This window comes from Perognathus longimembris, chromosome 9 (assembly GCF_023159225.1).
Source record: "Perognathus longimembris pacificus isolate PPM17 chromosome 9, ASM2315922v1, whole genome shotgun sequence".
NCBI lineage: Eukaryota > Metazoa > Chordata > Mammalia > Rodentia > Heteromyidae > Perognathus > Perognathus longimembris.
The window spans coordinates 30,687,645-30,759,733 of NC_063169.1; the positions used below are offsets into that span (position 1 = coordinate 30,687,645).

General features: G+C 36.5%; 1 pseudogene; it reads left to right on the top strand.

Moving 5' to 3' along the window:
- The first annotated feature begins 7,532 nt into the window (after nucleotides 1-7,532).
- LOC125357564 lies at nucleotides 7,533-26,668 on the top strand (annotated as a pseudogene).
- The last annotated feature ends 45,421 nt before the right edge of the window (nucleotides 26,669-72,089 follow it).

The window sequence follows — 72,089 nt, forward strand, 5'->3', positions numbered from 1 at the left end:
TTGCTAGCAGGCCTGTCCTATAAGGAAAAATTAAGGAAGTTCTATCATCTGAAATGAAAGGACTTTAGATAGCAATTTGAATTTGTGTGAACAAATAAGATGTGAATTATCTATCATTTAGATAAATGGAGCTTTAAAAATGCTCTCTGATCATAAAGATAACTGCAAAAATCAGTAGCTGTATTCTGTGGTGGTGACTATATAATAAGATAGGAAGATGCAATTTGTGTACAATAATAGTACTGCTGTGGCTTGCATGTTACCTGTCTCTCAAAAGGTTGACATGAATTGAAGACCTAAGTGTCCACAAAGGTGCTGTGCACTTCTGAGAGTCCCACAAGTCATTTGAAGGTGTGTCTTTGAGAAGATTATGGGAAGCACAAGTGCAGGTGGAAGACAGCCTAAAATTTGGGCAAAGACATCACCTCTTACCCAGGCATAAGGCAGAATAAGGAATGCACAGATCACTGTTATATTCAAAAGTCTGAACTCACCCTTCCTAGGAGGAAAGAAATGGAGTGGGGGAAATGGAAGGGTCCTTGTGATTACACCTTTTCCATACAAATACTCTCCTAGAGGCCAGTATTTCAAACCTCCACAGTGTAACTTAATCTAGAAATGTGTTAAGCATTAACACAGTAAGGCTTCTGCAGACCAAAGTCTTCGGTATACTAAAAGCTGAACCCTAGGAAAATTGCTTATTTGCTCCAGCTGGAAAACACATATGGGCGATGAACAGGTTTATCTTTGCAGACTGTTTGCAAATAAGGTTCATTTGTTCTCCACACAGTTTGTCTTTGCCACTGGCACTTGAGGAATTCTATGTCAACTTTAGAAGTACAACTTGAAGTCACTCTCAAAACTGTGTATAGCTTTTTGCAGTTGTTGGAGTCTTCATTTAAAAGTAATCCTCTTCTCCCAGCAGTGGGACACCAGCATTTATTCTCTTATATATGCATTCCAAGATTTATTGGTTGATCTCTATGGTCCAGGACATGCATTTTGACACACCAATTTACTCAATATTTTCTCTACCCCCAAAGTTATCTGTTCATCCACAGAAACCAGTAGAGCCATGTTATTCAGCAGTAAAACCAGAAAAGAATAATGCTGGCCCTGTTTCGAAAGAAAAGGAATATGGTCTTATGGAGTGCACAGTAAAGCAACAAGACCTAGTATAAGTGGAGAGGATTGGAAAATTCAGTTAAGAAGGTTTGTGTCAAAAAGGACAATTGAAAATGAGAAAAGTGCATGGAGTGAAGAAATATCTTTCCCTATTATCCATTGTTGTGTACTGATTTCACCCACTTCTGTCTGTTTTTACTCAAGATTGCCTCAATTCACATATTCATCAATTTTCTCTGTAGTTCCAACTTTTCCCTCAGCTTCTTGGTTTTTGTAGGAGTCTTTCATCCATCCTGGTTCAGAATAACATGGGTTTTGATGCCAAAGAGAAGTATTTTGGATGTTGGGTACTCTGTAACAAAAATTAATTGGAAAATAAGTCCTAAACCAAACCTTAATGACTCAAAATAACATTTGTTTTACTGCTTCTTTCAAGAATAGAAAAAAAAAAAAAGGACTCATTGGTTTGAAGGAAGGAGAGGTAAGAAAGGATACACTTTTGAAACTGGAAATGTATGGCTTAGACTAGCAGGTAGTATTGGAAATGTATATGGAAAGCTGAAAAATGAGAGAAACAACAATCCTTTCACAATAACTTTTATGGTCCCAATGACTAAATGGTATACCAAAGCGATCCTGGCTCAGGGTCTGGCTTGTAGTTGCAATTAAACCAGTGGTTGGGGCTGGAAGTTATCTTGAAGGTTCCATCACTCCTTGTCTGGAGGGTGATGCTACCTGTGAGCTCTTCAGCACAGCTGTGGACTGGAACACATACCTACATACATTTAGTCTTCCTCTATTCACCACATAACCACTGCAACTCTATGTAGAACCAGGTGGAAACATCTTTCTCTTTGTGACTTTCTTTCTTAAGTTACACAGCATTACTTCTGCTTTAACCAGTTAGCCATCCAGATTCAAATGGAATGGTGACACAGAACTTTGTGTAGGATGATCATCAATATCACATTGTTGGGGGTCTCTCTGGTTTGGCATACATTGTGGCAACTGGAAAATACCATCTGGTGTAATCATAGTGTCAGTGAGGACTGCTTCTGTGTCTCAGAGGAAGAATACATTGGAGACATGAGTCTAGAGACATAGTCCAGACCAGGACTTTTAGTCCATATTAAGAAACTCCTATCTTATTCATAAGCCAAAATAACCTTTACTGGATATAAGAAATAAATTTGAGTTTTCAATACAATAAAGTGGCTGTTAACATCAACTCTGGAAACAGCCTGGATTCAAATCCGACCTCTACCATTGCTTTGTTGGAATGTTATTTAATCTGTCATGTGTTCATTATATGCAAGATGAGGCAAATTGCTACACACACACACAGTAACTATATATATATATATGTGTGTGTATATACATATATATATATCATAGAGTGGTTAAGAAGTCTAAATGGTTTAGTACTAGTAATTCAGAGTAGAGAGCTTCCTTTGTAGACACCATGGAATAATTATCTGCTATTATCACTCTGTAGTTGGTATCCCATCTCATTGTCTTAGACTCCTGGCTTTCATAGATAACTAATACTTTTCTGAATGATCTGTTCAGTAGACGTAGAGCCTTTTGCCTCTTTCCTATAATTTTTCCTATAATTTTATCTTTGTGCCCCAAACCAACTAAAATTATTGTGCTGCCACACTTCTGTCCTGGAGCCCAGTGCTCCTGCAGAGTCTTTCTAGCCACTCTGATAATTTGTATCACCAATGAACTGTGCAGATGTTTTTTCAGACTTTCCTTAGTCTGTTGCAGCTTCAAAATTCTTTTTTTCTTTTTTTCCCCTTTATTGTCAAAGTGATGTACAGAGGGGTTACAGTTTCATATGTAAGGCAGTGAGTACATTTCTTGTTCAACTTGTTACCTCCTCCCTCATTTCCCCACCTCCCCCTTTTCCTCTCCCTCCCCCTCCACCCCAGTTGTACAGTTGGTTTACACCAAATGGTTTTGTAAGTATTGCTTTTGGAATCGTTTGTCTTTTTATCTTTTGTCTCTAGATTCTGGTATTGGTTTTCCCTTCCCTAGTTCTAATACATGTATGTATATACAGTATGCATAAGATGAGATACAGTGATGGGGGGATAAAACCACAGGAAGGGAATATGAGAGAAAAAAAGGGTACGATTTCACATAGCATGTTGAAAATAATTACCACAATGATAGATCACTTGTTTCCATAACGTGGAGTTCACTTCACTTAGCATCATCATGTGTGTTCAAACAGAAGCAGCATTTAGAATGGTGCTTTCTTTTTTATAAAGTATCATATTCACATTTCATTCGATTGAAAGTTCATTAGAAGTATTATTTTTTAAATGGGGAAAAGAACACAGGTTTTCCACAATGTACCAGAAGACAAGAGCAGAAAAGGCCTGACTTAACTCTATTTTCCTAATCCAAATTCTTTTAATTATACCAGAGGTAATATTGCTTTGAATGAGATTAATCTGAAGTATTTCTAGAGTGAGAGTCCTTTTAATTACCTAGCTAAAATGTCATTCTTCCTCTGATCAGAGCATAGAGAAAAAGCTGTTGTATGATTTTATACTCTCAGATTTAAGGAATTTGTGAGGCAATTTTGATCTTTCCAATTGCTACTGACTCTCTAAGCTCAGCAAGACATGAACTGAGATGTTACTTCTTTAATTTGTTGCCACTTAAAGGGCCACTCCTTTCACTGATGATGGATATGAAATATAGGTCCACAAATAATTTTCAGAGAGGGAATAGCTTCGACTTAAAGATAAAAGCTTCACTTGACCTTCTTTCTGACACGAGTGGGATGGTCCCTAAATCTTATGGTCTTGACTCCTTACTGACTGATAAGGCATTAGCTTAATTGTCTAGGGAAGCTGAAGTCATGTGTGTTTGTGTGTATGTGTGTGTGTGTGTGTGTGTGTGTATCAGTCATGTTTGAATAACAGTGGATTGACTGAAAGAAACTTCAATAATTAGCTGTTATGTGAAAAATAAAGATTCTGAAGAAGTAGTGAAGGTAACTATCTCAAACTTTCCTTCTTCATTCTATCAGTTTTCTCCTGAAAATTTTAAAATGCTAGAGAGCCTGTGTTATTCTGCTGCATCAGCATTTTTCTCAAAATTTTCACTTGATTTCAACAAATCTTCTCTAGTCAGAATTCTGTCCATAAGCAATTTTTTCTCTATGTTTTGCCTAACCATTGTATTATAACTTACTTTATCAGAGAAGTTAGACATATATAAATTTATACACACATACAGACACATACAAATGTATATATATAATGTCATGTATATATATACCATATATAAATACATACATATGATCTCTTATGTACTAAAAAGATATTATCTACCACTGTATCCCTCTATTATACAATGAAATGAAAGGCAAACAAAATTTAACTATAATAAATTTCCAGTTTGAAAAGTGAATTGAAATATGTAGTGATAAATCCTTCTGGCTAATATGTGTAAAATGGTTGCAATTTTAATAAGAAGAAGAACAATAACTACCTAGAGAATAACGTAGAATAGAGACAAGACCCCCTACAATAGAGATGTTCAAGGAACTGAGAGGTGCCAGTGTAGGAACAATCCTCTACGTGGGGGATGCTGTTATAAAAATCACCAACCAGAGAAGAAGTGTTTTGTGCTTGTAATGGTGCATGAACTAAGGGAGTTACTCTCTTACTTGGCTTTTTCTTGATACTGATACTCTACCACTTGAGCCACACTGCAACTTCTGGCTTTTTGGTGATTAGTTGAAGATAAAAAGTTTCATGAACTTTTCTGCCCAGGCTGTCCTCAAGCCATGATCTTCAAATCTCAGTCTTCTGACTAGATATGATCACAGGCATGAGACACAGCAACTAACTCAGAAAAATCTTAAAGGTAGATGCTTCCTTTATTTATACAACATTGGGGGTCAATATAAGCACATGTCCCTGAAATTTATGTTATAAAAAGCTGTTCTTCATGAAGGAGAAAAAGCTGATTGGTGCATTTACTCATTTCTTTCACAGTTTCTGAAAAATCATTCCCTGTCTTTACACTGTAGTATCTTTGAAGCAGATACATACTACAGTGGTACCATCCTTGTTTTTGAATTCCCAGAATTTGTATAATAGGAGACATTTAACCCACATTTGCTTGGAACCACATGGAAATCCCTATAAATAGGATGTCTTTAGAACCCTTTAACTCATCATTTTAAGAAACTAAGACCTAGGTGAACTACTTTGAGATTAAGAGAATTTAGAGAGGAAAAAAATCAAAGAACATATTTCTATAATAATTGCTAGGGGGGGGGGGGCTGGGGATATGGCCTAGCGGCAAGAGTGCCTCCCTCATATACATAAGGCCCTGAGTTCGATTCCCCAGCACCACATATACAAAAAATGGCCAGAAGTGGTGCTGTGGCTCAAGTGGCAGAGTGCTAGCCTTGAGCAAAAAGAAGCCAGGGACAGTGCTCAGGCCCTGAGTCCAAGGCCCAGGACTGGCAAAAAAATAAATAAATAAATAATATAATATAATATAATTGCTATGGGGAATGGAGATGCCTGTACATTTACGGTAATTTGTTTTGAAAATACTTTCTCGGTATTTAGAACAGCTTTGAATCTTTCAAATATGTGAATCTGTTTGTCACAATAAACAATAGCCATATTTTTAAATATCATATGATTCCTACACATCTTTTTGCTTAAAAAGAAGTATTTGACACTGCTTTAATACTGAATGATTTCAGTTTCGAATCTTTATTTGTATGTCTCTGAGGAAATTATCCTTTGGTGCACAAACTTTTCTTATATAAATACAGCCAGTTTCATTAGTTCTTTGTTCACAAAGAACTGCAGAAGTTAGGGTGCCATGTTTCAGTGTGCATATGGAACCCTGGCAATCACACACTGGGCTGCTGTCTTTCCCACACTTGCTCTGCCCACTCAGATGCTTCTAGACTTTCCTATTCTTTCCCATTCATTTCATGATGGATTTGTGGCTTCTCTCTTATTTTCATGGACTGTAAAGTAGGAATGAATAGCTTGAAATACCTGTTAGCATATCATGCTAGATAATCTAGATATAATTTCTTTTCATTGCCTGAATTGTGTAATGTAAGTAATCCTCTTCGTACTCTAGTATTACCAATCTACTCTAAAATTTAAATTCTCTTCTCATCATGTTAGTCATTCTTCAGTGTCCATAGAAAGAGGATATTTTCCATCTTTTATCATTGACAGTTGTCATTTGTCTAGGAGCTCAGACTGTTTGAAATTGTTGGCCTTTGGTAGTCAGTTCATTCACTTTCTTCCTTTAATAGATGAGGGAACCAAGCCCCAAGAAAGGCAGTCAACTCCTTCAGACAACAGATTGCCACTGGAGCCATGCTACCTTTCAAGCAGACATGAAACACCCAGGCTCCGGTCACCAAGTGAGCCTGATGATAATGACATGGACAGTTTCTAATTGTTTAAGCAGTCTTACTATGTTTCTTACTAGCAATTAGAGCCCAAGTCTTAAACCTCATCTATAACTAACCTTCAACATACTTTCCAGACCATTCTCTGAGGGGTTTACAGGAAGCTAGGGAGGGTACTGCACAAATAAACACAACAACATTGGCAGCCTTTGGAGCTCTGCCTGGAGCTATGTACTGCCAGGAGTGAAAGTCATTAAAGACCTTTTGCAAAGGTTGTTAAGACATGTGTAAACAGCCATATAAACAACACCAGGTCAGGTCATGGAAGGAGAATGGCAACTGGGGAGGCCTGAGGAGAGCCTGCCAAAGTGTGAAATTCCCAGCAGGGAGAAGACATTTGGAAAAACAACTCTATCAAGTTTTATCAACACATATCATTTCCTAAGTGGTATATTTTATTTAGAATATGTGTGGCCCAAATTTAACAAGGGAAGCTTTTATCAATTGCAGTTTTTATCGCTTCCAGATATTTCCCTTCCTGAGTTACTGGCAAAGTTGATGGTATGCTCATTATTATTGTCCCTCCTGTCTAAATACACCAAAGAGGGTGATGCTTGTAGGAGGGTGGAGATGACCTACACACACTTCCTGTCAGGCACAGCTCTGTGGCTCAGGCCCGCCACATGCTGAACTGTAAACAAATGTGGGCCTGGTGTTCTAATTTTAATCCTTAGAGAAAACCAACATATCAGTAATCATGTGGTAGAGAAACACACAAATAGGCTATGTTATGAGACACCCATTTTCTGCCCTAATGAGAGTTTTGATACTTTCGTTTTCAAGGGGCTGATGCAGGAGGAAAGTAATTTCACTGAGCTTCTCAGGAGTGGCATCCCATTGGCCACAAACATTAGAGGAATTTTTTTCTGAATGCAGAAAAGTGATTTCTCCATGTCTGTGACTTGGTCCACAAAGGAGAGCTATTCATTACATGTGCAGGAGAAGACATCTAAAGAACCATAAAGACTCTAGTCTTGCTTCCTTGGTGATTCAAGAAGCTTTTTGGAAGAGAAGAAAAAAGAAAGAAGAGGAAGAGGAGTTGGAAGAGGAGCAAGAAGGGAAAAGGAAGAAGGAAGAAGAGGAAATGCTTTCTGTTTGGTATAGCTCTTCTTTTCTGAGCACATTTTTGCCCTTTGTCTCTGTTGCTCACCCATTTCCCCCATCCCCTTAGCTTGGTGTTTCAGTTTTATTCTCATTGTCAGGAACTGACTCTTCCACCTACCTTTCAAAAATTATCTTGAAGTAGTTGTACAAAGATGTTTCAATTCAACATATCAGTATATGTGTCAATGTATATCTTGATCAATGTCATCATTCTCCCCATCCCTTCCAATCCTACTCATCCTCTCAATTTTCCTTGTTTCATTTTCACATATATACATTAAATATTATAACTGTTTCTCCCATGCTGCTTTTCATTCACCTATCCCCTTCCCTTTTACCTTATCCCTTTGATACTTCAAGTTCCAGCTTCCTGGTACTCATTTCATTCAATAGTAAGTTAGTTGCTCATAGTGTGTAACTCTCCCCTGCATAAATCATATTGTAATTATACATTCATGTGCATATAGGACTGAATCTATGATCACCTATCTAGTCTCAGAATGACAGGCATACATGGAACTTTATATAAATACTATTGCAGTCTTTCCTGTTGAATAAAAAAGGTCTTTTTGACATTTAAAGAAATTGTATAAATCCATATATTCTCTGAAAATAGTTGGAGAACTTTGCAGCCTGTTTGACCTGCTCTGATTTAAAATATAGATTGTACCCCATGTGGAATTGCCCTGGTATATACTTCAGAGAGACATGTTGTCACCCACCAAGGCAGCTGAAAGAAGAGTTCATTGAGAGGCCAAGCTGTCATGGATGCCCTTGAAAAAGAAATAAATCGGGGGTCTTTACCATAGGTCCCTGACTGAAGTCACGATGGCAGATTTTCAGAAGAGAAAGCCATACTCTGTAATCAAGCTCTTTCTCAGAAGGGAAGCTCTATGTGGCAGTAACCATGGATATGACATTAGAACTTTAATTGTTTAGTAAAGGCTTCTTCTTCACCCAAGTAGGACAGGAAGGGCCCAGTCTCTTGATTATACATGGCACATTGTATTTCCTTCCCACTACACATAACAAAAAGGATGCTTACTCTTCCAAAACTCCACACTTACTGCCAAATACCCCTAATTACTTCTACTGCAGAAATTTCATATTCCTTTGTACTTTTCTCTCAGAGGTAAAAAAAAAATGTCTATTCCTATCAATGAAAATAAAAACAACCAACATTTGCTTAACAATTCATATTTTTCAGTCAGTGTCAAATGCTTTTGTTTTCTTATTTATTGTCAAACTGATGTACAGAGAGGTTACAGTTTCATACATTAGGCCTTGGGTACATTTCTTGTACTGTTTGTTACCTCCTCCCTCCTTCCCCCTTCCCCTCCTCCTTTCACTCTCCCCCCATGAGTAGTTCAGTTGGTTTACACCAAATGGTTTTGCAAGTATTGCTTTTGGAGTCATTTGTCTTTTTATCCTTTGTCTCTCGATTTTGATATTCCCTTTCACTTCCCTAGTTCTAATACCAGTATATATAGTGCTTTATTATAGTAAATTTAGTTCTTCTAAAGTGTATGATTCAGTGATTTGTTAGCATAGTCATAGAGTGTGCCATCATTACCATTAAGCTTCAGCCCAATAAGAATGCTTCACCTGTTAACTGTTCCTCTCCCTGGCCCACAGCCATACACACAAACACTCCCATACCTAGTGCCTGAAAACTGCTGTGCATTTGCCTGGCTTGGAACTGTAGCACAGATGAAATCAGACAACATGTAGCATTCTGTGGCAGTCCTCTTTCACTTAGTGCTTCTAAGGTATACTCCTGGGATGCTGTGGCTTTCTTATGGCTGAATAATATTCCACTGTATGAATTTACCATACCTTGATAACCTATTCATCTAGTGGACTGTGGTTTGTTCCCACATCTGTGCCACTTGGAACAATGCAACAGAAAACGTTTGTTGTAACCAGTTTTTGTGTGTAGCTATGTTTTCTCTTTTCTTGGTTATGTACCAGACAGGAATTCTTGAGTCATATATAAAATTTTAAATTAGGACATCTAAGTTCCTTGCAAATTTTGTCAGTTATGAATAAATCTGTGATCAGCATCTTTGTAGAGGTTTTGGTGTGCATTTATTTGTTTTCAACTAAGGAGTACAGTTGTTGAATGATATTAAATAGATTTGGTTTAAAAGTTATGTACTTCAGCAGATTAGTTAAGGCTCAGGATCCCTGGTGAAGGTAGAAGTTATTGTGGGCCCAGTGAACAGAGAGGTGACTGGAGTAAATACAGATGGTTTAAAAACTGCAGTGGCCAATGGGCCTTCAATGGCTCATGCCTATAATCTAGAAGGATGAGATCTGAGGTTCAATGGCAATCTGGGCAGAAAAGTTTGTTAGACTTTATCTACAATTAACCAGTGAAAGGCAGACGGAGTTGTGGCTCAAGTAGCAGAGTGCCAGCCTTTAGCAAAAAGGCCAAAGGAGAGCACCCAGGACCTGAGTTCAAGCCGCATATCATACCCACGCCAAACACACACATACACACACACACACACACACACACACACACACACACACACACACACACCTCAGAGAACAGAATGTCTGCCTCCATACCTCCTAGGTCTACATGATCTTAGAAATAAGGATGCCAAAGACCTACTTGAGAACTAGTTTCAAGTCCCACAGTGGCTCAGTAAGTCTCCTCTGACTGGCCAGTTTTCTTGTATTTCATTTGCCTAGGGTGCAAGTGATCAGGAGACAACTCGGGGTATGAAACCCCCTCTCTTCTCTCACTTGTGTAAAGTTCCCCTCTCTTGTCTGTGGATTTCTTCCTTCCAATTCACAAGACAGAACTGAAGAATGCATTGGAGGCAGTCGCCTGCCATGAAGCTGTGAACCAATGCTGTAATTCAGTCAGGTTCCTGTATATATACATGTATTGAAACTAGGGAAGGGAAGGGGAATATCAAAATGGAGAGACAAAGGATAAAAGACAAACCAATTCAACAGCAATACTTACAAAACTATATGCTGTAAACCAACTGTACAACTCATGGGGGGAAAGGAAGTGGGGAGGGGGAGAGGGAGAAGGGAAATGAGGGAGGAGGTAACAAATTGGATAAGAAATGTACTCACTGCCTTATGTATGAAACTGTAACCCCTCTGTACATCCACCTGACAATAAATAAATATTTCAAAAAATGGGCAGTACCCAATGCAAGCAGCAGAAAACTGATATGGATATGTTAATAACATATATAGTTCTATAAGAAAATGCCAGACTGTCCTCCACAATGGGCATACTAATTTACCACCAGGCTGTCGGAGAATGAGAGTTGCGTTCTTCACTAGTGTTTGGCATTTTCAATTTCCTAGATTTGGGTATTCTGAAATGTATGTAGTATTTCTCTCACTGCTGTATCAATTTGCAGTTTTTTGACCAAATAATGTGAAACAAATGTTCTTTTATATAGTTATTAGAAACCTGTTAATATGTTTTAGTGAGGTGTCTATTAAGGTCTTTGGCCCATATTTAATTGTGAAGTTTTCTTATTGTTTAATTTTAATTGTTCTTTGTATATTTTGTATCCTTTATCAGATACGTGTCCCAAATATTTTTCCCGAACTGTGGCCTGCTTTATTTATTTATTTTTCTTTATCTTCATAACACCTTTCCTAGAACATGGTGTAACGTCAAGAATATCAGTTCTTCCTTTCATGGATCTTTTTGTTGAATCTAAAATGTTTCTGTCTATCTCAAAGTCATCTAGATTTTGTGTTGTGTTATTTCTGTGAGATTTAAACCTTTGAGTTTGCCATTCTGAGTCAATGTTTAGGAAAGTTGTAAGGTTTGGATGTAGATTTATTCTTTTGCATGCTTAGTTGTTTTCATTACATTATTGAAAAGACTTTCACTATTGTGTTTTGTTCTTTGTCAAAGACTAGTTGACTGTATTCATACAAACTATTTCTAGACTTGTGTTTAACATGTATGTGTGCTGTTACTGGGAGTTTGAGGGCCTTGTGATCTCCACTGGCTTTTCCACTCAAAGCTGGCATTCTACTACTTAGCTGTGCCTTCATGCCTATTGTTTAACATTTTAAAAACCCAGTGCTGATACCCAAATATGCTTAGAACTCAAAAAAATAGGTTCCCCCAAAACAAACCTTCAAAGAAATGCCTGTCTTATTAATAAGTGGGCTAAAGACTTAAAGAGAGACTTCTCTGAAGAGAAAATAAGAATGGCCAGTAGACACATGAAGAGATGTTCAACATCTCTGGCCATAAAAGAAATGCAAATCAAAACAACATGGAGATCACACCTGACCCCAGTTAGAATGGTCATTACCAAGAAAACTTATAACAACAGATGCTGGCAGGGATGTAGACAAAAGGGAATGCTACTATATTGTTGGTGGCAGTATACACTTGTTCAACCACTCTGGAAAGCAGTATGGAGGATCCTCAAATGTCTAAATGTAGAGGTCCCCTATGACCCAGCAACCCCTCTTCTGGGCATTTACCCAAAGGATCACAAACAAGGCCATACTAAAGCTACCAGCACAGCCATGCTGATTGCAGTATTATTTACCATAGCTAAAATATGGAATCAATCCTCAGTAGATCAAGAAAATGTGGTATATATACACAGTGGAATTCTATGCTGCCATAAGAAAGAATGGCACTGCACCATTCCTAAGGAAATGGAAAGACAGGAAAAAAGTCAAATTAAGTGAAGTGAGCCAGACCCAAAGAAACATAGAGTCCACGGCTTCCCTCATTTGTAATAATTAGTTTATGTCTAGGATAGTCCTAAGAGAGGATCATAATAGCTCAATTGCTATGTATGAACATACGATCATATAAGATGATGCTAAGCAAAGGGAACTCCAAGATATAGAAACAAATTGTTTTTCATTGTTATTTTTAATGTTCTATTTGGAATTGTTTATTGTTACCTTCATTTTTCTTTGCTATGGTTTATCCCCTGTTGTGACTATATTTGTTTTTGGTACCCTGGGTATTGTAGATAGGGAAGGGAAACATCAAAAAGGTGCGACAAAGGATAAAGGATGAACCAATGCAACAGTGATATTCATAAGACAATATATGGGAAATTAACTGTACAACTCGGGAAGGGGTGAGATAGAGAGGAGGGAAAGTGGGTGAAAAATGATGAGGAGGTAACAAGTTTGATAAGAAATGTAGCCACTAACTTATTTTTGTAACTGTAACCCCTCTGTACATCACCTTGACAATAAAAATAAAATTTTAAAAAAGGCTAATGCTTTCTTCCCCAACACATGCAGTAGGAGAAATATGTGAAAGTCTTCATGCCCTTTTCAATACTTGTTACTGTTTGATTCATTATTTATCATGTGAAATGGTATCACATTGGGATTTTGATTTGTATTTCCATAACAACTGAAGATATAGAGGATTTTTATGTGCCTATTAGAAATCCAGAGCTGGGGATATGGCCTAGTGGCAAGAGTGTTTGTCTCCTATACATGAAGCCCTGGGTTCAATTCCCCAGCACCACATATACAGAAAACTTCCAGAAGTGGCGCTGTGGCTCAAGTGGCAGTGTGCTAGCCTGGAGCAAAAAAGAAGCCAGGGACAGTGCTAGGCCCTGAGTCCAAGCCCCAGGACTGGCAAAAAAAAAAAAAAAAAAAAAATCCATATGTAGTTTTGTGTAAATGTCTATTCAAATGCCTTGTCTATACCAAAAATGCACGTTTTTACTGTGATTTTTTTCATAGAAGTCTCTTAACAAATGAGGATATTCGATACTTAATTTTGATATTATCTTAAAAGAAGTATTAGAATTTATAAATGCATTTTCTACAACTATTCAGATAATCATGTGGATTTCTAAAAAGTTTTGCTGTTAATATGATGTAGTATGCTTTTATTTCAAAGTTAATCAAATCTAACACTTTTAGGATAAATTCCACTTAGGTACAACTTTATTATTGTTTTCATATATTGTTGGATTAGACTTTCAAATACTATATGGAGGTTCTGAAAGTTACATTCATATGGAATATTTGTCTTTAGTGAGTTTCTCCCCCTCTTTCTTGTGATTCTGTTTTCTTTTTTTTTTTTTTTTTCCAAAAATACTGTCCTTGCTGTTTGGGGAGGTGTTCCCTTCTCTTCTAATTTTTTAAAGGGCATGTACTTATGAAAATTTAGTATTAATTTTCACTTAGGATGGAGTCATTCTCCTTTTGAGAAATTTTATTTTGTTTTTGCCCTACATTACTATTTTATTGAAAATATACAAATAGGATCATTCATATTAAGAGTCATATAGAGTGAGGACTAAAAATATCTTAAACACAGACCTTTCATTTTCTCTCTCCATAGAATTCAGACAAGAAACCCTTCAGGCATTTGAGAAAGCTCAATTGAGCATAGGTTTTCAGGGTTTTTATTGAGGTTTCAGTTTTTAGACATGCTTGGATGAGTCTTTGGTAATGTGGCTGAATGTTTAGATTTATACTTTTTCCCATAAGTCAGGTCAGTCCGTTATCATGTGTTTCAAAATTCCAAACCTTAAGCCATATGACTGATCTTTTGGACATGACCAGTGTACATCCTCAGCTGTTTACTTAACAAAAATCCAGGTGTGGTCCAAGGAATAATGTGAATAACAAACATTCTCATCACTCAAGTAAATCATGAGTAGAGATGTTTCCTTGAAGTATTTATAGATGAAAATAAGATAAATTCATTTCCTATGTAACAAAAAAAATATACGTGTTAGGTTAAGGATGTGTGGTTTTCTTTTCTTGTGGAAAATATTATGAGTAGAAATCAGATGAGCTACCTTTGAATAGCTAAACAGATATAAATTCAGTTTTGGTTTGTATTATGCCTTCATATTTTTAATGCATCCTTGAGCCAGTTTTAGTAATTTATGTGTTTCTAAAAACTTACTCAAATTTTCTGGCACATAATATTCTTATATTTTTAAGCAATTTCTTTGAATAGGTATTAATGTCTTTTTATTCATAATTTTAGTCATTTGAATTATCTCTCATCTTTATTATTTAAGTTAGCCAAAACATACTCAATTTTGTTGATATTTTAATAGAGCTAACTTTTGCTTTTATTAATTCCCATTGTTACTCAGTTCCTTATTTTATTTCTATCTAGCCATTATTGTTCCTTTTATTCTTCAAAATTTATTTTTTGCTTACTTTTAATTTCAAAGTGAAAGATTAAATCATAAATTGAAATTTTTCTTTTCAATCTAGGCATTTACAGCTATTCACCTTCTTCTGTACATGTACCTTCACAGATTTTGGTATATTAGGTTTTCACTTTAATTCATCCCAAGGTGGTCTTTAAATTTCCTTTTGATGCCTTCTTTGAATTATTAGTAATTTAAGAGTAATTTCCACACATTTCCTAATTTCCAACTTTGATTGTACTGATTTTTTATTTCATTAGTAAAGTATGATAATATGTGTCATTATTTCAGTCCTTTTACATTATTGCTTGTTTTATAAACCAAACATATCCTTCCTGAAAATTGTTCTATGTATGCTTAAGAAAAATATAATCTGGTGCTGTTTAGTAGATGATTTTTTAAATACTTGCTATTTTTGGTTGATTTACACTCCTGTTCAAGTCTTTTATTTTATTGTTGAATTTTTGCCTTGTTGTAATTATTGAAAGTATGGTATTGATGTATCTAACTGTTGTTGGGATTTTTCTAGTTTTTAAATTTCATGTTAGTTTTTTATTTAAAAACCATGGGAGACCTGCAGTTAAGTGAATATATGATTCATATATAGGATTAATACGTAATAAACTTGTTATTATAAATTATCTTTCTTGCTTCAAATAATTTCTATCTCAAAAGCTATTTTATTTCCATTAATATAGTCACTGGAGCTGTCTTTGGTTGCTGTTTGCATTGCTTATTCTTTAACTTCGTTTCTATCTAAATCTAAAGGTTTTAAATCATATATTCATTTTCTGTATTTAAATCGTAAATTTTATTTATTCTGAAAAAACTTTGTATTTTAAGTATTTATTCACAATCAATGTAAGTAATGAGAAGGTAAGATCTACACTATTTTATTTTATTTATGCATATGTGTTATGTATTTTTTATTCCTCTTCTCCACCACTGCTTTCTTTGTTGTAAATACATATTTTCTAATTTACCATTTTTATTTCCTTCCATAATTGTTCTACATCTTAAGACTTTTTTCCTTAGTAGTTTCCTCAATAACTAATGATACATAACAATTTTAAAAATAGCAACTTAATTTCAATAATATTCAAGACTTTACTTTTAAAACTCTGTTGCCCTCTCTCTTCCTGGTGCTATTATAGTTATATATTGTTTTATATATATGATATAAATTATATATGATATGCCCATCATTACAGATTTATACTTATTATAACTTTTTTTTGCAGTTGTCATTTCTGTCAAACAAGAGAAAGATAGGATTATAAACAAAAGTTACATATGTGTTCTATTTTTCTATGTAGCTACTTTTAACTGGTGTTTTTTGTTTCTTCACCAAGATCCAGATTAACCACTATTGTCCTTACTGATGAGCTTTTCTTTAAATTTAATTTTAGTGCTAAAGTGATGTACAGAGGGGTTACAGTTACATGCATAAGGTAGTGAGTACATTTCTGTTTGACAAGAAATGAACTCACTGATAAGCTTTTAGTTATTTCTTGCCACTTAGGTTTTCTTGCAATAATTATTCTTAGTTTATATTTGTCTTGAATGTCTCAATTTCCTTTCTTCTTACAAATCTTCACTAGATATAAAACTCGTCCTCTCACTTTATTCTTACTCCATTGCTTGTGGGAAGAAATCACCTTTCTACCCAGATTGAGAACCTGGCTTCTGCTGTGTCTAGGAGAGGATCTCTTTGAATTTATCCTACTTAGAATGATGCGCTTCTTTGAAAGTAGATTGATACTTATCGTTGATCTAGAGATGTTTTTCAGCCATTGTTTATTCACATATGCTATTTCTTCTCTGGTTCTCTCCTTTATTTCTGGAATTGTCATTACACCTTTAGCCTGTTTGATCATGTCTCATAGACTGTCTTCAATAGCTCTGCAGAGGCTCACTTCATTTTTCATTCTTTTTATACTTCATTCTTTACTCTTTCAGTCACTTACATTTGGTTATGTCAACTGACTTATAGTTAAGTTTAGTGATTCTTTTGCCAGCTTGCAACTGTTTTGGGGATCCTCTACTGAATTTATATGTTTGTATTATTGCTCAACTACACAATGTCTATTTGTATATGCTTGTTTGTTTCTAATATTGGGGCTTGAACTTGGTGCTTGTATTTTTCCAGCTTTCTTGGTCATGGCTGACACTTTACCATGTGAGCGATGCCTCTACCTCAGCTGATTAGCTAGAGATGGAATATCAGAAACTTCTACCTAGGCTGGCTTCAAACCTGTATCTCCCAGATAATAGCCTGCTAAGTAACTAGGCTAATAGGCATTAGCCACTACTGCCAGTTTGAAATGTTTTTGTCTCTTTCTACTTATAGATATTTTCTACTTGTCAAGACATAATTCTGATACTTTCCTTTTATCCTCTCTACATTGTTATTTTTACTTCTTGGACATATTTGAAATATCTGATTTTAAAATCTTTGCCTATTCAATTGAGTAGTTGGAATTTTCTCTGTGAAAGTTTCTACTGACTATTTTCTTCTGGTATTTACTATTCTTTCTTATTTTCCTGCATTTATAATTTTTGCTGAAGATTTGTTTAAAATAAATTATGTCTCCTCTCCTCTGAGATTTTTTTGCTATTAATGCATATCTTTCTTGTTGTTCAGTGAATCTTAATTCTGTAAAGTATGTGTTCCTTTTTATGTATGCCTAATCAAATATATGCTTAGACTAGTGGTCAACTAATTATTTTGCAGACCTTTTCATTAAATACTTGGAATTATACTAAGTGAAGTGAGCCAGACCCACAGAAACATGGACTCTATGGTCTCCCTCATAGGGAATAATTAGTACAAGTTTAGGCTAGTCACACCAGAGGATCACAAGAGCCCAAAAGCTATGTCCTTATGAACACATAAGATGATATTAAGTGAAATGAGCTCCATGTTATGGAAACGAGTGTTATATCACTGTTGTAATTATTTTCAACATACCATGTGAAACCATAGCTCTTTTTGTTGATGATACTCTTTTATCCCCTTCCTGTGGTTGTCCCCATGCTTTCACTGTATCTCATCTCAGTACCCTGGATACTGAATGTACTTGAATTAGAACTAGGGAAGGGAAAGGAAATATCAAAATCAAGAGACAACGGATAAAAAGACAAACGACTCCAAAAGAAACACTTGCAAAACCATTTGGTGTAAACCAACTGAACAACTCATGAGGGGAGAGGGGAAGGGGAAGGGGAGGGGAAATGAGAGAGAAGGTAACAAATTGTACAAGAAATGTACTCACTGCCTTACTTAGGAAACTGTAACCCCTCTGTACATAACTTTGAAAATAAAAAAGTAATTATTCAAAAAAAATCCAACCCTTATCAAATGTCTTTGTGTTTTGAAGAATGTCTTTAACACTCAGGCAGACAAGTTGCAATTCTTAGTTTTTTGGCACCTCAAATGAGACAGAGGAGAGAGCTGAGGACTTTCTTAGTTCTTTCCTGGCCATGTGAATAGTTCTGTATCTGGCCTTCTAGATTCCTAATAGTCAGACCTATTTATATCTCAGGTAGACATTTGGTTTCCCAAATTGTCCTTAATATTTTTTTAGTCAACTTCTTCTTTACTCTAAGTCAAGTCACTGACTCAGGTTAAACAATTCTTGCTAATTGTTTTTACACCAGTTCCCCTGGAAAAGTCTTTTGATTTCGAGTTGAGGTTTCTAGTAAATGATCCGGCAGGTTACATAGTGACAGTTCTCTCAGACTATTTCAGTGATTGCTAGGTTGCTGTTTTTCAAACCTTCTGTAATTGCATGGCTCCTGCTTTTCAAAGGTATTGCAGAGATGGAGAGAAAATGACCGGAATAGGAAGAACTTGAAATATCCTCAAACCTGATGCATTTACCCAGATTCTGTGATTACTGGTTATTCAGTTGGTTGGTTTAATAAACTCTGCTTCAATTGTCCATGTCTTTATTTGCTTTCTAAAATATTTTAAAAAATGAGCCTAACACGTTCTTTGCGCTTACCTCTTTGCCAGTCCCTATAACCATTCCAACTGATGTAGGAAATAGTTTGTTCATGACTTGATATCCTTGTTTAGGAGAATATTGATCATGAAACTTTTAAATCATTTGCCAACAAATAAGTGATTTTCACATTCATTCAATATCTGTAACTTTTCTGCAGTTTCTTTTCCTACTCCTCTAGAATATGAATTTTCTTTTTATCTCTTTACAGCTATTTACATATAAGGCACATAATTTTCACATTCATTCAATATCTCTAACTTTTCTGCAATGTCTTTTCCTACCCCTCTCGAATATGAATTTTCTTTTTAACCTCTTTACAGCTCTCTATTTACATACAAGGCACATAACAAATACAAATCTCACAGCATTTGTTTTCTTCCCTATCTATAGCATTCCATAAATATTAACTCATGGCCACCTATCATGTAGATATTATTATTACTGATCTTGTAGACGTGAAAAAAACAGACACAGAAAGGTTAAATAATATATCTAAGGTCACACAGTGAAAGACAAGCAGAGCTAGGACTTGAACCCAAGTAGTCTTAGCTCTTCACTGTAAGCAATAACCACTCTGAAATTTGACATTCCATTTTTTAAACACACTGCTATTAACTTTTGTAGTTTTTATGGCTAGTACAAAGTTTACTAAACAAGAGAAAATATTTATCTATTTCTTATCTTTTAAAACACAGGCCTATAAATATGTCTGCTGTAGAAAATGTCATGCAGGAGCAATACCAGCCTGCTATTATTATCTAAAATGTGATTATGTTATATGATATGTGAGTAAGTATAAGCTACATTGATCTTTAAAAAAAGTAAGAAGTCAAGGTAAAGATAGAAACCTTGATGTTTGGATCTTGACTCTGCTCCAAGTCTTTTCACTTTATAAAGATATATAGTGCCAGACCTATTTTGAAGCTGTGTGTAAAATTCTACATGCTGCAGTGAGATTAATATTTTAAAGAGTGACTTTATAGAAACTTGGCACCAGAAAATAAGATTTGTTTCATTATTTTTACATATAAAAGTTTATTGAGGTCACAACATATTCGTTTTTAGAAAAAAAATCATTAGCACATGGTGAAATACACAATTTATTGATAAAATCACAGTAGCACTTTTTCTGTGTAAATTTCTCATAGCCCATCCAAAACATATTTGAGATGACTTCTAAATACAGCTAACTGATGAATATGTTAGCATGAATAAAGTTCTTCATGCCAGTCTTTAAGTTTCTGGTTCTCCAATAACATCACTGATCATTTAGCCACATAGGGCTGCTTTATTTTAAAATTTTTTCCATACATGCTTTTCAGTCAACACTTCCATTTCAAAGGTCTTGTTCTACATACTTTATTAAAACACCCTCTGTGTGACTGTGCACTTTCCTACCTCCCAAGTCCAACTCCTTTAGAAGAGGGTCACTGTGCTTTTCCCCCATCAGTATTAACAACATAATGGAGGTGTTGATGTTTTTCAAACACTAAAATTGAGCAAGTCTTGAAATAACTGACTTACAGTTGATTTTGGCCAACCAAGAAATTTACAGCTTACCTCTCTAGTGTGGTGTTAACTCACTATAAACTTTGAGGATCTTCTAGGTTGAGAAGCAAACCCAGAAAATATTTGCACTTACAGGTTTAACTAAAACTTGTACTCTCAGGACCCCTCCTTTTGAGGAAACCCAGAAGTTTCAACATAAACTTTATTTCTAGCTGCAGATTATTTATGAGTTATGCATGGAAAGACTATCTTCTAGCTCAGGTTCTACTGACAAATGAGGAAACTATCATACAGAGAGATGATTAACTCACTCAAATTTATACAACTAAGTCACACATGCAACTTGGCTGCCCAGGCTGGCTTCCTAGCATACATTTCAAAGTAATGAAAATTGAATTCCTGCCATGACAGAAGAAGGAAGACCAAAGTCAAAGTGACTCACATTACAACTAGAAATTTAAGACACTGTGCAACCTCAAGGTCTTGACTACAGAAGCTAACTCGATTTTCCCTACTCTGAGTCCCTCCATCCTACTACCTTGGGATTCTAGAAAGGATGGGATTTGTTGATAAGCATCTTGTGAAAAAAAGCCCAATTGTCCCTCAGACAATGCCTTCTTCTCATGACCTGATGCTACCTAATGTAGGATAATGACATCTGAACACCCCTGAATAAGGATTAACTGGAATAAATCATTGACTAGAACCATTTAACTATAACTGTCACTTTGTAGCCATCTTGGAATCTAAAAGAATTGGACTACTTGTCAGGTATCAGCAATTCTCATCATAATAAGACCCTGTCTAAGCAATCTCAAGACAACATGCTGCCGGACTACCTATAGCTGTTGTCTACTGTAGGAGTCAGTGACCAACTCTAGTCTGACCGGGATCCTGGAGCCAGGACCTTGCACTCAGGAACTCCAGTTTCAGTAGCTTTGAAATTATGAACCAGCAATGATTTAAAGAAGTTATGTAGAACTGGACTTTGTAGTTACTTATAGGTATGAGATTCATGGACATTTCCTCCCAGAAAATGATGTTTTTTTCATTACATCTCTGACAATAGGAAACTATTTTAAGAAAGGTTTACCCTAGATTCATCAAAAGGACACCTCCAATTTGGCTTTTAACAGCTAGTAACTGTTTTTTTGTTTTACCAGTCATACTTTTCCAATCAAACATATCTATGCCTATTCTGAAGTAATGACTACATTTCTCAAACACTAAATGTGCAGAACAAGTGATATCTCAGCATTCTTATTGTCCATGGAAATCCACAGAGCACTCATATCTGGCCTCCTTGGTGAATCTCTCCTTCTTAGAGATGGCAATTTCAGGATTCAGTAGTTATTTGTCTTCCTTTCCTTATGTACTTACTTTTTCACAGGGGCTCAAAAATATGTTTATGTTTTCGGGCTCTAAGAACTGGGATGAGAATGGAGTTATCTATTGGTGAGAAGGAAGAATTATTCACCAGATATACTTCTGGCTTCATAACAAAATGAGAGTGAACATGTGAAGAAATTCTAACTGTGGACAGAAATAGTGAAATTCATCCAGGCACTGTAGTACATGACTATAAACCCATCTATTCAGGAGGCAGATATAAGGAGTATTGCAATTTAAACCCATCCTGGCCCCCAAATTAAGAAGATGCCATCTTATGCAAAAGCCTGGTGTACCTATAATGCCAGCTATGCAGGACGTGTAAGTAGAAGATCTTGGTTTAAAGCCAGCACAACACAAAAACGCAATGTAATACTCAATCTAAAATATAAATAAAATATTTTCTAAAGGGTTAGGATTGTGGATCAAGTGATAGAGAATTGGAGCATGAGGTCCTGTGTTCAAACCCCAGCACCATAAAAAGAAGAGATGGCAGAGCTCATGCAAGTAGCTATAAATTTCTCCTCTGCAGCAATTCTTTTTTCCCATACTTTATTTTATTTATTTACTTTTTATCTTTATTGTAAAGATGATGAACAGGGGAGTTTAGTTATATAAGTAAGGTAATGAGTACATTTTTTAAAAACATTGTTACCCCCTCCTTCATTTTCTCCTACTTACCCCTCCCTGCAGCTCTCCTGCCCCCCAAATTGTAGAGTTGACTTCCAACATAATGTCAAGTGAGTTTCATTGTTGTATTAGTTATCCTCTATCCTGTTGTTTCTGGATTCCCTTTCCCTCCCACAGATCGAATAAACTTATATACAAGACAAAGGATACAGAAAACTAAAACAGACCAAAAAAAAGAAAGAAAGAAAGAAAGAAATAACAACATACAGGACATAAAGAGAACCTCTTGTTTCCAGTTCTTGGAGTTCATGTTGATACACTTCATTACATGTGGTCCTATTGGTAGCAATCTTTCTCCCATTTACACAGTGGGTTTTCTTACTTGGTACATCCTGAAGGTAAGATAACATACAGAAGATGAAGAGATACCATTGTGGATGCAGCTTTTCATCAAATTCTGTCCTCCTCAAGTCTGACAGATCTCCTTCCACCGTAAATGTGAACAATACTGTCTGATGAGAAAGAGCTTCTTGCCAGAGGCATGGTGAGTATGTAGAAGAAATAATACAGACCTCACAGAAAGACCTCTCCACATAGTTGTGTGACCTTGAGCAAGTTATTTTGCCTCTTTATGCTTTAACTCTCTCATTTGTAGAATAGAGAAAATAATAGGCTGTTGTAAAAAAATTGCCACATGGACTACATAAAATGTTATCTGGTTATATGATATGTCACTGAAATTTTTTTCTGGCAATGAACTGGTACATAATAAACAATTAGCATGTAATTACTCAGCTTTCTTCCCACTGGCCAAACAGTTTCTTCCCACCCTTCATGAAGAAGGGGGGAAAGAAGAAAACAAGATGGTGTAAGCTTGCTACCTCTAAGGGCAGTACATTCCTGTGATTTAAACTCATTGTCATTCCCTTTTATATTAGATGCCTGAAGGTAGAGTAAAAATTCCAAAGTTCCTCTATCTCAATAATACCTAGAAGATAAACATTGAAAAAGAGGAATATTCTATATGTTCTCATCATTGGAAACTACCATTCAAATACAGGATACCATCAAATCCCTATTCCATAAATAAACCCAAGTGGCTGATTTAGTATTATTGCACCAAATAAACTTTAGGAGGTCAATAGATATTTATCAACATATTTTGAAGCTACAGAATAGCCAAAAGAAAAAAAGGATCCCCACATAGCTGAAGACCTGGAATTATTTTAATATTAAAACTGTGTATTAAGATTTCTATGAATTTTTGTTCTTTATTTTTAATTTAGTGGTCCACAAAAATCAATAAAGTATGAAGAAAATTTTTACTATAAAACTATTTTAGTCGGTTTTTATTGTGTGTTTTTTACAAGTTAGACCTTTATATCCATAACTGCTATTCATATAGTACATATTCATCATCTCAACAAACTAATCACCAATGGGTGCTTTGAAGCAGAATTGTTGGGGCAGGGGAAGAAACTGAGCAGATTGTGGGAGACACTGGGCCTTGCTGGAGTTCTGTTCATTCCGACACCATGAGAGCAAAGGAGAGGCCGCTATCCACTGAGGTTTTCAGTGGCTCAGCCATCTCACCAGAACCAGGCAAAGCTGGTAGTGGTTCTGAGTTGCACTTATGACAAAATAGGTGATAAAACAGTTTTTCATGAGGAGATCGTTCATTACCTAAAATAGATTGCCATTGTCTACAACTGTGGAACATGTGACAGAATTTGCAGCAAAGTTTGTTACTTACTTCACCAATTGGATAACAAAGATGATTAGAAAAGGAAAATGAGGACATTTTAAATTATTGTTCACCTTCCCCTTAAAGTCTTATAAGTCCACACTAACCTAGTCATGTTTAGAGCATGCCAACTCATAAACAAGCTTTTGAGAAATATGCCAGAAAATGCCCATATTGATGATGATTTGTTTGACAAAATTATAAAAGCTATGCTTATTAGATTGAAAGATAAGATTCAATATGTATGAATACAGGTAGTTTGGGCTCTTTCTCAACTATAAGATCGCAAGGATGATGGGTGCTTAGTGGTTAGTACATATACTAGTTTGATTGAAAATGATTGAATCCAGATGTTAGGAGATGGTATTACACCATCAGCCAAGAGTTTGCCAAAAATTGTAGAATGCACTGAGGATGTAAAAGAGGCTCTCAGAAAGTTGGCTTATCGGGTTCTAGCTGAAAATGTTCTTATGAGAGTGATAGCCATTGCTTAGAGAGTAATGCTGCTTCAATAGGGTCTCAATGACAGCTCAAATACTGTGAAGCAACCCATGCAGAAACATCTTCTCCAAGGCTGGTCACACTTCACCAAAGGAAATACCTTCTGAAGTGACAGTCTCTGTTCTCAATGCTTTATTGGCAGTGACTCCCCCAGCGAACTTATGGTGATCTGTAAAAATAATGACAGCAGAAAAATGATCCCCATGGAAATATTAACTCCTAAAATTGAATTATATTGGTGTGCCCTTTGCAATTACTTGAAATCAAAAGGAGATGCAGGTGAGAAGGTTTTAGAGAATATCTTGTCAAACAGAACCAGTAGTATATGCAGAGTATCTACTGAGTTATATCGAGAGCATTCTAATAGTTGATGAGCCATGGAGAAATGAATTTTCATATATTGGAAACTTAATGACAGAGTTCATTGGTTAGTAATTGATTCAAATTTCAATTCTTTGGGTACTAGTGAAGAAGGAAGATGGCTATTTTATAGGAGACCAACCACTTACACAGGCAATATCCCCGGTTTCTTTTCTTGTTGAGAAGACAACTCCACATCATCACCAATGACAGTAAGGACAGAAATTGTTAAAGAAATGATCTCAGAGATATGTGCACCCATTATTACTAATAACATTGATCCATCCAATGCAAGAGAGAACTCGAGATGGATGAAATAAAAGTTAAAGTTACTGAAGCAAAAGAAGTTTTAAAAAATTGAATTACCTTACAAGATTTCAATCAGGCATCAAAATTAAAAGAAGAAATAAGAACACTGGAAGATGCCCAAACAGAGCTGTTGACACTCTGGAAAGTGGTATGGAGGTTCCTCAGAAGGCTAAACATAGAGCTCCTGTCCAACCCAGCAGCCTCACATTTGGGCATCTACCCAAAAGATTACAAGCAAGACCACACTACAGCACAACAATGTTCGTCACAGTACAACTTGTCATTGCTAAAACATGGAACCAACCCAGATGCCCCTCAGTAGACAAATAGATCAGGAAAATGTGGTACATATGCACAATGGAATTCTATGCCTCTATCAGAAAGAACAGCACTGCCCCATTTGTAAGGAAATGGAAGGACTTGGAAAAAAATTATACTAAGTGAAGTGAGACAGACCCAAAGAAACATGGACTCTATGGTTTCCCTCATAAGGAATAATTAGTACAGTACATAGCAGAAGATCACAATAGCCCAATAGCTATGCCCTTACGAACACATAAGATGATAATAAGTGAAATGAACTCCACGTTATGGAAACAAGCATATATCATTGTTGTAATTATTTTCAACATGCCATGTGAAACCGTACCCTTTTTTTTCTCTTGTATTCCCTTCCCGTGGTTTTACTCCTACTATCACTGTATCTCATCTGAGTACCCTGGACACTGTATATATGTGTATTAGAACTAGGGAAGGGAAAGGGAATATCAAAATGGAGAGACAAAGGATAAAAAGGCAAATGATTCCAAAAGCAATACTTAAAAAAACATTTGGTTTAAACCAACTGTACAACCCATGGGGGAAGAGGGACAGGAGGAGGGGTAGGCAGGGGAAAATGAAGGAGGAGGTAACAAGTTGAATAAGAAATGTACTCACTGCCTCACATATGAAACTGTAACCCCTCTTTACTTCACTTTGACAATAAAGGGAAAAGAACCCTAAGGACAAAAAAAAAAACGAAAAACAGAACTGTTGAAAGAGACAGAACAACTTGAAATTAAAGAAGATCACATAGAGAAGAATGATGTGGAGACACTACAGAAGTGTCTTGTTTTGTTCTTTGAACTGTTGAAACAGATGTCATTTCTACTGGGATCAGTGAGATCCTGAATGGAATCACTGAATCTCTGATTCTTCCTGGAATAATAAATATTCATCCTGTAGTAAGAAGGTTGGTTGTTTTATGTCTGGGATGCTGTGACCTACAAAATCAAGATCTTGCAAATAAACACTTTGTATACTGTTACAGGTTTTGTAAACTGATGATGTCATAGTAAAGTACATGTGTTAAAGGCAATCTTTGACCAACTGTTTTTTTGTTTTGTTTTGTTTTTTTGACAGTCTTGGGTGTGGGACTCAGGGCCTGAGCATTGTCCCTGGCTTCTTTTTGCTCAAGGCTAGCACTCTACCACCTGAGACACAGCACCAATCTCACTGATAACATTTGGAACTAAACAATTTAAAACTAAAAGCTTCAAGGCCCCTCAATGTGAAGGTGCAGAAATAAGAGGTAAGGATGAGCTGGAAGTGAAAGAGTCTGAGGATACACTGCCAAGAATGTTCAGAAGATCCTTTTGGGTTTCTTACGCAGCAAGGATTCTTCTTGTTTTTCATTAATTGTTATTGTAGAGATGGTATACAAAGAGATTTCAGTCACATAAGTCAGATAAACAGTACATTTCTTTTTGAACAATGTCACTCCTTCCCTTGATCTCTCCCAGTTTTTCCCTCCTGTCTCCACCTACAAGTTGTATAGTTAATATTCCACATAGTGTCTAGTGAGTACCATGGTTACATTTGTTCACCCTTGGTCCCATCCTTTATGACGGTGAGGTTTCTGAACTCTGGACAGGAGCAGCAGAAGGCTTAGCCAAGCTGATGTCCCTTGGGCATTTGCTCAGCAGCAAAATTTTTTCTTTTTTCTTTTTTTAAAGTGTTTATTAACAAACTGAATTACAGGGAGGTTACAGTTTCATACATTAGGGATTGGATAATTTCTTGTACTGTTTGTTACCTCATCCCTCATTCCCCCCCTTCCCCTTCCCCTTTCCCTCCCCCCCCCCATGAGTTGTTCAGTTCAATTACACCAAGCAGTTTTGCAAGTATTGCTTTGGTGGTTGTTTGTCTTTTTTTTTTTTACCCTGTGTCTCTCGATTTTGGTATTCCCTTTCAATTTCCTAGTTCTAATACCAGTATACACGGTTTCCAATATACTCAGATAAGATACAGAGATAGTGTAGGTACAACCACAGGAGGGTGATACAAGAAGATTATCAATAATAGAAGCTAAAAATACAGATGGGATGTTGAAAGTAGTTACAACTGTGATATAATAATCATTTCCATAACATGGAGTTCATTTCAATTAGTATCATCTTGTGATCATAAGAGTAGAGCTATTGGGCTCTTGTGAGCCTCTGCTGTGACTTGCATAAACCTGTTCTAATTATTCCCAATAAGGGAGACCATAGAGTCCATGTTTTTTGGGGTCTGGCTCACTTCAATTAGTATAATTTTTTCCAAGTCCTTCCATTTCCTTACAAATGGGGCAATGTCATTCTTTCTGATACAGGTGTAAAATTCCACTGTGTATATGTACCACATTTTCCTGATCAATTCGTCTACTGAGGGGCATCTGGGTTGGTTCCAGATTCTAGCTATGACAAATTGTGCTGCAATCAACATTGTTGTGCTGGTGGCTTTAGCGTGATTTTATTTGTGGTCTTTTGGATAGATACCCAAAAGTGGGGCTCCTGGGTCACAGGGGAGTTCTATATTTAGCCTTCTGAGGAATCTCCATAACACTTGCCAGAGTAGCTGAACCAGTTTACATTCCCACCAACAATGAAGTAGGGTTTCCTTTTGGCCACATCCCCTCCAACAACTGTTATTGTTAGTTTTCTTGATATAGGACATTCTTACTGGGGTGAGATGCAATCTCAATGTTGTTTTGATTTGCATTTCTTTTATGGCCAGTGATGTAGAGCACTTTTTCATATGTCTCTTGGCCATTCTCATTTCCTCATCAGAGAAGTCTCTTTTTAAGTCTTTAGCCCACTTGATGAGAGGGCTATTGGTCCTTTGCGGGTTCGTTTTGGAGGAAGGTAATTTTTTAAGTTCTGCATATATTTTAAATATGAGGCCTTTGCCCGTTGAATGGGTGGTAAAGATCTTCTCCCAATCTGTGGGGTTTCTGTTTATCGTACGAGCTATGTCCTTTGCCCTGCAGAAGCTCTGCAGTTTGATGCAGTCTCATCTGTCCAACCTTTCTTTAATTTGTAGCCTTTCTGGGTCTTTGTTAAGAAAGTTCTATCCTATGCCAAGGAGCCCAAGTGTTTCTCCTACTCCTTCCTTTAGTGTTTTCACAGTGTCTGTTTTGATTTCGAGGTCTTTGATCCATTTGGAATTGATTTTGGTGCAGGGTGATATATTAGGATGTAGTTTTAGTTTGTTGCAGGTGTTGAACCAGTTTTGCCAGCACCATTTGTTAAAGAGGCTTTCGTCCAAACTATGGTTTTAGCTCCTTCATCAAAGATTAAGTAGGTGTAGTTTGGTAGGTTCATTACTGGGTCTTCAATTCTGTTCCATTCGTCTTCACCCCTGTTCCGGTGCCAATACCAAGCTGTTTTTATTACTACAGCTTTATAATACAGCTTGAAGTTGTGTATTGTAATTCCTCTAGCACTGTTCTTTCTGCTAAGGATTGTTTTTGCTATTCTGGGTATTCTATTGTTCCATATGAATTTCTGGATTGCTTCCTCTATTTCATTAAAAAATGGTGTTGGGATATTAATGGGTATTGCATTGAATTTTTAGAGAGCCTTTGGCAATATTGCCATTTTGATTATATTAATCCTCCCAATCCAGGAGCATGGAGGTTTTTCCATTTCCTTAGTTCTGCCTTAATTTGATTTTTCATGTTTTTAAAGTTCTCATCATAGAGATTTTTCACTTCTTTGGTTAAGATTATTCCTAGGTATTTTATGTTTTTTGAGGCTATTGCAAAAAGAGTTCCTTTCCTGATTTCAGCCTCGGTCTTTGGGTCATTAGCATAGAGAAAAGCCATTGATTTTTAATGATTTATTTTATATCCTGCAACATTGCCAAAGTTTTGGATCAGCTCTAGTAGCTTGGAGGTAGAGACGATGGGGTTCTTTAGGTATAGGATAATGTCATCTGCGAAGAGAGAAAGTTTTAACTTCATCTTTTCCTATTTGGATCCCCTTTACATTTTTTCTTGCCTACTTGCTCTGGCTAGGAATTCTAGTACTATGTTGAAGAGAAGGGAAGAGAGTGGACACCCCTGTCCTGTCCCTGATTTTAAAGGGAATGGCTTTAGTTTTTCAACTTTTAGAGTTATGCTTGCTGTTGGTTTGTCATAAACTGCCTTGATTATACTCAGGAATGTTCCCTGGAATCCCAGTTTTCCAGGGCTTTTAGCATAAATGGTGCTGGATTTTATCGAACACTTTTTCCGCATCAAGTGATATAACCATGCCCTTGTTTACCTTGCTCTGGTTGATGTGGTGGATTACATTAATTGACTTGCGTATGTTGAACCAACTTGGCATCCCTGGGATGAATCCAGTTTGATCATGGTGTATGATTTGTTTGATGACCTGTTGAAGTCGATTGGCCAGAATGTTATTGAGAATTTTTGCATCTATGTTCATCAGGGAAAATGGTCTATAGTCTTCTTTCCGTGATAAGTCCCTTCCTGGTTTTGGGATGAGGATTATACTGGCTTCATAGAATGTGTCTGGTGGTGAACGTTCTCTTTCAATTTCATTGAAGAGTTTGAGAAATATTTGTGTGAGTTCTGTTTGAAGGCCTTGTAGAATTCTGTGAATCCATCTGGACCTGGGCTTTTCTTGGGTGGGAGATCACTTGTTGCCGTTTCTATTTCAATACTGGATATGGGTCTGTTTAGAAGTTTTAAATCTTCATGGTTGAGTTTGGGGATATGGACTTTTTCTAGGAAATCATCCATATCTTCCAAGTTCTCAAATTTGTTGGCATAAAGGTTTGCAAAATAGTCCCTTATTATGTCCTGAATTTTGATTGTTTCTGTGGTGATGTTACCTGTTTCATCTCTTATCTTGTTTATTTGAGTTTGCTGCCCTGTTTTTTGGTCAGGTTTGCTAGGGCTCTATCTTGTTGATTTTTTCAAAGAACCAACTCTTTGTTATGTTGATTCTTTCGATTGTTTTTTTTTTTCATCTGTACTTGATTTAATTCTGATTTGATTTTAATTATTTGCTTCAGTCTATTGACTTGGGGTTTGGCTTGTTGTTCTCTTTCAAGGAAATTAAGGTGCTTCCTTAAATTATTGAGTTGCTATTTCTCCAGTTTGTTGGTGTATTCACTCAGAGATATAAATTTTCCTCTGAGTACTGCCTTTGCTGTGTCCCAAAGAAGCTGGTACTTTGTGTCCTCATCTTGGTTTAATTCCATAAATATTTGAATTTCCATTTTAATTTCTTCAATGACCCACTGATGGTTCAGCAGTGTGTTGTTTAGTCTCTATGAATTGCAGGATTTTCTATGGTGGCTGTTTGAGTGGAGCTCTAATTTTATTCCTTTGTGGTATGAGAGAATGCAGGGAATGTTTTTGATACTTCTGAATTTGTACAGATTTTCGTGGTGCCCTAAGATGTGATCAATTTGGAGAATGTTGCATGTTTGCATGTACCGCGGAGAAGAATGTTTATTCTGTTGTTGCTGGGTGAAATATTTTGTAGATGTCAATTTAGTCTAGTTGGTCTATGCAACTGTTTATTTCTGTGGTTTCTTTGTTCAATTTTTGGCGTGTTGATCTGTCCATAGGTGACAGTGGAGTGTTAAAGTCCTTAACTGTCAATGTGTTTGGGTCTATGAGTGTTTTTAGAGTCAATAGTGTGTGTTTGTTTGATGAAGTTGGGTGCTCCTGTATTTGGTGTGTAGATATTTAGGATGGTTATATCTTCCTGTAGGAGACTACCCTTTATTAGTATGTAATAACCTCTTTGCCTCTTCTTCCTTTTTTTAATTTGAAGTCAATTTTGTCTGATACTAGGATTGCAACTCTAGCTTGCTTATGGGGGCCATTTGCTTGATAGATTTGATTCCAGCCTTTCACTTTTAGAAGATGTTTACTTTTGCTGGATAAATGTCTTTGGAGGAAACAGAAAGATGGATCTTGATTTTTGATCCAACTTGTGAGCCTATGTCGTTTGATTGGTGAATTAAATTCATTAATGTTGAGAGTTAGTATTGAGAGCTGATCGTTTGTTCCTTTCATTATCCATATCTTGCTAAAGACTGTGTCTTCCCATTGTTGACCTGATATTCTGGTTTACTATTCATGGTTCATTTCTCTGTCTGCATTGGGATCTTGATTATTTTCCCTGTATAGTACATCTTTGAGGATTTTCTGTAAAGCTGGTTTGGTGGAGATATATTGTTTAAGTTTTTCCATTACTGTGGAAGACTTTTATTTAACCTTCGGCTATGAATGAGAGTTTAGCTTGGTACAGTATTCTTGGTTGGTAGTTATTTTTATTTAGTGTTTAGTATACCTCATTCCAGGCTCTCCTTGTTTTCATGGTCTCTGCTGAGAAATCTGGGGTAATTCTGATTGCTTTTCCTTTATATGTGATTGTTTTCTTCTCCCTAACAGCTTTAAGGATTCTTTCCTTATACTCTATTGATCCTGTTTTGATCACCATGTGTCGGTGGGATGTCCTATTCTTGTCTGGTTGGTTTGGGGTTCTAAATGCTTCTTGTATCTTCATAGGCCTATCCTTCTGGATATTTGGGAAGTTCTCAGCTAATATTCTGTTAAATAGGTTGCCTATTCCATTAACTTCCTTCTCCAGGTTTTCCTCAATACCTGTTATCCTTAAATTGTGCTTCCTGATTGTATCATGAATTTCCTGGAGTGATCTGTTTTGTCGATTGGCTGGGCTTTATATTGATTTTTTATCTTTCTCCATAGATTCTAGGGAATCTTCAGCTCCTAAGATTCAATCCTCTGCTTCATTTAGTTGAGACTGTAGGCTAGCTACTTGATTTCGAATCTCTTTTCCTTCTGACTGGACTTTCCTGATGATCTCCATGTCCTTGCTGTACTTATCTGTTAGGTCTTGCATAGACTTCTTTACTTCATTTACTTGGTTTTGAGTGCTATCTCTCAAACCTTTTAGCTGGGTAACTATCTTTTCATTTGACTCTTGAAGTTCCATTATCTTTCTATTTGTGGAGGCCATGAAATTCTCCACTAATTTTTGCTTTGTCTCCTCACGCTGTAGAATAGTTGACTGAAGAGATTCAAACTTTTCATTTAACATTCTTATCAGTAGGCTTTTTAGAGCATTTTGAGGGTTCTCTTCTATGTCTTTGATTGACTGCTCTGCTTCCTGTTTGTTTGAATGGGAGATGAGCCTTCATTGTTTGCCATCTTTCTTGTGTTTCTTCTGCCCATTTGGATTGGGAATGCCAATCTACAAGCACTTGTGAGCACCGTTTAAGACCCAAAGCAGCCCTTACCAAGCACTGTTGGGTAAATCTTAGAAGTTCACAATTATATACAGATACCTTGTATACCTATGTATAAAGTTAGCTTTGGTGTTCCTAAAGAATAAAATTTTGATATAACAACCACTCCTGAGCCCTGTATTCAGTAGTTACTTATTTACTTATATACACCCCAATGAGCTATTTTTGTTCTTATATTAAGTTCTTTTTGGACTGTATGGCTTTGTCTTTGAACTCCTTTGTTTCACTCTGTTTGAGCAGAGATACCCTCTATCCAATAATCAGGGGTCAATGGAATCTGGAGATCCTGGAGGTAAGTCAGAAGGGTAAGTTAGAGATAGTAAAGAGAATAGAGTAAAGTGTATGGGGGGAGGTGATGATTTGGCTTAGTTTCAGTGATGTCGAAATGTGGAGAAGTGTAGAATCAGCAGAAAGAACAAGGTTAAAATGATAGTCAATGGAGTGTTAGCAGAAAAGAGTAGAGGTGTTATTCATAGGAAAGTAAATTTTGAAATAAAAAGAATGTGAAGAGAGAAATAAAGAAAAAATATTGAAAGACAAATTCACAATACAGAGAAAGTATTTTTTAAAAAACAGTAAAATGAATAACCAAACAAAAAAAAAAACTTGATAAAACAAGCAGGCATAAATGGAGAACCCAAAAAACAATGATGTTTCAGAAATGAAAAAAAAAAGAAGAAAAAAGATTAAAAAATGTTTTGGGGGGGCTGGGGATATAGCATAGTGGCAAGAGTGCCTGCCTCGGATACACGAGGCCCTAGGTTCGATTCCCCAGCAACACATATACAGAAAACGGCCAGAAGCGGCGCTGTGGCTCAAGTGGCAGAGTGCTAGCCTTGAGCGGGAAGAAGCCAGGGACAGTGCTCAGGCCCTGAGTCCAAGGCCCAGGACTGGCCAAAAAAAAAAAAAAAATGTTTTGGGGGAAAAAATGGAGTCTTCCTTGTTTGGGTGGGCTTTCTCTAGTCTCTGGTTTCCTTGCGATGGTCTGCAGTCTATTTTGCTGCTTGGCTGGTTTGACTTCCTTTCAGTTTGCAGGGGGTGGATCTGTTCTGACCCTCTTCCCCTGTTAGTGAAATCCTGGGGTTCTGTGATTCACACAGATAGCAGGTAGGCCTTGGGCATTCACTGTAGATGGGGCACGTGAGCAGACTTGGGAACCGTGGCTTCTCCCGTCTGCTGTGGGGCCACTGCCTTTAATGCCTGGCTTTGAATAGTCTGTAGACTAGTCAGCAGGGCGGGGCACCTCTGACCTTGTTTACCTGGCTGAGAGATACTTACCTGGGGGAGGTTCTTCCCTCCTGGGCGAGCAGCCTCCTGGGTGGAGCTGGCTATGGAATTCAGCTCCGTTTCTGGCGGAGAATTGGGCTTCCTCTTTGTTCTCCCATCTGGTTGCTCTGTGCCACCAGTAGCTCTTCGCTGCTTTTGGTTTTAATTTAGAAATTCTGGCGGGGAGGGCTGGCACCTCTGGCTGAGTTCACCTGAGTGTGTGAGCCGCAGCCCAGAACAAGCCTTCCACCAGGGCAGGGGGCATTCTCCTGGGCGGAGCTGGCTCTCACTGATTGGTCCCTCTTGCCCTTTTCAAAGATGGCCGCTTTGTCCTCGCACTCCCCAGGTGGGCTTTAGTTTCAGTCTGGTCTGACCCTATGCCAGTGTCAAAGATGGCGCTTTGCTCTGGCAGTGGGGGAAGGGCTACCTCCCAGAAGAAGCTGCTCTGTGGGCTCAAGTGAGCATGTCTTTCGTGGGGTACTCACGCTTTCTCTGCAATTTCAGTCCGTCATTGCTCAGCCTGCAATCCGCGTGTGTCTGCCGCCCTCTGGAGGATTTCTCCCTGGTCACTGCTGGTGTGGTTTAGGTGCGCGGAGTGTGGGGCAGTGTGCCGGCGCTGACACTGGCATGGCAGCGGGTCACTGCCCAGAGCTCACATCTGTGTTTTCAGACCAGCAAAGTCGATTTTTTCCTTCCTGGCCAGAATCCCTATACTGTTATAACTTATTTGGGCTGTCTTTCTAGGAGTAAAATTTTCTCTTGGATGGGAAAACTGCGATGTTGGAGGGAGCTCAGCTAGGGCTCTGTTGCTCCTCCACCGTCTTCCCTGATCTCTGAGGATTTTTTTCTTATCTCATTTTGTTGTACAATTCTGTGACAGAAGAAGACATTGGATTTCAACACTGTCTAAGAGTGTTTCTCCATATTTGCTTATGCCAGCAGGCCTAACCAAGAGTGCTCCAAAGAAGCCTTTCTTTCAACTCTGCAAACACTGGCTAATGTACTTGAGTCATCCCTTTTAGCTGAAGTAGGTATCATGATGTTGCTGAGTTTCTTGTAGCTTTTGAAAAAACTAAATGGATTGAATCCTCAAGCCAAGAATTCCTAATATGATCAGACCTTAGTACATGACAAAGTGGCTGTAAAAATTTGTAATGAGACCTTAACAAGTCCATTCTTGTCAGAAATTCAGGTCTATACAAAAGCATTGAATTCTTTAGAATTCAAGTAGCAGTCTTTCAAAAGATTTTTTGGTTCTATTGAATGATATTTTGGAGCAAGTAAAAGATAGAACATGCCTGAAAAGTTTGGGGGAAAAATCAAGGTTCATTTAGAGAAAGGAAGAATTTGGTGACCATCCTGTAGAAGTACAGAAGGCCAACATGACTGCACCTGTTCCTCTGAATGTAGATGAAAAGAACAAAATACATATGACTCCTTTGAGGAATACAAAAGCATTCAAGTCCACCCAGCAAATGGCTAATTGAGGTTGGACAAAAGTGACAGCATCAGCAAGAATAAACAGAAGAAGACAGCCCACTGATCTGACTCTGAAAGTAATCAGGACACTCCAGAGCCAGAATCAGAAGTGAAGATGAGATTTCCAAGATGAGACAACAAAGCAGCTCTAGAATAAAGTAAACTTAACCTTGCACGATTTCTCCATGAAGAGGAGAGATGATGAAGGTTGAGTCCTTGTAAAAGTCTGCATATTTCTATAGCAAAGTTGCCCTCGTTTTAAATTTTTTAAACCCTAATCCTTTTTATTTGTAGATTTGATTTTTAATAATACATACCTTAGGATACTTTTTATTCAGGGTGAATGCTGATATTTCTTCACTGAAATAACTTCCAGCTTCTATTGTTAATTTTTGTCTTTAGTGGTTTAAGGTCAGAATCTAGGTTAATTTTATTCTCATTAAATAGCTCCAGCTGCCATCAATGTCTAGAAAGACTGGAAAGACTCAAAGACTGTGACCAGCACCCTGACCAAGGCAACTGGAGTCTCAGGCTGCGGTGGGAGCCAGCTCTGCATGAGTGCACTAGGATACCACACTGAACCCAGGACAGTCTCGCTCCTGACCCTGGGAAGTGAGCATAGTCTCACCTGGAGGTGGCTCCTGAGACCAACTGTTGGTCATAGCATGAAGGGTTGTATGAATTGTAGGCCCAATCTTAGCCCAGGTAACCCTGCCCTATCAGACCTGGCTCTGTATAAACACATTCATCCATGTATGTCACTTCCTTATGGGCTGAGAGTTTGTTTTTTTGTTTTGTTCTATTTTTGGCCGTTGGTGCTTTATTTTTTTTTTCTTCATCAGGGAAATGGGCCATACACAGCAGTGCCTGCACTCTGTATCCCAAATACCATATTATAGAGGGTTTTAAGAAGAAAGTATAAAAGCAGAGTAAATTTCTAATGTTTTGTGAACTTCAACAATGGAAATACCAGTTTAGCTTGTTAAGGAATCCTGAAAAAGAATCATTATTTGGGACAAATTCCAATGCAGATTTTCTAAATTATTGTTTTTTAGCAGTTCATATTGCTGTCTATCTGTGAACAACATTAAAGCAGCAGGTACAGTTGGTTTAAAAAATCAGACAAGTGTGGAACATTATTTTAGCTTTCATGGAGAAGAAAATAGTCTAATCCCATCACAACATTAATTTTAATGGAGAACTATCTATCTGACAGTTTAAGGTCTATAATCTTTTACTCCTTTCTTTCACTTGATTCATACTTCAAACCTGTTGGCTTTAGTTTGGTTTTTTGAGGTAATGTCTTGCTTTTGCCAAAGCCAGCCTTAAACTGTGATGTCTCTACTTCTGCATCCCAAGTAGCTGGGATTGCAGTACTGTACCACCTTACCTCCTAGACATTGTGGTTGTACTGGTACTGGGGCTTGAACTAATGACCTGGGCACTAATCTTTTGTGTTTAAGGCTAGTGCAATGCCACTTTTAACCACAACTCCATTTGGTAGTTAACTGGAGATAAGAGTCTCATGGACTTTCCTACCCAGGATAGCTTTGAACTGCAATCCTCAGATCTCAGTCTCCTTAGCAGTTAGGATTACAAAGGTGAGCCACCAGTGCACAGTACCTTGTGTTTTTAAAGAGAGAAAGACAGAGAGACTCACATATGTCTGGACTAGTCTTGAACCATCTCTCCACCTCCCAAATACCTGAGAATACAGGCCTCTGACACCATGCCCAGCTAGACTGTGTGCACATGATTGTATGTGTATGTGTGTGTGAGTGTGTGTGTATGTGTATTGAATTCAAGGCCTCATGCATACTAGAGAAGCACTCTATCAAGCCATTTAAAATGTAATATTCCATTTTTTTCAATTGCTTCATGCAGAGACACTTATATTCCCCAAACATTTTAATAATAACCAATCAAATATCTTTTCATAGCTTAAAAGAAAAGAATAAGAGCTTGTATAGTTTTCCAGACTCAGTGAAAGGGCTTTAAGCTAGCCAAAGTATCCCTAGTTTAATACATATCAGTTAGACACTTGGTACGTGAAAAGTTAGATTGTGCTTTCTAAAGGGATAGAGATATAAAATAATTCACTCCTTTGTGTGAGAAATTACTTTCCAGTGGTGAAAATATCAATGAGGCAATGAATAAATAATGATAGTTTAAGGCTGATTATGGCAACAGCCATAAGAGAAGCATTATGTTACTAAATATACAAAATGTCATTGGATTTCAGGAGATCAAAAATCTACATCTCTTCTGTGATGAGAACTCTTTAGTAATGCCAGAGACTCTCAAAGTGTCATGAAATGCTTGGAATTAACAGGAGAGTTTTTGACAATATGCCATTATATACAAATTGCTTGTCTAAGCAGCAAATTTTGTTTAGATCCCATATAACACTAAATATTTGGGCTGTGCATGTCTCTTGATCACTTTCATTGACCTCTGATGGGCTGGTAAAAATAAGGAGAGGTACTATGAGAGAAAAGGACACTTGAAAAATGCTGGTATGATCTTCAGATATGTGAACAGAGGCACACACACAAAATAAATGAAGAATCAAGGATATTACCTGTGTGATTCAAGCAAAGGTAAAATTTCTGCCTAAACTCTCTATACCAATTTATTTGGATGATCTGTAAGGTTGTAGCAAACAAGAGGATAGTCTACATTTCTACAATAACAATGGAAGTAAAGAAATAGTACTATATTTTTTATCCTTCTATATTCAACCAATAGTTGTCAAGTATCTATAATATGTTGGGGTGCTATAAAGGTATTTAACAATTTGGTGAGTAGAAGTGGGAGGGGGCCCTGATTTATAACATTTTTGTTGATCTAAATATTTCTAACATAACTAATTTCAAGATAGCAATATTAAGTTGGTGAATACCAAAGTTTAGATATCTGTATATTATTTCCACCTTCATATACAGCAAACATACACTGAAGAACATATGCTAATACAATATGATTAGAAAACAATGACTTCAATATTTGTTACCTTTTTAATATAATTTGTTTAATTGCAAAGTTGTATGAGTTACATTTAAAAATGGCCAATGCGGAATTAGCTTATAAAATTCCCGTGAAGTTTGTAGTTAACTCACACAAGCATATAAGTTGTCTCCAGTACACCAACACCACTGGATGTTAGGCACTATGTTTCATGCCGGTAATGTTGGTGGGAGACACATTCCTGGTCTTTTTAGAGAGTGCAATTTAGTAAGACAAATTAAAGACAGCTATGATTCAAATCATTATTGTAATCTATATTATAAAAGGAAAGTATTAGGAATCCCAGACTTTGGTTAGGGAGGAAGAGAGAAGAAGAGTTGGGGCAGGCAGGGAGGGGCGGGGGGGGGGGATAATATCCCTGAGGGGAAACTAAACAAGCATGGGGAACAAAAGAGAGACTAAGGCCAAGACTAAGAAAAAGAAGAGCTGACACTGTGTGGAGAGGCCTTGATGTAGCTAGTAGTAAGCAATGGGGAGAGTGGTGAGGTGGCTCAGATTGTTCATGAGAAGATCACACATGAATTTTTTTGATCCCCTTAAGAATGTTGGTCTTTGCAAAGAGAATAAACAATCATTGAAAGATTGAAATGAAACCATGAGATTAAAAAGTGTATGTTCCTGTGAAAGATGACCTGTTTTTATATGAAGGGAGAATGGATTTCAGAGGACAAATATGGAAATAGGAAGCAATTACACTATTTTGATTGTAAGAAGGTAATGGTTTGGATTAAATTGTTGGCAATGAAGAAAGAGAAATAGATGACAGATCAATTTTTATGACAATACTGACAAGAGCTGTCATGAATGAGAACTCACAGTCAATAATATCTAGGTCTTTTCCTCTTTCCTTGGGTACATGACTAAACTACGTTTCTCAGTGTGTTTTGTAATTATATGAGACCATGTGAGTGGATTCTGACTTGTGGAATATAAGTATATGTGGCCTGTATTAGTTATGTTGGTATCCCTACAATGAAATACGTGGGGCAGAAAGGGAGAGGACCACTTAGCTACAAATGGAAGATCATTTGAGCCTCACTGGGAGGATGTTAGCAAACTCTTCTTGGTGAGAGTGCATTAAAGAGCAAAAGAACACACCTACACCTGGAGTAGAAAGAAAGCAGTCAGGGACTGGCTTTCTCCTTTCATAACAGTTCTCTTATAAGAATTAAAGAAGTACTAAAAACTAATAAGGTGTTGCTGCATGCAAACTACCTTTGAAGAGCAAATCACCACTGAACTGAGTAATTCCCTTTTGTAATGATATTCCTATTAAATGGTTCACCACATCCAGATAGTCTCACACAGAAAAATTCTCCACATCCCAACTCTTAACATCTTCCTTAGGGGAATTGTCATTCTTTCTGAGAGAGGAATAAAATTCCATTGTGTATATGTACCACATTTTCCTGATCAATTCGTTTACTGAGGGGCATCTGGGTTGGTTCCAGATTCTAGCTATGACAAATTGCGCTGCGATCAACATTGTTGTGCTGGTGGCTTTCGTGTGATTTTGTTTGTGGTCCTTTGGATAGATACCCAAAAGTGGGGCTGCTGGGTCACAGGGGAGTTCTATATTTAGCCTTCTGAGGAATCTCCATACTGCTTGCCAGAGTGGCTGAACCAGTTTACATTCCCACCAGCAATGAAGTAAGGTTCCCTTTTGGACACATCCCCTCCAACAAAAGTTATTGTTAGTTTTCTTGATACAGGACATTCTTACTGGGGTGAGATGGAATCTCAATGTTGTTTTGATTTGCATTTCTTTTATGGCCAGTGATATAGAGCATTTTTTCATATGTCTCTTGGCCATTCTCATTTGCTCATCAGAGAAGTCTCTTTTTAAGCCTTTAGCCCACTTGTTGAGGGGGCTATTGGTTCTTTCGATTATGTTTTGGAGGAAGGTAATTTTTTTAGTTCTGCCTATATTTTAGATATGAGGCCTTTGTCCATTGTATGGCCGGTAAGATCTTTTCCCAATCTGCGGGGTTTCTGTTTGTCGTGTGAGCTATGTCCTTTGCCCTGCAGAAGCTCTGCAGTTTGATGCAGTCCCAACTGTCCATCCTTTCTTTGATTTCTAGCATTTCTGGGTCTTTGTTAAGGAAGTTCTGTCCTGTGCCAAGGAGCCCAAGTGTTTCTCCTACTCCTACATTTAGTGTTTTCAGGGTATCTGCTTTAATTTCGAGGTCTTTGATCCATTTGGAATTAATTTTGGTGCAGGGTGATATATTAGGATGTAGTTTTAGTTTGTTGCAGGAGTTGAACCAGTTTTGCCAGCACCATTTGTTAAAGAGGCTATCTTTCTTCCAAACTATTGTTTTAGCTCCTTTATCAAAGATTAAGTAGGCGTAGTTCTGTGGGTTCATTTCTGGGTCTTCGGTTCTGTTCCCTTGATCTTCAGGACTGTTCGGTGCTAATACCAAGCTTTTTGTTATTACTATAGCTTTATAATACAGCTTGAAGTTGGGTATTATAAGTCCTCTAGCACTGTTCTTTCTGCTTAGGATTTTTTTGCTATTCTGGGTCTTCTATTGTTCCATATGAATTTCTGGATTGCTTCCTCTATTTCATTAAAAAATGGTGTTGGGATATTAATAGGCATTGCATTGAATTTGTTGATAGCCTTTGGCAATATTGCCATTTTGATTATATTAATCTTCCCAAACAAGGAGCATGGGAAGTTTTTCCATTTCCTTAGTTCTGCCTTAATTTCATTTTTCATGTTTTTAAATTTCTCATCATACAGGTCTTTCACTTCTTTGGTTACGGTTGTTCCTAGGTATTTTACGTTTTTTGAGGCTATTGAAAAAGGAGTTGCTGGGCTGGGGATATGGCCTAGTGGCAAGAGTGCTTGCCTCGTATACATGAGGCCCTGGGTTCAATTCCCCAGCACCACATATAATGAAAGCGGCCAGAAGTGGCACTGTGGCTCAAGTGGCAGAGTGCTAGCCTTGAGCAAAAAGAAGCCAGGGTCAGTGCTCAGGCCCCGAGTCCAAGCCCCAGGACTGGCAAAAAAAAAAAAAAAAAGAGAGAGAAAGAAAGAAAGAAAGAAAGAAAGAAAGAAAGAAAGAAAGAAAGAAAGAAAGAAGAAAGAAAGAAAGAAAGAAAGAAAGAAAGAAAGAAAGAAAGAAAGAAAGAAAAGAAAGAAAGAAAGAAAAAGGAGTTGCTATCCTGATTTCAGCCTCGGCGTTCGGGTCATTAGCATATAGAAAGGCCATTAATTTTTTTTAAGTTTTTATTATAAAACTGATGTACAGAGAGGTTACAGTTTCATACGTTAGGCATTGGATACATTTCTTGTACTGTTTGTTATCTTGTCCCTCATACCCCCCTCCCCCTTCCCCCTTACCCTTTTCCCCCCTGAGGTGTTCAGTTCACTTACACCAAACAGTTTTGCAAGTATTGCTTTTGTAGTTGTTTCTCTTTTTTTACCCTGTGTCTCTCAATTTAGTATTTCCTTTCAATTTCCTAGTTCTAATACCAGTATACACAGTTTCCAATATACTCAGATAAGATTACAGAGATAGTGTAGATACAACCACAGGAAGGTGATACAAGAACATCATCAATAGTAGAAGCTACAGATACACATGGGATGTTGAAAGTAGTTACAACTGTGATATAACAATCATTTCCATAAAATGGAGTTCATTTCACTTAGCATCATCTTATGTGATCATAAGGGTATAGCTATTGGGATCTTGTGATCCTCTGCTCTGACTTGCCTAAACCTGTGCTAATTACTCCCAATAAGGGAGACCATAGAGTCCATTTTTTGGGGGGTCTGGCTCACTTCACTTAGTGTAATTTTTTCCAAGTCCTTCCATTTCCTTACAAATGGGGCAATGTCATTCTTTCTGATAGGGGCATAAAATTCCATTGTGTATATGTACCACATTTTCCTGATCCATTTGTCTACAGAGGGACATCTGGGTTGGTTCCAGATTCTCGCTACGACAAATTGCCCTGCAATGAACATTGTTGTGCTGGTGGCTTTACTGTGATTTTGTTTGTGGTTTTTCAGATAGATACCCAAAAGGGGGGTTGCTGGGTCATAGGGGAGTTCTATATTTAGCCTTCTGAGGAGTCTCCATACTGCTTGCCAGAGTGGCTGAACCAGTTTACATTCCCACCAACAATGAAGTAGGGTTCCCTTTTGGCCACATCCCCTCCAACAACTGTTATTGTTAGTTTTCTTGATATATGACATTCTTACTGGGGTGAGATGGAATCTCAATGTTGTTTTGATTTGCATTTCCTTTATGGCCAGTGATGTAGAGCACTTTTTCATATGTCTCTTAAGGCCATTAATTTTTGAGGGTTTATTTTATATCCTGTAACTTTGCCCAAGTTTTATAGGGTTCTTTAGGTATAGGATCATGTCATCTGCGAAGAGAGAAAGTTTAACTTCAAAATTATACTAAGTGAAGTGAGCCAGACCCAAAGAAACATGGACTCTATGGTCTCCCTCATAGGGAATAATTAGCACAGATTTAGGCAAGTCACAGCAGAGCATCACAAGAGCCCAATAGCTATACCCTCATGAACCCATAAGATGATGCTAAGTGAAATGAACGCCATGTTATGGAAACAATTGTTATATCACTGTTGTAACTACTTTCAACATGCTATGTGTAACCATAGCTTCTATTATTGATGATCTTGTATCCCCTTCCGGTGGTGTAACTGCACTATCTATGTATCTTATCTGAGTATATTGGAAACCGTGTATACTGTTATTAGAACTAGGAAACTGAAAGGGAATAGCAACATCAAGAGACACCGGATAAAAAAGGCAAATGACTACAAAAGCAATACTTGTAAAACAGTTTGGTGAACTGAATAACTCATGTGGGGGGAAAGGGAAAGGGGGGGGAATGAGGGAGGAGGTAACAAACAGTACAAGAAATTTTACTGGAGATTGCTATAGAATAACAAAAGACAAATGAATATGTGGCAGATAGATATAAAGAACTCAAAACTGAAAATCAATTTGACCATGAGAAGGCATTGATTGAAGAAAAATAGTTCAAAAATAGAAATTGAAATCTCTTGAACATTTAAAGTAAGTGTATAGAATGAGGTGTTGAAAATGGTATAAGCAAATAGGAACTGAAAAGTGGAATGTATTACTCAGCTTGGTCTGCCATAGCAAAACAACATCAATTGCATGGCTTCAACAATAGAATTTTTTTTTTCACACTTTTGGAGACAGATTTCTAAAATGAAGGTTCTGGCAAGATAAGTTTCATTATGAGGCTGCTTTGGATTGGCTGTTCCTCTTTAAGTGTATTCTATTCATGTTATCTCTTCTCTGGATTATGCTTTGAATTTTGACCACATGAACATCTCACAAGCTTGGCTTTCACTTCTGTATTCTATCTGACCCACTTAAGAGTGTTTGGCTCATTTCCACCTAATACTTAGTATGTTCCTGTCCACAACCTCGACGCAGACTAGTGAGGGGTTAAATAACTGTGTTATCAATCTCTGCAGTAACTTACCATCCTGATAGATCTTTATGAACTTCCACTTGGATATTTGTATTGTTTGTGGTTTCCTTGGGTCAATTTCCAATCCAAATCTGTGTCTCATTTCCTCCAAATCTCAATAAGTATCCATTAGTCTAATGAAATCACTTGAAAAAAGTTTTAGGAACATCTCTAAGACCATTAAAAATATTTCTTCTAGTTATTTTGAAATATTTGATATAATATCATTAACAATAGTCGCCTTATCGTGTAATAGAATACCACAACTTACTGTTGCTGTCTAACTATAATTTTTTACTCATTTGTCAACCTGTCTTCATTCTCTTTCCTTTGTTTCTAATGCCTTAATTTCTGGTAACCACTATCTACTCCCTATGTCTATGTGGTTGTTCATGTAGGCATTTACAGCAGGGTTAATTCAGAAACTTTGGTTAACCCACAAGAAATAGTTTGCTAAAAGTCTGCTAGAATCCCTGCACAAAATGAAAGCAATGCTTACTACATTTATTTTAGATTTGGATATTAGAATGTCCTATGGTTTGGATCTCTAAAATGTCCCTTAAGGCCATGTGTTAAAGATTTTGCTGCTAGCTGATGCCATTACTGAGACATGATGGAAGTTTTGGGATGTAAAGCCTTGTTGTAAAGCCTTGTTGTAGGTCACTGAGAGGAGTGAACTTGAAAGGTATGCCTTTGCTGAGACCTCTTTACTTATCTCATTTTGCTTCCTGTCCAGCAGATAGCAGATTTCCTCCACTCTGCACATCCACTATGATATCCTGCCACATTACAAGCCTTTGAATTAAGCCAAAGCAATTGAATTAAGTGACCATAGACAGAAACCTCTGAAATGGTGAGCCAAAATAGTTTCTCCTTCAAATTGACTTTTTCAAGTTTTTGTCACAGGATTATAACCCTGACACATAATCTCTTATTTTAATCTTTTTTGCATTTTTAATTATTATTAAGTACAAAGAAGTTGCTGTTTAATGAAGAAGTTTATGAATACAGTGCATCTTGATTAATGTCATCCCTTTCAACATTCTCACCATCTCTCCCCTACCCACCTCTTCCTTCATTCTTCTTAATTTTATAGGCTATATATTGAATTCTTGACTGTATTCTTGCCCTTTTCTCCTCTTCATTTGCCTACCCTTTTCCTTCTAAATCTCTTAGCTAACATAAAAGAGTTGTCTAACCCATCACAGAAGGGTCGTAATCTTTCCTTTCCCCCTTTTATTATCAAAATCCCATTTCAAATTCTCCTTCTCAAGTTACAAACTACCATGTTCTGATTTTTTTTCTTGAAGTTTAAACCTTTACTTCTCTGCATGACTTGAAATCTTTGTCAATCAAGCTAAGCAATCTATTGGAGGATGATGTGTCTTCACTGATCTATTTACATCACTAAACTATTTGCATAACTATTTGCACAATAGTGAAACATGTTACTTGATATATTTTTTAAATTTTACTGAGGAAACCCAGAACTGATATGGAAAGAGCTAAAGGCTGAAGTAGATAGAGTTGTGACTAACACTTCAGATCATATTGAGAAGAAGGCTTTCATAACTCAATAAGATAATTCTTCCTCTGGGAAATAACCCTGAATTACAGATTCAAAGACTGCAACTTGAGATGTGAAGAGCTAAGTTTCAAGTATTTCAGGCTCTCTGATACTTCTGATGAGATATATTTATTGTTCATTCACTGTATAACAAATCACTTAAAAATTAGGATTTAAAATAAACAAATATTTTCTTTTTGTGGATTTTTTGTGATTAGCTGGATAGCTTTTGAACTTGATTTTTTTGTCATCCTTGGGGCTTGAACTCTGGACCTAGGAGCTCTTCAGCTCAAGGCTAGCGCTCTACCACTTGAGCCACAGTGCCACTTTCACTGGATAGCTCTTTGTATTGTGTTTATGCTTGGCATCCTGTGTGGTTTCCTGAGCCATCTATGTACTTCATGCACTTGGGCTTTTCAGCTGGAATTTAACAGTATGTGGCCCTAATATGCCAGTGGTTCAGTGCTGGTTATCAGCTAGGGTGTGCCCCTCCTTCTCTCCTTGGATTTCTTTCTATTTGGTTCCTTGTCATCCATTAAGAAACTCAAAAATTCTTACAAAGTAGCAAGTCTCCAAGAGATATAAATAAATAAATAAATAAATAAATAAAAGATGTCAGTCCTCTTAAGGTTACATTCAGAAGTTTAGCATGGTCATTTTTGTTGCATTATATTAAGCAAAGCCCATCCATATGTGAGGGAACTGTTCCCTTATTCATTGTTTTTTCTGTGCTGGGGATTGAACCTAGAACCTTGGATACCACTGAGCAATATCCCCAGCCCTAAGTTGTCACTTCTTAATGGGAGAGTGTCTTATATGGAATAGAATTGGAGGAAGTTGTAAGCTATCTGCAGACCACCACATCTCTATTAAGCCAGAAATTGTGAAACCCTAGTTAATGTCTCTTCTACTATAAGCATGGCTATGTTAATAATCCATTTAAGAGTATAAGAAGAAATTGTACTTGAGAACATCTTGTCCATTATTACTGAATGAGAACAGAATTTGTTTAGTATTCTTTAAGAGATATTGTTTGCACAGGATTGTCACTAAGCTTCTCTCAGGGCTTACTTGCACAGTAAGATCATCAACTCTCCCTCTGCTATGATGGGCCATAATGTGTTGCCTTTTAAGCATTTTGAATCAAGTTTTTTTTCACTAAGTCATAGCACCAACTAATATAAATAAATGTTCTGTTATATTTATGAGACAATCTACTGGAAATTTTTATGAGTCTGTTATTCTGAATTATCGTACATAAATATGTACTCAGGAGTGCTTTACAAATCTAAGCTTAGATACTTTAGATAGCATCTTTTCTTCTGCCTACTTTCAATTTGACTTCAAACAATTGGAAATATTTTAAAGATGAGAGAACTCTCTTACACAAGGAAGACTGGGGATTATGTAACAATTTCCTTTAGGTAAGAAAAACAGATTACTTCATTTTCTCATGGTTGGTTCAACAATTTTTTCCATTTTTTTATTTTCTTTCATTCCTTCTCATATTCCTCCCCCTCCTCTTCCTCTTTCTTGTTCTCTCTCTCTCTCTCTCTCTCTCTCTCTCTCTCTCTCTCTCTCTCTCACACACACACACACACACACAGGTTTGTATAGTTAAAGAAAAATGTCTAGATGTGAGAGTTTCTATTCATGCTTGAGAATTGAGAACTGAAAATCCTTGGGGTATGTTTTGAAAGATACAGCAGTAAATAGTTTCACAATGAATTTACAAGGGATTGGGATGACTTGAACAGAGAACTCTGTATATGAAGAAAAAGCTAGTAAAGTTGCATGAAAAAAATCTTTTTCTGCACTATTCAAAACATGTGTAATCTGCTCTTGTTCATAATGGTAGTTACAAATTATTGAAAATCTGTTCTGAACCAAATGTCCCACAGTGTGCCTTTAGTAATTTATAGATTATTCCTCCATTTTGCAAAATAAATTAAGGCTCAGAAGGGAAATTTGTCATTTTCCTCTGGCAGGTGTCAAAGCTTAGGTTTGTCCATAGCTAATTAAATTTTTCTCCACTATTGTCCAAACCACAAATCAATCATATGCACACAAACAAGGCTTTCCCCAAGTTTCTGATTTGCCTTTCTGCTTTTAGTCTTTGAGATTCTCTGACTTCAAATTCCTGTTCAGTTATCTTTTCTTTAATTTTACCCAGGAATCTCAAACAGCAAAGTAGAGAGAAAAATATAGTTGTTATACAGGAAATAGCCTGCATTTGTTAAATTTCTAGAATGCACAAATCTTTTGATTTTTTTTTCTCATGAAGCTTTTGTCTTTACCTAGTTGTGTTGGTGCATGTCTCTAGTTCCACCATCAGGAGGTTGAGACAGGAAGATCCTGACTTCCACAATAGTGTGGGCTACATAGTAAGCTCCAGTATATCCGGGGTTGCAGAGTGAAACAAAATAAAATTGAAGCCTCTCAGTTGGATGTTCATGATCATAGCTACCTGAGAGGCTGGTATTTGGAGGGCTGTGGCTCAAAACTAGCTCAGGCACTGAAGACCACGAGATTCCATCTCCAAAATAACCAACAAAAATCAAGGCTGGCTGTGTGGTTCAAAGATGGAACATCAGCCAGGCAAGTAAGCTAAACAATCCATTGAGGTCCTGATTTCCAACCCATTATCACAAAATAAAACAAACAAAATAGAGAAGCTTTGGCTTTAAGCATTGTGAAATCTGGAGGTTGAATGCACCTGATGGTTTCAATGTTTAGCATACTGCCTGTTTTTAATCTGTCACACAAGAAATTCTGAATCATAAAGTAACAACCAGAATACACAACCTTGAAGATGATCACTTTGCTCCTTGAAAATACTAATGCTAATTTTATACAGGTTTCATGTCAATTCTTTGTGTGTTCCAGAAGCTTCTCTTCTATGAAGAAGTTGCAATAAACATAGGACCTAATGAAAAGTAAGCTGGGATCATCTCATAGTTTACCATTCACACAGGGTTCCTTCTTGTGAAGTTCTAATAGTGCAATAATTCTTCACATTTAATCCTCATCATAACACCCCTCAGGACTTTTTCTTTCTGGTTGCTGTGTGTGCTTCACATTTTTTCAGAAAGTTATGTAATATCATGGCAGAGGCCTCTAATAGGATTCCTGGGGCTGGATCCTGACAAGAGGTCCCTTCAGGTTTAACTTCTTTCTTTTTTTCAGTTCTGGGGCTTGTACTCGGGGCCTAGGTGCTATCTCTGAACCACTTTGTGCTCAGGGTTAGTGCTCTACCACTTGAGCCACAGTGCCACTTTAGTCTTGAGTGGTTAATTGGAGATAAGAGTCTCATGGAGCCTTTTCTGCCAGGGCTGGTTTTGAACTGTACTCCTCATGTCTCAGTCTCCTGAATAGTTAAGATTACAGACACCAGCCACCAGCACTGGGCTTAGGTTTAACTTCTTACCTCCATCCTCAGGCTGTTGCTAAGGAATAAAGCAATGTTTCACAGCACATCTTGATGCTGTGAGGGTCAAGACACAAAGTGGAGCAACATTAAGTGAAGTTCAAGGTCAGGTTTCCTTCTCTCTACTGTATATCAGAAGAGGATCAGAGGGAGGGTGGAATAATACCAAGAATGTAAAATACAGCACTGAGCACTGAGATGGCTTCAAGTATTGAGATTATGTTTCAAAGAAATAAGGAAGCAAAATCTGAAATGATATAAAATTGTTTCTTTTTTATGTGTTTATTTTATTTATTTCTTTATTGTCAAAGTAAAGTACAGAGGGGTTACAGTTTCATATGTAAGGCAGTGAGTACATTTCTTATCCAACCTGTATGGAGGAGGTAACAAGTTGGATAAAATTGTTTCTTAAGGATCAAATGAAACTTCCTTTTCAATCATTGAATTTGTAAGTTCAAATGGTTTGTATTTAATATGCATATGTTCCACATAAGTATTAGTATTAATTTTGTTTACTAATTCAATTTTTTTCCAGTTTCTCATTTTTTTCTCATGAGAATGCCTAATTATCTCTCTACACTTACCATCAGGAGTGATGACGGCTGACTGCTACAGGCCCAAAAGACTTCCTCAGCCAAATATTTGTGATCTGAGGAGAATATGTTTCTGTCCTTCAAGTTTTCTATCCTATTGAGCCCAGTTTCTAATTCCTTCCAGATACCTTTGTTTTAGTACTCCAGGTGTGTCAGTGTGAATCTTTGTGGGATCTGTTAGTCTATATGAAAAGTAAGAGAAGTTAAGTGTCCATTGAATAATGCAGAAAAGAGAAGTGAACTGTACATTATATGCTGTGTTATTCTCTATAATGCTGAGATGCCTTATTTGTGTGATAGGTATACTTTTTATGCTATCTTGTTTGGATTTCAATCTTACTGAATGCTGTGTTCTTATTTCACAGATGGGGAGATCTTCCATGATCATATCAGTAAATACAAATGCTGAAATTAACCCATCTTTGACAATAAGTTACCTTGCATTATCCTCTTAGATAATGTAGTATAAATACTGTGCTCTTCTGTTGTTGTTACTGTTAGCAAGACAAATAAACAATTCTAAATAATAACTACATAGTCACCAAAAATCAAGTTAGCTGAAACATTTACATGGGAGTTAAGTATTAAATAGGAATCACTTTGTTGTGGCCTTTCTGAATAAATCTTCTAACTGATAGCAGAAATAAAACCTAAAAGTCTTCAGAAAGATAAAACAAAGATGGAATAGCAATTTGTACATTGGCTCTCTAACTTAAATACTTGCTCATTCTTTTGTTCAATTGATGTTTTTAAGAAAATTTCATTGAATCTCTGTGTTTGAGTCATTAGTGATCTTTGAAATTTTCTGTATTCCTATATAAAGACCCTAGCTCAGTATTATTATAGTATATCAAGGTTGGTCACCAAATGCATAAATACTGTGTGCAGCTGTAGAATTTAATAAAACCAAAAGTTTGAGCTCACAAATGAAAAATTATATATGATTGGAAACTTGTGCTCCAAGTTGAAACATGAAGGAAATATTTTAGCACTATCACGATATTACATTGCAATCATAATTTAATTTATCTCCTCTGAAATTACTTGAGGGAAGTGCTTGCAAAGCCCTATTTACCTCAGGCAGGAAGTAAGGCAGTGGTCAGCAAGTGAATGAAGTCATAGGAAGCTGACAATGCCATCATTGTAAGAGCACCATAGAGTATTGTTTGACCAAGTGAGGAATAAGTGTTGGGAAACTTTCATTTTAGCTTAACAAAAGAGTCAGGCAGGAGGAATAACATAAAACTAGTCTTTTCTTGAATTCTGTTTTTTTCTCATAATTGAAAAATTATCAACCTAAACACACCTGGAAAAAAGGAATGTCTTTCATTAATTGACAAGGTTTTGGTAAACAATATTACATTTAGAAAATGTATCTAAAGCAAATAGCATATTTATATGCTTATTTGTAGATAATATATAAATTTTTATAAAATCTATGTTTCATATGTATACATATATATATTCACCAGAAGTTTTTCCAGGAGACAACTTCAAGAACCCTTAAGCAAGTTGTGCATTTCAATTGTCACTTTGAACTTTGGAACAAAGGAGAGACTGTAAAAGCAGTTTATAAAAAGTATTATGAGATACCACAACTGGCATTTTTATGACCTTATTAAACTACATTCAAGTGGCATAAATTATATGTAATGAAAGTGAAAAGGATCTCTGACCGTATTTTAATATTGAGTGCATGCTTATTAGTTTGAGATTTTTTTCGGAATAGAGACCTCCTTTCAAACTTTAGCAGTTGATATTATGTGGAAGTCATAAATGTCAGATTATATTAACTATTTTGGTTCATAGAATGGCATGGCCATTAAGTTGCTAGAGAATAATGAGTAGGTATTCTCACAAAGTAAAGCCAAAAGTGTTAATTTAGATTTGGAACACCTCACCTAATTATAAAAGTAAAATTAATTTGCCATGTGTAAAAGCCACAAAACTAATACTCAAATGTGAAAGACCTCTTTTTTCATAAAAGTGATAGAAGTTTTATAAACTTTTCATTTCTAAATAGTGGAGATACGGGTCTCTCTGAGGTTAATTATTACTATATCCTAGGGAGTTCCTTATTGAGAATTTCTAATCAAGAAACTGAACTGATGAAATTAGTGAAGTGCCAAAAAGGAAAATAAATCTGGATGTTTAGACAGTTCTGAGGCTAAAAATGTGGATACTTAAACAGAAATATAAATTTGATGTATCTCCTCCAAGTTCTGTAAGTCGTTATAAAGAGTATGTATGTGTGTATAAATCTTGTTTAGGCATTAGTAAAAATCCTCCAAAAATAAGGGAAAGAAGTCACTAATTTGGAGGTCTATGGAACAAAGCATCTTGAATTTCAGCTGCTCATATATTAAAATCCAGGGCAACTGAGGAATACCTGAAAACATCAAAAGATTCTGGAGATTTTTATAATGACGTTTTTTTCAATCCTAGGAATGCTGAACAAGAATAATGATGATTTAGCTTATCATTTTAGAATGTAGAAAGCTTTAAAATGCAAATACTAATTAATAAAAATAAAATAGATTATAGGATCCCAGCCCAGAGATCACCAAAAAAGTTGATTATGGTAGCCATAGGATCAACCATTGGGATCTACCAAACCAAGGGCCATTAAACAAAGTTGCTATTAGTAGACACACAGGGTTCCTAGGAATCCCCATGCTCTGTAGCCAGAAAGGTCAGTGAGGCAGGCAGCAGGCCGTGATATTAATTACTAAATGACCTTGAGCAATAAGGTTATGAAAAGCTACCTAAATTTAAAATAAAAAGCAACTTTGATGCTTTTTACTTGTATCTTTTTTCCAGCTCAGTATGGGCTGTTTGTCCATACAGCAATTACTCAAATGACTGGTATTTATGCTTTATTTTCTGTTTTAGGATATATATATATCCAGACATCATTTAATTAGTTAACAATGCCTGAATTATTTACAGATTATCTGGACATTGGTTATCTCATCTTTACTGGACTTCTTCCAGCAAGACTATTTCATGATCTCACATGAAAACTTGCTTTTCTGATGAAAAGAAATTTTTGTGTGTGTGCCAGTCCTGCTTGAACTTGGCACCTCAACTCTGTACCTGAGCTTTTTTTTCTTTGCTTTTTTTCCCCCTCAAGGCTAGTACTCTATCATATGAGCCACAGCACAACTTCTAGCTTTTATGGCAGTTTAGTGGAGATAAGAGATCACAGACTTTCCTGCCTGGGCTGGTATTGAACCATGATCCTCAGATCTCAGTCTCCTGAGTAGTTAGGATTACAGACATGAGCCACTGGCACCTGGTGAAAAAAAATGCCATGTTTTTTCAAGTATCTAGCCTTTGCCAGTTTTAATATAACATTCTAAGTCACTAGGAACTATAGCTAATATTTACGTGTCATTCTTGTATTTGAATTTTTTCAACACCTATTAACTAAATTATAACATAAAGTTGTGGTTTCTGCTTCTGTACTACAATTATGTAAAAACAAGCAAACAAACATACAGGCATCTCTTGTATCTCCCTTAACTTTCTTGAATATTCAGACTTTTTACCCATTTCTGGATAAATGTCTTTGTCCGTCTTTTAAAATGTGGCTTTAGACATGGAGATAAGACTTCAAAAAACTCTGAGAATAGAAACTACCTGAGAAGAGGAATATTATTATTTGATCAGGTACAGGGAGGGAGAGGGTAAAAGAGAAGAGTATATACTACTAGTTTCTTGTAGTTGCTGTAACATGTCACCACAATCTGGATTTCTTAAAGCAACAGAAGTGTTTCCACTTACCGTGATAGAGGCTATAAGTTTGATTCAGCACTTAAATATCTGCCTGTGCATGTCTGTTCTTCTTTGTTTCCTATTAGATATTCTCATCTGAATCCTTAACTGATTACATGGGCAACTACTTTCTTTCCAAGAAGTTATACAGATGCCAAGTAGGCATGAGTTTTGGAGAAACATTACTGAATCTACTATAATGAGCAAGAGGTTTTGAGAACCTTGTGTGTCTATCTGATGGGCATCATGAGTCCCAGGCATTTAATGATTTTTAAATGCTATCATTTTCATTTGAATTAAGAAAAATGAATCAATGTTCTCGCGTCTTGACAAAAATTGCAAAGAAAAATTGGAGGTATCATGATTCCATACAATAGAGTGATTTTTATTAGTAAAGATGTGCAGTCATGAACAAGGAGGGACTTAGTGCCCAATATGGCAATTTCCACACAGTTTTTGACATTCCATTGGAAAGTCACTAGATCCTCAGTCATGGAGCATGGACAAGGGCCAAAACGAAATGGAGGAAGTGTAATAACTGAACATATGGAAGCAATGCAGTGATTTTATTAAGAAGTGACAGATAAAGGCCATGGGGATTGCAAATCCATCACCCAGTTTTCAGTAATATATAAAGAGCAGAGACCCTGAAGCTCTGTTCATTTATAAGTGATGTTTTTCCCTCTTGTCTAAATTCCCTCAAGACTTGTCTCTATATATAGAATGCCAAGGGAAGTTGAAAATGTGATCTCAAAAACCTCAATGATCTTAGGGAATAAATAGGGAAAAATCAGTGATCAAGATACTAATTGAGAAAAGTAGGAGGGTATCAAATAGTTGAAATTTTTATGGCTCTATCTTTCCAGGGATACTGGTTAAGAATTGACACCAAGGCAATAAGTGAAAGTTGACTATAGCTAGGCATAAATTGCCAGTGGACAAAGGAATGAAATCAGTCAAGTATATAGGATATGAGTGTTAGAGAGAAAAAAGTGTTAAGAATCACAGTCTAATGGAGGAAGTGACTCTAATTGACATCCATACTCTCATATAGAACTGGCTGAGCCCAAATTGACTGGAGAATTCTCTAGAAAGGCAGTAATTACAATAAAATGCAAAGCATTCAGAAATAGTGTAGGAGGTAGAACACAGGCATCAAATTTTTATTTGATTTTATTTCAAATTTACTTTATTTCAATAAAAATTTTAAATTATTTCAAATTGATGTTATCATCTACAGTCATTAAAGCAACATGAGAAATTGGAATTTACAAGAAAGCATACATTGTTTTTATTTAAAAATGAGACTTATGACATGCTTATATTCATTAAATCTGGAAAAAATATCACATAGTATATTTATTCAGATGAAGTTATAAAAGTCTCTCCCCCATTCTGACATAGTTGCTTTTTCATGCCTCTAATTTGTTCATCAGCAACTTAAATATCATATAAATCTAATTAATGATTCAGGATTATACATAGAAAATCGTTCCTAGTACAAAAGAAAGATTAACATGAAACCTCACTTTTTTCCAGGGATGTGTTCACTCTGTTCACTTATGCACTTGAAAACCAAGATATTATGATATTTTTCACAAAAGTATGGAACTGTGTGATCCATGCTTATAATTTAAATTGTCCCTCCCAAGTCTTGATTCATGTCTTCTGTCAACCTAAAAGAGTTAGTTACCTGCAGATGGAAAGGTTATTTCCTACTGTTCTGGAGGTTGTCACTTATTGGTGATAGAGTGGCTAGCCTTCCTAGAATACCCTATGCTTGTAGCCTGCTTTTATTTATTTTTTATTTAAATTTAGTTGCAAAGGTGATGTACAGGGGGCTGTAGTTACATAAATAAGGTGATGAATGCATTTCTTTTTGAACAGTGTTATCCCCTCCCTCATTTTCTCCCACTTCCCCACCCTACCTCACCCCCGTCTCCTCTCCACCCCAAGTTATAAAGTTCATTTCCAACATAGTGTCTAGTGAGTATCACTGTTGCATTATTTCACCCTTTGTCCCACCATTTCTGTGATTCCCCTTTCCCTCCCCAAACCAGCTAAACTTAGATACAAAACAAAGGGTGCAGAAATTAAAAAACAGTGACACCAGGGAATAAACCAAAGGAGAAAAAAAGAAAGTAAAAAGAAATAACTGAGAACAGTACAATAAAAAATATTTTGTTTTCATTTCTTGGAGTTCATCTTAGTAAGCATCATTTTATATGGTTGTATGTTCATAGGCCATTGAGCCATTGTGTGTAGTCTGCTTTTATAGCAGAATAACTAAACCTGGTTATTTACTCAGTGATCCATAATAATGAGTTTCCTATCTGTCAGGGACTCTTGTTTCTGTAGTTGCTGCTAGAAGTGAAAGAGAACTGCACCTAGCCTACAGAACTACTTCATCCGCCCAATAATTCAGCACATCGTAGGTGCTTGAGATGGAGTGGCACTGGAGGAAATAAATAATGAATATAAGAGCACATGTAAATTTTCCAGCATGTCTGAATATGAGAACTGCTATGAGGAAAGAAAAGTAAATCAGATTGGAGGGAGAAATACAGAAGAATGAGGTCCAAATAGGGAAGGAGACACTGTGATTTACAATGTCACAGCAGGATAGTCAGTGAAAAGTTCATTGAAAAAAAATAGTTCAGAAAATACAATCACAAGAAAGGCAGAGTCTAGCTTTCTACCTTGTAGATGCCAGAAAAATGACACCATGCTTTGCCTGGATGGGTTTGCCTTTTTTCCTCAATATCGTATTTCTACGAGATTCACCTATTTTTGGAGAAATTATTTTATTAGAAAGTATGGAGTTAATTGTTATCATAATCTAAAACCTGTTTTCTTACAGTTTGTGGAGGGAAGGGTGGTGTGTGAGGTCCTGGGTATTGAAGTCAGGGCCTAGACAGTATCCTTGAGCTTTCATACTCAAAGCTAGCACACAACCACTTGAGTCACAGCTCTACTTCCAGAACTGAAGAGTCTCACAGACTTTCCTGCCTGGCTGGCCTATCAGATTTCAGCCTTTTGAGTAGCTACGATTACAGGCAGGAGCCACCAACAATCAGCTGTTTGAAGTTTTAATATCTAAGGTTTTTTATCACTTAGAAGAAGAGCAAAACATTTTTTACTGTAATAAGAATATAGTATGTTTTCTACCATTCTCTTTAGTAAGTTCTCTTCTATACAGGTAAACATCTGGTCCATTTCCTTTGCATGATATTGTTCAAGTCATTTGGATGCAGTTATGAAAGCAAGTATATACCCTAATGTTAACCTAGACAGGAATTGACATCAAAGTACCTGGTGAGGTTTTATCAATTAGCATATGCTGCTCCCTTCAGGCTTTTCTATCACTCACCAGACAATCAACATTTTACATGCATTGGGATTTAACAAAAAAACAGACTTCTGTTAGAATCAAGTTTCTTTCTGAGAAATAACAATTTTAGTAGTATGTCTGACTTTTTGGTGAAAAGAAAATTTTTAAGAAAATGGATTACTTATGATAAGTATAGTTTTGTTGCTGGGCATCTTTCACTGCTGTTTATAATATACTCAATGAGTACTAAGGATAAGATGTGTAAACCTTGAAATTATGACGAAACAAAGTAAACCCTTGAGGAAAGATTAAGATTTATCTTTTATTTCAAAGTAAATTTCTCCACTTTTACCATTAAGAAAGCCCAATGGTAAACTTCTGCACTATGAAAAAATGTCACAAGCATATGAATTGACATCTCCTCCAACTCCAGGATTAACTTCTAGCTTTAAAGGCAGTGTCACCTGCAAACTTTTCGTTAAGATCATGACTTCGAAGATTCCTAAATCTTAAGAGAAAAATGAAGTCCAGGTATCTGTCAGCTAGCTTTTCACTACAGAATGGAAGGTAGAAATGACATGTCTTTAAGCTGGAGCTGAAGGTTTTCTTTGCACACCTGTGTGGAAAGCAGTCCTTGCATGCTGGTGGCACACTCCCAACATCTGCTCCTTTCATTGAGCCAAGCTGTAAATTGAAATTCCATTGCAATGTTTTTAGAACTACTTGAAGTAAGGAGACTGTCAGAAATCCTCTTTAAACTCACCCTTATCCAAACAGGAAACTGACCTTTGGCCCCTGGATGTAACAGTACACCAGTGGAAATTTCATTATCCCCATTTCAGCTGAACTAAGTGAAAATTAATTGTGTAATTATCTGGATGAGCGCATGTGTAAAATTTTACAATGTGCCAGTTAGATTAAGTAACGTGTTAGTGGCATGGTTTAGTGCAGAGTCAAAGCTGTCCTATAAAAATGGAATAAAAAAAATCTGACAAGGTTGGAAGGGGTAAAGTATGTCAGAACAAATGCTTAACATGAAAAGGTAAGGTTAAGCTTAATCCCATAACCTGATGAAAATTTTACACACTCCCCCCCACCACCACAAGACCACAGGTAAATCTGTCAGGGTTAGAAGGTGTGTGTTTGTCTTTCAGTCTCTCTATGTGTGTGTCTGTATGTGTGTGTGCATGCCTATGCACATACAAGGAAGTTTATACAAATGACTTCTACACTTATTGTAACTTAAAAGTGAAATTATTATTAAGATATTTAATTTGCCCACTACTGTGTGCCCATGTACACACACAACATGACACACTCACACTAAAACACCAATACATACACATACACAAAACTTAAAACTATCTGCAGTAGATGTGGAAGACTGTGTCCCTACGTTTAATGAAAATGTTCTACCTATGTTTCTACACTTAATTCTTCAAACAAATGGTAAGATAAATGTTAGAGCATGACTTAAGATTATTTCAATAAGATATATAAAAATATATGGGCAGAAAACCAGCTTGAAGATACTCAACTACCTGAGGGTTTTCAGTTTGAACAGCCACTCACTTTGGCAAAGATTTTAAGGGATATTTTCCCCTAAGATCCTTCCTCTCTCCCAAATGTTGCTTTATGGAAACAATTTTCATTTCAAAGTCTCTGGAATGTTTACATAGCAGAATTTCTGGATCAAAAGGTACGATTTGGGTAAATGCTTTTATAAAAGGAGGATCATCTTCAAACAATATCTAAATGGTGCATTGAATTCTTACCAATTCTGTCTGTCAAAATTCACAATGTGAGTGCTATCCTGGCAAATACAGATAGTAATGTGTGTATCATGTCAATTAAACAGATCTGCTATTCTCATTCTTATTCAGTGCCTCCTTAAAACTATGTTTATGACGAAAGTCTGCTGAAATTTTCCTTCTACCATCCACTCCTACAATGAATAAGTTCCACTAGGCAAAAATTTTCAAATTTTTGTTTAATATGAGACTATTAGATGTTTTCACATTGGGTTGCTAGCTGTTTAACATTGTGGGCACTTTTTAAAGCTGTAAAAATGTCACATATTTCATGGAAAACAGTCCACCATTATAAATGTGATTCAAAGAAAGTCACCAATGTGACTTAGAGAACTGGGTAGTCAAAGGACATTAAAAATAATGGAAGCCATTCAAAGGGAGAAGAAAAGTTCAAATCAGAGAATACTAGCTTTAACCTAAAAATGAGACTGGTGTTAAAACTCTGCACATTTTCTTATATACCTTAGACATCTTATAACATTCTAATTTTTACAAAAAGGAGAGAAAATTGTTTTTCATTTTGTGAAATTTAGATGTACTTTAGAAGATCATTTAATACATACAGTTCCCAAATCATATATTCTTGTAGAATTATTAGAAAATATCTATTGTCAGAATATACATACATATATATGTATATTACTGAGAACTAATTTCATGTGTATAATTCTAACATTAGAGGTCTCTATGCAGAGGAAGGGAGAAGCAAGTACTATCTTTGCCACTGCTTATTGAATTGATGAAATATTTTATTAGAATATTGAGTCATAACCATTCAAGATGAGGGCTTATACAGTGATAGAATAGAATTTTTGAACTGATTAAATTTCCAATGTACATTCGGTTTTCAATACACAGATAAGCTACCCCTCCTTTTGTAGGAGTATTTGGGCATTCTTTATAGTTCATGAGCACAAGAAGTATATCAGAAATGAAAGTCAATAGTTAATTTTTGTGTGTGTGCAATTTCATTCTAGTGGAGAGAGAGAGAAAAAAACAAGAGTTGTTAGCTATCATTTTCTGTTAAGAAAGATTAAATGATATGAAGGTGATAGAGACAAGAGATACCATGCTACAGAGGGACACAGGACCTCTTGTTCATAAAACTAGAAAACTGGTCAATTCAAACCTACTCTACTGATCTACACCTCAAAAACATCTAAAGTATACTAGACAATGTATGTACTTTGTTAGTTTTTTGTCTCTTTTTTGTGCTGATACTGGAGCTTGAACTCAGAGCCTTCCATTCTCACTTTTTTGCTCAAGGCTGGCTTTTTATCACTTGATTCCCACCTCCACTTCTGGCTTTTTAAGAGTCTCACCGAGTTTTCTGCTCAGGCTAGCTTTGAACTGAGATCCTCAAATCTCAGCCTCTGGAGTAGCTAGGATTATAGTGGTGAGTCAACAGTGCCTGGCAATACTTTGTTTTAAGTTATGATTATAATTTCTAGTCAAAACATACTTAGATGACTCATTTCTCAGAATTTGAAGAAATGTGCAGTCAATAAATTTAAAACGGGCTGGGAATATGGCCTAGTGGCAAAAGAGCTCGCCCTTACATGAAGCCCTGGGTTCAATTCTCCAGCACCACATATCTAGAAAACGGCCAGAAGTGGCTCTGTGGTTCAAGTGGCAGAGTACTAGCCTTGAGTAAAAAGAAGCCAGGAACAGTACTCAGGCCCTGAGTCCAAACCCCAGGACAGGCCAAACAAATACAAAATAAATTTAAAATGCATGAAAGACACTACCTGCATTTTATCCAAAAGTAGAATCGTATGAAATAATCTGAAACAGGAAGAGCCAGAGAAAAGTTATTCCTTTGAAAAAGTGGAGACTGAAGGTGTAAAATTATACAGTCAGCAAAGTGAAAAATAAACGATAGAGTATTTGACATAAAAAAACATAACAGATTTTCCTGGAGAACAGAAACCTAAGACAGCAAAGGGAATTCTTTTTCTTACCATCCCTCTTTTATCCCAAAGATCTGAAGGAGCCAAATGAAAATTTCCCGGCATCCTGGGGCAATAAAACAATCTTGGTCTTCTCATGAAACCACATGAGTACAGAGAGGAAACAGAGGCTCTTTGAGTACTCCTAAGTGCTATATAAGCTGCATTTCCCTCAAGAACTCAAAGCTTTGCTTATTTGTAGAGTTGTGCTACTAAGGCATGGGAGCCTTACTGGCACAGGTGACATGCTCAAATATGAGCACTTGCCAATTAGGAAGAACTCATCCACATACATGTTCAAGAGTCCAGGGGCTGTTGCTTAATACTAATCTCTTCAGACAGAGAAAGAAAATGACATTTATTTCAGGAAGATAAATCCAAGATCAAGTGTTCTTGGCATAATAGAGCCCCAGGTGGTCTGAGCCAAGGCTTTCTTTCACCTTGGCCAGAATTAAGGTCTTTATTGGTCTGACTTTTAAGTGACTGTAAGTGGGAATGTGTGTGTGTGTGTGTGTGTGTGTGTGTGTGTGTAGTGTAGTGTATATATGAGAGAGACAACAAGAGAGAGACAGAGGAAGAGAGAGGGAGAGAAGGGTAAGTTCTTTGTCAATGACACAATCTTATGGGAGAAGGAAGAGTTCTTTCATATTAGAGTCCTCTGTACGGAGGATGTTGTGTGTGTACATACATTTTATGTGCATACATATACCAATATTTGGTATATACATACATTTGCATATGACATACATATGTACATACACATACCATATATCAAATATTGCGATGTCAAGCCATCAGCTACACAGGTTTATAGATTAACCTCCTGTGAAACATATGTGCATATACATACAAAGTGATTGATGTCACTTGAATCTGATCTCTTATTTGGTGAGTAGGTTTTTCACTCCTGTTCTTTGTTAATGATGATGGTGGTGGTGGTGAATAGTGTCATCTCTCAAAGAAATGTACTCATTACTTGACTAATATAACTGACTCCTCTGTACATCACCTGTACAATAAAATTAAAAGATTAAAAACACTGAAAAAAAACCTTTGTTAATAAAAGCAAGTTTGTGGTCTGGTCTCCTTTTCCTTTGCCCAAGTTCTTAATGAAGGTATGAGAATGCCAGATCCTACCAGACACTGCCATAAAGAAGTGTGGAGAGGGCTGAGTCACTTGTTCATTATGATGTCCAACTTAAACATTACCTTCTCTTGTCTGTTACCTGTTTCTCCCATCACTTTCCTCACAACTCCTCAGTTTACTTACAGTAGCATTTTTCAGCATTCTTCAGTAGCAGCTCAAGGTACTGCACTTTTCAAGAAAGACCATAGCAGTACTTGCTATATATCTTTGATTTTACACTATAGTTGTGATCTTAACTGTCTTGATATGAGTCAGAAAGGTGTCTCTTGGCTTTGGTTTAGAAACCCAAATTGCCATAATCCTGTGTTACTAATCCCATTGACCATAGTCTCCCCAGTAGCTGCAATTGCATCTGACTGTGATAATGACTCCAAGTTCTGATTTACTACAGAAACAGCATATACCACCTAGATCAACTTCCATTCCTTAATATTCATCCTTTCTAGATCTTGGATCTTTATTTTCAAGAGCTGGCTTTCTCATTTCTTGGCTGACTTTATAAGCTTTCCTTGAGCTGAGTCTCCACCACTTATTTTTTTTTAATTTTTTTTTATTTTATTTTTTGGGCCAGTCCTGGGCCTTGGACTCAGGGCCTGAGCACCATCCCTGGCTTCTTTTTGCTCAAGGCTAGCACTCTGCCACTTGAGCCACAGCCCCACTTCTGGCCATTTTCTGTATATGTGGTGCTGGGGAATCGAACCCAGGGCCTCATGTATATGAGGCAGGCACTCTTGCCACTAGGCCATATCTCCAGCTCCAGCCACCACTTATTTTAATGTTGCATTTTCTTTATCTGCTAACTCCCTTACTGAAATACTTACAGTGCCAACATTCATGTTTGCAAATGCCCACAATGATATCTCCAACTGTTTTAGAAAGTAAAAGAATATTTTCAGTAGGAGCTAGGGACCAGGTTTTCCACCTAATATTTGATAAGGAAGCCAAAAATACAGGTTAGAAGAAAGACAGCATCCTCAAAAAATGGCGTTGATAGAACTGGCTATATTTATGCAGAAAATTGAAGTTAAATCTTTATATATCACAGACTTCAATGTAAGGTCAGGTACCATGAAAATATTACATGATGGGTTAAGGGAAACATTAGGGTTGAAACTTCCCAAGATCCAGAATCCAACAAATCAAAGAAAGACTGGGTAAACGGGATTGCATCAAACTGAAGAGTTTCTGCATGGTAAAGGACATAGCTAGCAAGATAAATAGAAAGCTCACAGATTGGCAGAAGAGCTTCAACAAGAGACAACAAACTTATATCTAAAATATACTTAGAGCTCAAAAAATTAACTCTCCCCAAATAAACCCTTAAGGAAACCACAATCCAATTAATAAATGGGTTGAATACTTAAAGAGAAACTCCTCAGAAGAGGTAAGAATGACCAACAGATACATGAAGAAATGGTCAACATCTCTGGCCATAAAACAAATGTAAATCTAAACAACATTGAGTTTCTACCCAGTTCCCCAGTTAGAATGACCATTATCAAGAAAATTAATGCTAACAGATGCTGGCAGGAATGTGGCCAAAAGGCAATGTTACTACAATGTTGGTGGGAATGTAAACTTGTTCAACCACTCTGGAAAGCAATATGGAAGTTCTTCAAACGACTAAACATAGAGCTCTCCTATGACCCAGTAATCCCACTTCTGGGCATTTGCCCAAATGACCACAAACAAGGCCATACTAAAACTATCAGCACAACCATATTCATTGCACTATTGTTTGCCATGGCCAAGATATGGAATCAATCTAAATGATCCTCAGTGGACAAACTGAACAAGAAAATGTGGTATAGATATACAATGGTTTTCTATGCTTCTATCAGAAAGAATGATACCATAACATTCATAAGGAAATGGAAAGACTTGAAACTAATTATTTTAAGTGATGCAAACCAGATCCAAAGAAACATAGGTTGCATGGTTTCCCTTATTTGTGGTAAGTAGAATGTGCCTATAAATCTACTAGTAAACACACTGGATTGTAAAAGACCAAAAAAACAACATACACTTGGACCTGATAAAGAATACAGGATTCCAAATACTCACACAGTGAGACCAAAGGAGGATATTCTTAGGAGAGGATCACAAAAGCTCAATAGCATACAATCATATAAAAAGATGTTTATCTAAATGAACTCCAAGAAGTTAAAACAAAAGTGGGTGTGGTTTTTTTTTGTTATTTTGGTTTTGATTTTATTTTTCTCCTTTGTCACTGTTTTTGCTTTCTGTACCTTTTGTCTTGTATGTAAGTTTATCTGTTTGGGGGAGGTAAGGGGAGCACAGAAATGGTGGAGGCAGAGGGTAAACAAATGTAGCGGAGATAATCACTAGACAATATGTTGAAAATGAACTATACAAGATGTAGGGGAGAGGGCTTAAGAGGGAAAAATAGGAAAAATGAGGGAAGAAATGACCCTGTTCCAAAAAAGATGTACTCATTACCTGACCTATGTAACTGTATCCCCTCTGTACATTGTCTTTGCAATAACAGTAAAAAAAAAAAAAGAAAGAAAGAAAACAAGCTTTCTTAAGGAATAGGATGTTTATCAACTCAATACCAAAGGATTTGAAGGCATCTCAGATGAACCCGTGCTCCCTCATCTTAATCCTCCTATATCTACTGAAAGTTTCTATTTACTTTCATGATTTAGCCAGACTTATTTATAAGCTAAAAAAAATTAGGTATCTGGGGCTGGGAATATGGCCTAGTGGCACGAGTACTTGCCTCCCATACATGAAACCCTGGGTTCAATTCCCCAGCATCACATATACAGAAAATGGCTAGAAGTGGCTCTGTAGTTCAAGTGGCAGAATGCTAGCCTTGAGCAAAAAGAAGCCAGGGATAGTGCTCAGGCCTTCAATTCCCCAGCATCACATATACAGAAAATGGCTAGAAGTGGCTCTGTAGTTCAAGTGGCAGAATGCTAGCCTTGAGCAAAAAGAAGCCAGGGATAGTGCTCAGGCCTTGAGTCCAAGCCCCTGGACTGGCCAAATATATATATACATATATGTATATATATACATATATACATATAGACACATATATATACATATGTATACATATGTATCTATATATATATATATTTATATCTGTATCTCTAGCCATAAATCCTAGATCACAGGGTAGCAGTTCATCCCACCAGAATGTCCCTTTAACGTATGACTGAAGCATACTTGAAAAGTAAAACATTTCTTAGGATCATTAGCATGCAATAATTATGTAATCATTTATGTAAGAATTTTATGTGCCAGGCACTACATCACACTCTGAAGACAATAAGATTTTTCAATTGAGTTTTTTCTCTGAAGAAGCATAGAGTTTAGTGACTGAGATGGACAAGAAAAGATGTAGTTGTAATATATCATTATAAAGGAAGCCCAGAGTTTCATAAACAATCAGAAAATGACCATCATATACAGTACAGGAGTGATAGTGAGAAGCAAGTATCCCTCGTGCCTCATCTATATGAATTCTTCTCAAAATAAGAACAAGAATAAGTAAAGTGAGGCCTGGTAACTAATTGTCCTACAAACTGACAAGTCATTAAACCAGCACATATGTGAATCTGAGCTGGAACAATGACATGTAGACTAAAACATATTAGATTAGCATCATGAATTTCACCATTTATAAATAGCATGAAGGGGTGCCTTCTAGGACAGAGGGAACCCTAGCAGCCAGGCATATACAAGAGACCTTCTCTTATTGGTGAAACCTAACAAAACAAAAAAGAAATAGCATCAGCCAAATCTCTTGTTGAGGACAGAGTAAAGGAGATATTGTGGAAGGGGGTGTTTGAGTTAGTATCTGGAGGTGGTAAATCAAGGGATCATACAGGTGATGGATGACCTTTGTGCTGAAAGAGCCCTAAAGCAGTACAGGACATTGTATGCCAAGAGACAGGATGCACTTATGTGTATGTATCTGTTCTCTCCCCCTTCTATTGAAGAGCCAGCAGGATTCAATCTCTAATGACTTTATCTAATGTCATCATGGCCCAAAGGTCCCAACACCTAACCCCATGAAGCTTCTATTCCTCCCAATACCTCACAGTGGGGATTCAATTTCAACACGTATTTCTTAATGACAAAGCACATGTGAACCACTGCATATAGCATAAGTAAAAATAGTGAGATCGCTCTGTCATTGCACAAAGGGAAAGTCTTTTAGCTAGTACCTCCTGTACAAAGGATAACCATGTCACAGCCTTGGTTTTTAATAATAACCTCTTTTATTCTTAAAAATGTTCTGATATGGACTATAAACCATTAACTTTTATGAAGATTCTAGAATCCTAGTTGTAGATCTGGTATCAACAAATTTCTCCTATGACAATACTTAATTCTCTGTCTTTACCTTGAGTTCCATAGATGAGAACTTGAGGCTTGGAAATTTTAAAGAGCTATCAACAATCATATTGTCATTAATAGGGAAATAATGGGAATTGAACTCAGGCCTACTAACATTTGATATACCAACATCTGCACCTCTACAGTGAAACAATACTCCTTTGGCAAGCATATGGAAAATTACATCCAGGATGAAAGTAATAAAGAAATCCATGAGGATTACGCATTCAAAAACCATGGTATTCTTACTAACTTTGAGATAACTATGTTCTAATTTATTTCGGTTGTGTCTCAAAGGATAGCTAGCTTCAGATTTTTTTAAAGAGACTATCATAAAGCATTGTTTCAAGAAGAGAAAACATAGATGAGAAAGAGTATTTACCTGATAATGAACTGCTAGATGTTCAATAACATGAAAATAGATGATTTCAAGTCTTAAGAATAATCAAAGAGTGACCAATAAGAGGCTTTTCTAAAGATTTGGCCTTCATCCTTCCTAAAATAGAGATACATTAAAGGTCAGGGAAGAATATAAAGGAAGTATTTTCCAATGTCCTCAGTTGGACCTGAGTGGGAATTCAGATTACAAGGATGAAACTGGAGGTACAGAAGTTCCCAAAGGCCAGAACTAAAGCTGTAATAGAGGAACAGAGAAGAGAGATTTGAACTAGAGAGGTCTTTAATGGAGAAAGTCATCAGATCCCCATAATGAAGTAGGGGGAGGTAGGAGTGAAGCAGACAGAGAGGACAAGATGGGTGCTCAGTCCCATCATGGCTTCCCAAACTACTCAACTTCAGGCACTTGCATCAGGATTTCTGGCTTGGCAAATTTATTATTTAATCAGTGTCAAGAGTGATTCTATCTGAGAAGTAGAGATGTGGTAGAGACAGTGCAGTAATACGGTCAAAGATTAAAATTAAAATATTTCATTTACTTACAATACCCTCTGTACCAAAGTCATTTACAGTGATATCAGGAGTAAAACCATGGGGAAGGAAGACAGAAGGGAAAGGGTTAATTTCATATGATACATTGAAAATAACAACAAAGATAAACCACTTAAGGGTAACACCAAAATGGAGAGACAAAGGGTAAAAGGCAAACCAATGCAACAGCAACACTTACAAGACAATATGATGTAAACCAACTGTACAATTTGTGGTAGGGAACTAGGAAGGAGGAAAAGTAGGAGAAAAATGAAGAAGAAGGTAGCAAGATTGATAAGAAATGTATTCACCGATTTACATATGAAACTGTAACCCTTCTGCACATTACTTTGACAATAAATAACTTTTGATGGAAAAAAATTTTCAAGGAAAATATTCTAGATGACTTAGTCTCAGTAACTTAGAGAATAAGATCAGCTGGAGATAAGGCAAATAGGAATTGGATCAAAAGCCTATGACAACCTCTCCAGTGGGAAATCTATGGAAATCCAGCTAGCAAATTAACATTTTGATTGCCATGCCTCCAGATCTTCACCTTGATATATCCTCCACATCTGTGTTAGGATAATAATCCAGTCCTAATAAGTTCCACCTCCATATTGAAAGGCTCCATGTAAATCTGACCTCAAGATGTCTTTCAAGATTCCAAATTCCCCTCTCACTTCAAGATGCTTTAGAGAATGCGGTCCTAACACCATAAATAAGCTCAGTAGTTTCTCTTCACAGATTGTCCTGTAATATTTTAGGGTACCAGAATTCAACAATTACCCCTAAAAATGGTGAAAAGGTAATTTTCTTGAGCATTGTCAAACATTAATGTCATGAAATTAGCTTTCTAAAAATAGATTTTCAGAAATATGAACATTAGATACTTTACAGATTCTCAATTTAATCTATACATTTTGCATAGGAGGAAGCTGAGGTCCAATAACTACAAATGATATGGTTTAAAGACATGAATAACCGTGTATACTGGTATTAGAAGTAGGAAATTGAAAGGGAATACCAAAATTGAGAGACACAAGGTAAAAAAAGACAACTACAAAAGCAATACTTGCAAAACTGTTTGGTGTAAGTGAACTGAACACCTCAGGGGGGGAAAGGGAAAGGGGGAGGAGGGAGGGGGGTATGAGGGACAAGGTAACAAACAGTACAAGAAATGTATCCAATGCCTAACTTATGAAACTATAACCTCTCTGTACATCAGTTTGATAATAAAAATTTGAAAAAAAATAAAAAATAAAATAAAAATAATAATAAAGACATGAATAATTAGACATCATAAACAGGGCCTGCAATGTTGCTTTTATTAGATCACTAAAACTGAGGAAACTGTTTTCCCTCCTTTGGTTCTTCCTTGCTTCTCTGCCTATTGTATAAAGCTCTAATTATCAAGTCCTCAGGCTGTCCTTACTATTCCATTGGGCATGTGCCCCTCCTGTGAGAGGAGGGTCCAAGGCAGGGCACAGAGACAACAGGGACAGGATGATGAAGGCTGAGGAAACTTAGAAATATGTCAGAGATATCAGAGATTGCTAAAATCAAGCCAAAGGTGTCTTCATCCAAGGCATGTATCCATGACAGAGCATTTTATTCCCATATTTCCATTATGTGTTTTTTTCTATCACTTAGACTTCTACCTTTACTGCTTCCAAAGTATCAGCATGATGTTTTTATTCATTTATTAATGTAACAAATTAATATTGCGACCATTGTCTGTTTCATTTTAATTTTTTTGTTATCTTCTTCCCTTCTTCTTCTTCTTCCTCCTTCTCCTCCTTTCCCTCTCCTCTTCCTCTTCTTCTTCCTTTTCTTCATGTATAGGTACCTCAAATTGGGTTCATTTCCATAAAGTGGTTTGTTTCTGTATTGTGCAATTCTAAACATGTAGTTGGGGGTCAGTAAAGGATTCCTGGATCAAAATTGAAATTTCATATTGCTGGCCCATCACATATATCAATTCAATGTTGAGTTATGTAGCCCATGAAGCAGGTGGAGTGGTGGCAGAACTATAAACTGCTAATGTCAGCTAACAGTTATAGAACACTCTTCTGCTACACATTGTTCCAGAATCTTAACCTGAGCTGACTAACTTAATCCTTAAACTACTCTATATAGTAAGTACTACTAACAGTCCCATTTTCATAAAAGGAAAATGACCACAGAAAAGTTGGAAATTTTTTTCCCCAAATCAACTGCTAGCAACTAAGTAGGAGAGCTAGGATTTGAACCCAGGCCATTTGTCTTCAGTGTCTTAACAACTATTATAATATGGCGGGATTGCCAAATGTAAAATTAAAACCAAAACACAAAATTGAAATTGCTATTAATAGTTAAAGTTAATATTTTCTCTTAGAATAGGCTTGTTCATATAGTTTTTCATAGATAAGTGGCCATATTATATTCAGCTCTTTTTTATTTTTAGACGACTCACTCTATAGCATAGGTTGGCCTCAAACTTGTAGTTCCCCTGTCTCAGCCTTCTAAATGCTGAAATTATGGCACACAGCACTTCACTTGGCTAGTCAACAACTTTAAACAAATATGTTTAATTCTGAAAAATCAGAAATTACCAAATAATTTTTAATGTTTATGGCATTTTTTGTTTAAATAGTGTGGTTACCCAAATGTCTTCCTTGCCTGTAATTAAATTTGATTCTCAGTCAAAGAGAGAATTTGATTTATTCTCTTAATTGAGCAAGCTTAAAATAAAATTATAAACATTATTAATGCTGGCAGAAATATTGGGAATTAATATATTTTTCAGGGTATTCTCACTTAATTCATTTTTTATTTAATTTTTAGTTTTTACTATAAAAGTGATTCCTAGAGGTAATATTTTTTATAAGAAAAAGAATGTCCACACCAGGAAAGTTCCTAAGCTCTAACTCTAAGTTCTCTATATGTTTTCTCCACACTAGTCCTATTTCTACCTGAAGTAAAGGAGAAGCCTTGGTAAGTACCTGAGAAATTCTACTTTATTCTTCTTGAAGTAAAGTGTGTTCACTTTGTTCTTTAGGGCATTACTCTGTGCTTGCAATTCTTAACAATTCTTCCTTTACAGGATGCTTCATGGCATAGAAAAGAGTTGCCAAGGATTCAAAACCATCACAAGTCATAAGGAATTATATCTGAGTGAGTAGCTGCTAAAATCGTTTCAAATCACCCAATTTTATGTAGTTGAAATGTGAACAAGGGAATGGAGGTGAAATGTAAGCTTTTAAAGGAATGTTAACTGCTATCATCAGGGAAAGATATATTTTTTTAAAGAAGTCTACTGTCAGTAAAAATATGGGTACATTCACTAGGATATGGAGCAAAAAGCCAGAAACAGAAACCGATGGAACAGAAAACAAAGGGCCAGACAATGTGAAAGCTTCGTTTAATAAACACAGCTGGGATGCAGCTGAAGTTGAGGAGACATACAAGCTACGTTTTCAAGCACAAAGAGAGCCTGCTAATGGTAGAAGTGAAACTGAATACTTGGTGAATGAATGGACATTCTTATGCCAAGAAATAGGCGTGATTATTTATTCCCAACAACCTGTGGGACTTAGCATTAAAGAGAAATGGAAAAGAATGAGAAGATATCTCCTGACTTGTATTGGGAACATGTTACACATAAAAAGAAGAAATGCCCAAACCTTGAAGCACTACAGTACAGCCATCAGGGATATCTCAATGTATTTTGGCATTTGGATATTCTTTATCATTAAAGAAAATAAGCACTTCTTTTTCATAGTTAAGATTTCTTGTACTTACTTTTTATGACCACATTATTGTGTCTATGAGACAAGTGAATTAGCCAAAAGCTTTGTTAACTGAACATACAGCCTCATGGATAGAAAAGTATGACTTTAACCATTTTACAAGGGGTTGGTGGCATGGTTCAGTGGGTAAGAGCACTAAGCCAATTAGTGAAAGTGTCATATACCAAGCTTGAGTCCCAGTCTTGGATATCAAAAACAAACAAACAAAAAGTAATAGTTTTACAGAGGTTTATTTAGAACAATGTTAGCTACTTAAACATTAACTGGTGTATATGATATCAGAACTGATTCTAACCTAGCTATTATTTAAGACATGAATTTGATTTTCATTTAGGTTGAATTTTTTTAACTATTGAGACTTGAGTCCATAGCCTCTTGCATGGTACGTAGTTACTCTACCAATAGGATATATCTCAACTCACCCTGATAATTCAGTATGGTCAGACTCATTATCATCATGAATTCAAAGTATGATTCCCTTAGCATAACAACTATAAAGTCTTTTTTATTTTTCAGCAAAGAGTTCATGCTTCTTTTCTACAAATTACCAGGCTTGTCTCCCTTAGTCCAGCACTCCACCTTAAATAATACAAACACTATTTATCTTTAAAGATTATAGATGGATTTACACTAACTTAAAATTGGTTTGGTTGTTTTAGAAATGTTAACTAAAAATCTCAGATTTAAGATCACATTTAAAGTTGACTATAGCTCCTAACCTAAATGATCTAAATAAAGAAATTGCTACACTAATTTTTAAAAAACTACTTAATCATAAAATTCCCACTTCATAGAGTTGGCCAGATTCTGTCCTTATAAATTGAGAAATTTGGAAATAATAGAATTGTGAATTATCTCTTAGATTATAATTTCATAATTATTTTATGTATGTATTTTTATTTATGCTACATTTTATACAGCCAATATTTATTGAACATCTATGTAAAAGGAAGTATTATAATGCTTTGGATACAATTCCAAGATAAAGCAAAGACCTTGTCTACAGTTGATTTATAAACAAGGAATGACTAGAACATTCAAGGTTTTCAACAAGGTATTTATGAAGGAGTGAGATGGTGACTAGGACTGCTTAGTATTGAAAACTAGTAACCCATAACGAGACTTCAAGTTGATATTTTGCTATGACAACAGTTATGGTTATTTGTCATAAGTAATTATAAATTCCCATCTCACATCTAGTATTAAAACCATTTCAAGCAAAGC